Source organism: Hevea brasiliensis, chromosome 5 (genome assembly GCF_030052815.1).
Source record: "Hevea brasiliensis isolate MT/VB/25A 57/8 chromosome 5, ASM3005281v1, whole genome shotgun sequence".
In the NCBI taxonomy this organism is placed as follows: domain Eukaryota; kingdom Viridiplantae; phylum Streptophyta; class Magnoliopsida; order Malpighiales; family Euphorbiaceae; genus Hevea; species Hevea brasiliensis.
Window position 1 is genome coordinate 6423188 of NC_079497.1, and position 72089 is coordinate 6495276.

The 72089-nt window shown below is 33.3% G+C and overlaps 4 protein-coding genes across 8 annotated transcripts in view; all 4 read right to left on the reverse strand.

Annotated features, from left to right (window-relative positions):
* Positions 1-590: 590 nt before the first annotated feature.
* LOC110663076 (protein EIN4) lies at positions 591-7479 on the reverse strand. Of its 2 annotated transcripts, XM_021822284.2 has the most exons (4): positions 4839-7479; positions 3074-3602; positions 2238-2328; positions 591-1331 (listed from the first exon to the last, which is right to left on the reverse strand). In XM_021822284.2, exons 1-3 carry the CDS (start codon positions 6588-6590, stop codon positions 2270-2272), a joined length of 2340 nt encoding a protein of 779 aa, XP_021677976.2. In that variant the 5' UTR covers positions 6591-7479; the 3' UTR covers positions 591-1331; positions 2238-2269. The 2 variants fall into 2 exon arrangements, with proteins under 2 accessions (XP_021677976.2, XP_021677977.2); XM_021822285.2 differs by lacking the exon at positions 2238-2328 and having other exon boundaries at positions 4839-7478.
* Positions 7480-10236: 2757 nt separating this feature from the next.
* On the reverse strand, positions 10237-22537 carry LOC110663077 (AT-hook motif nuclear-localized protein 14). Its single transcript, XM_021822286.2, has 6 exons — positions 22062-22537; positions 19031-19083; positions 12193-12324; positions 11017-11169; positions 10593-10890; positions 10237-10513 (listed from the first exon to the last, which is right to left on the reverse strand). Exons 1-6 carry the CDS (start codon positions 22438-22440, stop codon positions 10449-10451), a joined length of 1080 nt encoding a protein of 359 aa, XP_021677978.1. The 5' UTR covers positions 22441-22537; the 3' UTR covers positions 10237-10448.
* A 24053-nt stretch (positions 22538-46590) lies between these two features.
* On the reverse strand, positions 46591-52454 carry LOC110663078 (GRF1-interacting factor 1). 2 transcript variants are annotated; one of them, XM_021822287.2, is made up of 5 exons: positions 52306-52454; positions 51909-52127; positions 47999-48075; positions 47478-47562; positions 46591-47261 (listed from the first exon to the last, which is right to left on the reverse strand). In XM_021822287.2, exons 2-5 carry the CDS (start codon positions 51987-51989, stop codon positions 46845-46847), a joined length of 660 nt encoding a protein of 219 aa, XP_021677979.1. In that variant the 5' UTR covers positions 51990-52127; positions 52306-52454; the 3' UTR covers positions 46591-46844. The 2 variants fall into 2 exon arrangements, with proteins under 2 accessions (XP_021677979.1, XP_021677980.2); XM_021822288.2 differs by lacking the exons at positions 51909-52127; positions 52306-52454 and adding an exon at positions 50984-51028.
* A 13776-nt stretch (positions 52455-66230) lies between these two features.
* LOC110663079 (myosin-binding protein 1) overlaps positions 66231-72089 on the reverse strand; it is a 6154-nt gene continuing 295 nt past the window's right edge. The window contains exons 1-5 of one of the 3 annotated variants that reach the window (XR_002496426.2): positions 71716-72089; positions 69089-70563; positions 66821-68425; positions 66458-66509; positions 66231-66364 (exon numbers count right to left, since the gene is read on the reverse strand). The exon at positions 71716-72089 is cut by the window's right edge and continues 295 nt beyond it. Coding sequence is in view for 2 of the 3 variants with exons in the window: in XM_021822290.2 (XP_021677982.2) it covers positions 66834-68425; positions 69089-70472 (2976 nt within the window). In the remaining variant the exon portion in view is untranslated. Of the gene's footprint in view, positions 66510-66820; positions 68426-69088; positions 70564-71715 lie in introns of all 3 variants that reach the window. The other 2 variants (XM_021822290.2, XM_021822289.2) reach the window with 2 other exon arrangements.

The following is a 72089-nucleotide window of genomic DNA, read 5'->3' on the forward strand; positions in this document are numbered from 1 at the left end:
GTCTAGTGAAATACTGTATTTCCCATACAACAGAGTATCAACAAAAGTTTCATAGGAGGGTGGCAAAGAACATAACACAATAAGAGCCTGATCCTCACTATCAATCTCAATATTAATATTCTTCAGATCCATAATGATTGAATTGAATTCATCTAGATGTTCTTTAATGGGCGTACCTTCGCTCATTCTCATATTGTAAAGTCTTTTCTTTAGATATAGGTGGTTGGTCAGCGATTTGGCAGAGTATAGCTCCTCTAATTTCTTCCATACCATAGATGTTGAGCTTTCTCCAGCAATCTCGCGTAGGACATTATCAGTTACGCTCATGAAAATCGCACTCAAGGCTCTCTCCTTTATATCAGCCTTCTCCGCCTCTTTCATACATTTTGGAAAGTTATCCTCGATTACCTTCTATAGACCTTATAGGATCAAGGAAGATTTAATTTTAATCTTCCACAGACTGAAACTCGATCCACTATCAAACTTTTCCATCTCATACTTCGTTGAAGATGACGCCATCTGTAAACCCTAAGTTTTGCACACAAAGCTCTGATATAAGTTTGTTATAACAAGCACACAAATCTAAGGCACACACACAAATCGCACAATCACATAGTATTGAAAAGAGAATAAGAATAATACAGAATTTAACGTGGTTCAACCGTAAGGTCTACGTCCACGGGCAAGACAAGAGAAAAAGGTTCTACTATGATGAAAAGAGCAAGATACAATCAATCAGAACTCTCAAACCCTAACCCCAGTGTATTTTCTGAATATCTCACAACTCTACCACAAAGGGTAAAATATTACAATATTTATACTGGTTTATACCGCGGGAGCGTTGCCCCCACACCCCAAGGAGATCAGTGGTGGACTTCGGGCCCAAGCCTATAGACTTGTGCCCTCTGCTACCACCACAAATCTCACTTTTCATCCCAATCTGATCGCAGCACGAAAAACTTCGGGTCAGGTCACAAATCAGGTCCATAAAAAAATATATCCAAAATTTAAGCCACAAAAATAACAGTTACTTTGATTAAAAATGGGTACAGGGTGAGAATATTGGAAGCATGGGTCCATGACCAACAAAAAGGACCAACTTTATAGTGACGTTCCTCCAATTCCAAGCTTTGTCCAAATTTTCTTTAGTCACTTGCACTTATCCTACATCTGCTTGACAATACTTGCTACTGCTTCCAAGCACCTTAACACCAAAGCTTGGTATCTTTTGAAACAAACATTATGCACCCCCAATCCCACCACTAACATAGAACCACTTTGGTTGTCTACAATAATGATGCTGTTTGGGGGTATTTTTTACGAGTCTGAACCTGCAATATAAAAAGGAATAAATTAATTTTGACAACTTTTTGGATAATTAAGTCAATAACGAGAATTCTGAAATTATACAATTGATTAAGAGAAAAGAATATATTTAACTAGTCACCTTTATAGGCATCAAATAGATTCCTGCTAGTGCTAAAAAAATAGATGTTAAAAATTTCTGTCTGAAAGAAATTCTATTTGAAATCTGAAATTTTAAATAACGTGGGAAAATTATCCCCAGTTGATGGAGTTCGTATTGGATTTAAACTGTATTCAGTTAGGCATTTGCATTCAAATTATTAATGTGTGATGATCGAATCTTTCATATGTCTGAATCTCGGACTCGATCCTGATCATTATTAGGACACCCGGTTAATCAATTTGAACCTTCAGGCAATGTGGGATATACTGTATCAAATAACTAGAATCTAATTTCTAAATAAGCTAAGAAATAGAACTTCTTTTGAAAAAATTACTATTTAATGCACGACTTCCATGCAAATTCTCTAGCCCACAACGCCAAACTAGACTTTAATTGTTACAAATGCAGGACATGCTTACAACACTCGTATCAGTGTCAACTCTAACAAGCATTACTTGTTAATTTTTACTTGTTACAAAGGGCATGCGAGTGAAAATTTAGTTAAAAAAAAATTAAAAAGAATTCAAGACCAAGAAAATATAAGGCGGCAGCTGTAAATCACCACCTCTATCAGCCACAAAGAATTGCTTGAAAAATCAGAGAACAGCCTTTTATATTATACATCTGATCACCTAAGGAGAGTAACCTACCCATCATATCAATTGGAAGCACTAGGGACATGGTAACAAATATCATAGATTTCAACCAGTCATGTTTTCCTTAATATGTCAAACAAAGTTCCATGCTCTATGAGAGGTCCTAGCATTACCAAGCATATGCCCTTGTCAGTCTCTAATGTTATCATTTTAAAGTGGCCACCTTTTCTTCTTCTGAATGCAGAAAATTTCTTTTGCTTTTCTCTGCAAGTAACAAAACTAAATGACCTCCATAAATAGCAGTTTACTTGCAACATAGAATAAGAGAAGTAGACAACTACAACACTTTCAAGTTCTGCTTCTTTAACCATGCATCAGAAAGATGATGAAATTAAATTGTACATTGTATTTAGCTTATGATTCATAAGAACTGGGGTTCTGCTACTTTAACCAAGAATCAGAAAGATCATGAAATTAAATTTTACATTGTATTTGGCTTATGATTCATGACTGGAGTTCATATATAATTCTGCAAGGACACATATACTTTTGAATAGGTTTCTTAATCCAAATCCCTCAAGTTTAATACTCCTAATAGAAGACCCCAGACTTCCACATCAGTTGAACTATAATCCACCAATGCATCGGAGGCCGACAGTTAAAATTCAGAAAATTTTTCAGAAGACTTCAAGACAACAGTCAACACGGTTTGTCTGTATTACTTCAATGTTGAGAATCATATTAATTATCCTTTGTTTCACTATTAGATAAAAGTTTGACTAGTTTCACATCAAGTTATAATTCATTCTATGAACTTCAGTCATAGAGCACAATGAAGAAAATGGACAGCTAAAACTGAATGTTTACATTTTGTATACCATCATATAAATGCTTTTGATGTCTCCATGATGGATCTTGAAGGTGGTATGACCAAGACCCCACAAGATATTTTTATAAATCAATGCAAGATTATCTGAATATCCTACTCTTACAAGTTACAACCCTTCACCTGCCCTTTGCAGAACTCTTCGAAGTTCATCAGCCATTCCTTGTAAGAGAACAGGTTTTCGAATCACTCCATTCATTCCCATCTGTAGGCATCTCTCCCAAATATTATCCTCGGCACTGGCAGTCAAGGCTATAATCAATGGCCAATTACGACTTCGGAACTTTCGGATTCTCATTGCCACTTCAAAGCCATCCATTTCAGGCATCTGAAGATCCAAAATAACAACTCCAAAAGAATTTTCAGCAGAACTAAGAGCACTAAGGCATTCAAATCCAGATGAAACAGCAATCACTTCACAACCTAACTTCTCAAGCAGCTTCTTGGTCACAGTCCTATTAACATCATCATCATCAGCAAATATAACCCGGAGGCCTCTGAACATAGAATTGGAATTAGGTTGTTCTGAGGCAGCTCCAGAGGCAAATATGGCTCTTCCATAAGAAGGTCGGATTTGAAACCTGAGAATCAAAGTCATGCTTTGTGCAAAACCCAGAGAGTTCTGAGATATCCAGATATTACCTTGCATCATCTGCAGACATGAAATTATTTTACAGATGAAGAAACAAATGGGGCATGAACAAAGCATCATCAACAAGAAATAATGTTGAATATTAGCCTCCAGGTACTAAAGACACTGGAATTCCTAAATGTAATTGGATACTCCCAAGAAAAATCAAATTTTATATTTCTCACTCAAGGAAAAAGGGGTGAGGCATTCCTGCAGCTGTAAACAATACAAAATGAGAGTGAAAGTGATTACTCAGGAGATGCAGAAAACAGTTGAGCCTGAATGATTCAATGAAAATACTGAGTCAAATTTTGAACAAATTCCTTGTGGCCATAGAGAAATTTACTTTGATGAAGGTATGAGTTTAATTTCATTTAGTGAGTCTTAGTTTTTAGCAAGTGATGGATTGTATACATGATTAATGTAATGCCAAATATATATTTATGGTTCCATTTTAGTATCCTTCTGTTCACAGGGAATATAATCCAATTTTGTGGGCCTTCCCTTTAGGCTACCCTAAAGACATAATAAGCCTAATTTCCCAAAAAAACAAAGAAAAAAAGAAGGCTTCTATCTAGCTGACTCATGAACCAGTAGAAACAAAACCTTGTATTGTAAAGGCTTCACCAGTTTCTTGTCTGGATGCCTAAGGAAAAATAAAGCTTCATGCAAAGAAAAATTACCGTCTAAAGAAAACAAGACAATATCTCATTGTAGCACAGAAATAACTTCAATTTTTCCGACATAGAACTAGGGAAAAAGGTTGTCCATGAAAGAAAGTCATGTATCTCTCATGACAGGAAAATGGTTTCAATGCAATCCATTCAAAAAAAAAAAAAAATCATTTAAGGCTATAGGCAACAGACCATTCTTTTATACATTTTAACAACAGCGATGCTCTATGGGAAAAAAATATTCATGTCTAGATATAGAACTAGGGAAAAAGGTTGTCCATAAAAGAAAGTCATGTATCTCTCATGACAGGAAAATGGTTTCAATGCAATCCATTCGGAAAAAAAAAAAAAAAAAAATCATTTAACACTATAGGCAACAAACCATTCTTTTATACATTTTACCAACAGCAATGCTCTATGGGAAAAAAAATATTCATGTCTAGATATCATTGAACAAAATAACAATATTTCAATCCTATGGGATTATCTTCCCTAATTAACTTTGCAGATATTGCAACAATCATTGAAAGCACAGCATCAACAAGAAGGAAAGGAACATTAGACAACATTTCAGAGTGCTCACCTGCACAAGCTTTTTGCACATGCTGAAGCTCAAGCCTTCCTTAACTTCATCACCGTTTTGCCTTCTTCCAGAAGAATGTGTGGTTGAGACTGATCCATCTGACAAAGAACTTCCACCCTTAATCTCGATCTCAAACTTGATGCACACATACTCCTCAGGAGCATTTGGTTTCCACATCCCCAACATTCTATCATTCTTGCCCTCACTACCACTCTCTGAGAAAACCCGAAATATGACAGTCCCACCTCCATCATAGGCATTCAATAGATATCCAACCATATGCAGAATCACTTGAAAAGCCCTCCGCTCATCCCCTATCGCTAAATCAGGCAAAGAACTCTGAACGTCAATTTCAAAACCAAAGCCTTTATACACACAAAAGCACTTAGCAAGACAAGAAGCTTCCTTGATCATAGAGTGTAAACGGAAAGGCCTCACTTCTAATGAAAACCTTCCATTATCTTTTGCTGAAATCTCCATCACATCATTAATCAAAGTTGAAACAACATTGCTGGTTTTCATCAATGTATCAATAATAATCCTCTGTTCAAAGCTCATGCTCTCATCTTGGAACATTGAAAGTAGGCCCGCAATTGAGTGCATCGGCCTCCTCATCCCGTGACTCATCACCTTCTGAAACGAGTTCCTTGCCTGACTTGCCATCATAGCATTCTTCCTAGCTTGCTGCAAAGCACGATTTTGCTCGCTCAGCTTCTCTCTCATTAGCTGAGATTCTTCAAGAACTGAAGCATGAGATAATGCCACAGCCACTTGATCAGCAACAACTTCCACTATTTCCATTTCCTCATAGGTCCAAGCCCTATAATTCATAACTGGAAGAACCAAAACAAGTATAGCATAACAAGTATCCACTAGTTCAGGTGTGCCACCTTTGAAATTTGAAACCTGAAGCATTGGCATCCGAATTGCTGCCAAAGCACCTGCCTCTTCAGTACCACCACCACTTGCCACCCCAAGTGCCGAATCTGGCCTCAAAATCTTTACCCCATTGGCATCTTTTATCTCTAACACATCCGGGTCATTGACAGGAATAGAAGCGTGATAACGTTTAGAACTTGGTTTTAACTCATGGGTGAGATTCATCTCTGTTCTATTCTCATTTGGCATCCATACAGCACAATTATGCAAATCCAAAGTCTTAGAAAGCTCAACCAAAGTTGTATACAATATGGTATGCTTATCGAGGGACTTCCTGATTTCCTGGGTTAGCATTCGGACATGCAAACTCGCTTCCTTCTGCTTTTTCATGATACCAACTTCTTGGTCTAATTCCAACACATTTTGCTTCAAGAAAAGCTCTCTTACTTTCCATTTGAGAAGAAGAGGAATCAAAGTCAAAAGTGTTATTGCAGTTGCACATGAAACCAAAGCAGTAAGGAATTTGGCAACGGTGAGAGACAGCATCAGTTGAAATGAGTGAGGCCCATAATAGGTCCATCCAGTGAGCAAATGCGTCAATCCACAAAGGATTATAAAAGCTATAAACTGAAGGAGGACCCATTTAAATGGAAAGTTGGAGCAGCTAACAAAGTAAAGAAGTTCGATAGGTATTGAAAAATACGCTATTGCAATCAAGAAATCACTGACCCTCTGACTCTCCAGAATGCTATGTATGCTCCAAAAACCCTCATCATCGCAGTTACAATTAACAAACTCGTTGTCAAGGGCAGAGACCGAGATCATAATATATGATATCAGAAAGAATATTCCAGGAGCTAATGCTCTTAACATTGCACCCAAGTCAACACTTGCTCAACACATTCTTGTCAAAGTTCCTCAATCTTAGAAACCCCTTAGATTCTAGAATTCATAGTAGCAGAAAAACAGGAGAAGACTACTCTGGCATGGCCTCAAAAACCATCAATTATTGTAAAACCACCAGAAGTAGTTGAAGATCCAAAATACTCACCTTTATTTTTCAGTATAAAATAACAACAGTAACTTCTAGATTTCAAGATCTTGCACAACGACCTGACAAAAACTCCATAATTCCACAATAATTCTCTCTTTTTCCCCCTCTAATAGACTAGTCTTCTTTTCCCCACATTTCTCTTCTGCCTTGTACTTCTTATAGCTTATTTCTCAAATGTTTCTTTATTTTTTGTACCAAAGAACAACAAAATGAAAAAGAGAGAGAGAGAGAGAGAGAGAGAGAGAGAGAGAGAAATCTAAATTGAAAGCAACTAGTATCAGGAAAGGAAGAAAATGAAAATGACAAATTAGAGATAGAGAAACGTCCACGAAAAAGGGGAGTTAAAAAGAACACACCTTGTGAATCCCCCGTGTGCCAAACCCTCCAAAATCCAAGCTTCATCAGCCTCCAAAGCCAAAAATAAATCTTTTAGATTCTTGATAAACTTAATTTCCCTCTTAAATCATCTCTAGATTAGAAAAAACCCGTTTTTTCATTAAAATGAAATGAAAAGAAAAGAAACAAAACCCTCTAAAAAAAAACAGAGTGCAGATATTGTGCTGAGCTTTGACCCACTGAGAAGAAGATGAAGAAAAAGAAGAAGGAGAGAATTATATTTGTTGAAGAGATCTTATAAAGCACATCCTCTCTCTCTCTCTCTCTCTCCTTCTTCCTGTTGAAAGAGAAAGTACAAACAAGTGTCTGAAAGTGCTTTTGGTTTTTTTTTTTTCCTAAGAGAGAAGCAAGGGTTTTAGTATTGGGACCCACAGATTAAATGTGAAGAGAACCTAGACTATATCCCTCTCACATCACAACTTAAAATATCATACACATAATTACCATATAAATTTATTTATTATGCCTTTTCTTTTATTTAACATAAAAATTATTATTTATTACCTTATTTTTGTGCATTGGTTTCCTTATTTTATGGACATAATTGGAGAAGGATCTCTCCTAATCAAATTACCACTTCTTCATCCTTGGCATTATATCCTTTTTCTTGTTTCTTTTTACTTATTTTTAAGGTTTCATTTGATTTAAAATATGTAAGTATATTTTTCTTAAATATATATATATATGTATAATTATATTTATATATTTATAAGAAATTAAATATATACTAATTTAAAATATAATAATTAAATATTAAATTAATAAACTTTATTTTATTTAATAAGAAAAGTGCACTTTATTAATTACACAAGTTTGCACTTTTCGATAAGTTGAATTTACTTTAATTTACTTCAACTAAATAAAGTGTAAATTTTCATGAAAGCATTTTTTTCCTCCTTTAAACAAGTGATTTCTGCTTCTGAGAATTCATAAATTTTTATTCATAAAAATACAATATCTTAATATTGAATGCTATTATATATATATATATATATATATATATATATATATATATATAATTTTTTTATTTTAAATTTCTTTTATATTAAATGATAAATAATAAATCCATGAATTTAAGCATATCTTGAATTCCATGGAGAATTACCTTTTTCAGAAAATCCATAGGACTGTATCATCAAGATAAGCTAATTAATAAAAATATTTATTAATTTTAGTTAATAAAAAATTAGTGTGTATAATTTATATATTTAGAATATATTTTATCTTGCAAAATAATACTATTAAAATAAATTTACTTAACTAGTTAATGTAATTTTCTATCACTGACGCTTACGTGGAAATCCTGACCGTTACCAAGAATGGCAGTTACTTGTAGATCCAACTGAGCTGACTCGGACTCACAACCGCCAATATAGCAAAATTTGCGTCGTCTCAATGCAAATTTATAGTATTAATTTTTAAATATTTTATTTAACATAATAATGTAAAAAATAAATGATCAGAATATAAATATGTAAAATATCTCATAATTTTCAAAATTTAAATTATATTTTATATTCTAAAATTCATGTATTAAATCTTTGCATGGTAGCAAAGCTGGGAAGAAATGATCACGTGACGTTGACGCCGTTGAGATTGGAGAAGGGCAACTATGTCATTGAATTTAGTAAAATTTAATTAATTTTACTATTGAAGAAGATTCACTCGCTCCATGACTTGACATCATCCTGTGCATCACTATTGTTTTTTTAAGGACCGCTTAATTGTTAATATAATTTATACGTGTTAGTTGATAATTATTTTTATTAATTAATAATTAATAATAGTTATTTTATATTAAATATTTAATAAAATTATATTTAGTTATTGTTATTGTGAAATGATTAATAAAAATATATATTATATAATTTATTTTATTATTTAAATAATTATAAAATTATTGTATTATATTATTTATTTTATTATTAAATTAAATATATAATTATTAAATTAATATATTATATTATTTAAATAAATATATAATTATTAATCTATTATATTATATTATTTATTTTATTATTCAAATAAGAAAATAATTATTTTTTAAGATAATTAAATAATTTAAAAAATATAGATAAAATAATAAAATAATTATTATTATTGATAGAAAAATTTATAATTAATTTTAAGTTTTTAGATATAAATAAATATTTTATATTTTATGTTATTAATAAAAAATATTTTAATAAAATTAAAATACGTTAATTAAAATATTAAAATTATAAATAAAAAAATAATAATATTAATTTTTAAGTTAAATAAAAAAATAATATAATTAAAATAAAAAATAAAATCAAATCAGCTATTAGCTAGATGAGAGATAACTCTAAAAATAGAATTGATAAACTACAACTGATGTGTATCATATCAGTAGCCCATCAGCTATTAATTTTATTTTTTTAAGCTTATTAAACACTATAATTTATTTATTTAAATATCTATCAACTATATCTAACAGGTAAATCAAACACCCCTTAAATTTTGATCGTGTCAGATACATACAACCTCTTCGATTTTTTTAAGAACCCACATTCCCATTTCATTAAATTTGCTTCAGCTAGTGGGCTTCAAGCTCAGTTGTGTGAATAGATTGCGGATAATATAATATCATTGCTAAGCCGGGACAAGTCTCTGCTTCCCTATGATTTCCAGCAAAGCAATGGCAAACAACGCCCACCTCCTCCACCAATCAGTGGATAGAGCCTCAAAATCCACAGTTGACGCCATGACGGTGTAAATTGCCAGTCCCATTTCACACGGTGGTGTCAAGTTAAAAACTGGATTTAGCATAGCAATCAACCAAACAAGATTTGACTTATCTGCAATATGGATGCCAAAAGACAGCATATATTCAACAGTACTACAGCTCAACCTTAATTATAACGTTAGAACTTCATTCCACACCACATACCTTAAAACATTGATTATCTTTGCTTGTCATTATCTTGTGTTGCATTACTCACCCATTTTCCCCAATGGAAGTTTCCATTAAAATCCAATTCAACCCAAATATGAATCAGCCAATGACTCCAGGATGCAAAAAGAACCCATGGGGTGGAGACCAAGAGATTATTAATGCCAACACTTTTAATTTTGAGGATAATTTAAGAAAGCATGAGTTATGGTTAAGAGTGCAAGTAATCTGTACAGATATACCCATGTTACATTCCACAGGAGATGAAAAAAGTTGTACCATGTATTTTCTCTTGTCAAAGTACCTACGTCATTTAGGGAGAGAGGGAAAGATGGGAGAATGGTGATTCAAAGCCCAAAACTAATCTCTAGTCTGGAAGTTGTTCATAGTCCCCATTTTCAGGGGATTGGTAAGCTCCATGACCTACTCTTCCTGAAAAAGAGAACACTGCATGTTAGTCTCTCTCTTCCTCCCTTCCCGTCTCTCTCTTTCGGATGGAAAATAAATATACCTGTCAATTCATAACCGGTATTCACTCTGGCATCTGGACCACCCAGCCAATCTGTGGTCCTTGAAGGTGCCATATGCATTCCCCGAGGATGAATCATGAAAGGATTTCCTCCGATATTTGTATGATCATCATTTCCCCTGACTGAATTCCTCCCAGATGATTCAATGAGAGAATGGAAGCCAATGTTTGATATTGATGCTTCTCCAACTGGAGAAGGCAACTTGCTGGTAGGCGCATCAACTTTCACACCAGTGCTAGCTTCCTTCTTCTTGTCAAGCAGAAATGTACCAACAATGATCTGCAGATATCTGAATACTAAATTATAGATATAAAAGGCCTCTGAAACTATTAAAGATATAAACTGTGCTAGTTCATAGAGCATTATGCATCAGATACTTGTTCCAAGCAATTGTGTTAAAAAAACCTGAACAGGGCCACCAGCTGTTAGAGGTCCACCAACTCCTCCTCCAATGATCTGTCCATCTGTATTAGATAGGCATACACTGAGCCCACCTGTTCTCCCTCCAATATCGGTGCGCACATATGATCCAGATATTGAAATGATCTCAAACCGACCCTGGCATAAGAGTATGCAGAAAACATAAATCAATTCTCGTGTCAAGGACTCAAACTAAGAGAGGATTTTTTGGTCGCACACGAAAAAAGTAAAATTTTCAATACTCCAACAGTTCAACTAGCAATTTTGCATGCCAGTTTGAGTAATACATCAAATGTATTTACTTTTGAATCTTCTCAATCTATGGTAACATAATCATGCTGGCAATGGCTCATCCACTGGGAAATGCAAATACACTTTTGCAACTAGCTGGTCTGACCTCAAGAACAAACTTGTCACAACAGTCACTCAACTTGTCATTAAATCAATTTAAAGTCCCAGCTTCAATTAGTTGCTTAAAGTCACTAAATATTTTGATTTCTAAAACAATGAAATCATTGAGATCAAATTCCCATTTGTTTAGATTTCAGGATTACTGGATTAGTAACCCTGGACCCACTGATATATGAGCTCCTTATCATTTTGATGTTATATTTCACAAGAATAAGCAATCTGCTACTTCTACAGAATAGTTCTACTTTCTGGAGAGTAAAATGTAATGATTTCTAAGATATTCACGAACAAGATTTGTTTGTCGGAACTCAGGACCTAACTTTTGTTAGACTCTTCTTTGTGCAGTTCAATTCCTTTACACCAACCACACACCCACCACAACAATCCCCCCCCCCCCCCCTCCCCCCCTCCCCCCTTCTTCTTCTTCCTCTTTTTCCCATTTAATGCCAGCATCAATACATTGTTCCATGTTGCACTCTACTGACAAGCATCCTTCCAGCCAAATAATTAATCATGATATTAAAAAAAGTAATCGGAGACCATAAAAGCAGCATAGGTTGATGAGTTTGGCAAAACTATATACATTGTGGATCTTGTTGATATTTCTTTTGTTTTATAATACCATGCCTAACTTCAAATTTACTGGTCTCAAATAAAGTTGAATAGTGAATAAGGATTCATATAACCGACACTAACTTGTTTAGGATTAAGGCTTAGTTATTGTTGTTGAATGCACTCACAAACAATTACCTCGTATGTAATGTTGCCTCCTGAAGTTGCTGGCTGCCGGAGGGATGCATTTGAGATTGAACCAGACGCAGACATAATGCACATCTCACGCTTACTTTGTTGCATGAACATCATAAGTTTTTGAGCTACATCCTGTTAAGCATCCACATATTATGTTACCAAGGAATGAACAAAGGGACATGTTGATTTATGTATAAAACAACAATATCATCGCCCAAACTTGCTTCAGTTATTATGACAACTAAACAAGTCAAGTGAATGCAAAAAATTCTATATTTCTTATATTTGCATGGTTTGCACATTCTAACGTTTAATGAGCAAAAACATTCATCATAAAAAGTAAAACATGTATCCATTTAGAAAAGAGGGGGGAAAGTCTAGAGAAACAAACCAATCAACCAGAATGAGCACAACATTTCAAACAGAAATTGCCAAAATAGATAGCAAAGGCAACTCCGAAATGTAACAGACCAGAAATGATTATCCCCAATCATAAGAAAGTCTATATACAATTCAACTCAACTCAATTAAGCCTTTATCCCAAGAATTTAAGGTCGGCTATATATATTCTCTTTCTCCATTCTAAACGATTTTGGGTTAAATCCTCGGAAATGTGCAATGCTTCTAGGTCATGTTGTACTACTCTCCTCCAAGTCAGTTTTTCTTTTCTTTCTATCCTCTAACCTAATGTGCTCCACTTGTCTAACTGGAGCCTCCGTATGTCTACGCTTTACATGACCAAACCACCTCAATCTCCCTTCTCTCAACTTATCCTCAATTGGCACCATTCATACATTTTCTCTAATACTCTCATTACAAACTTTATCTAATCCAGTATGACCACGCATCCACCTTAACATTCTCATCTCCGCAACTCTTATCTTAGACACATACGACTCCTTTAGTGCCCAACACTCACTACCATATAACATGGCCGGTCATATGGCTATACGGTAAAATTTTCCTTTCAACTTATTGGAAATTTTGCGATCACATAAAACTCCAGTGGCACTTCTCCACTTCAACCATCCGGCTTTAATCTTGTTACTAATATCCTCCTCACATCCCCCATCTACTTGAAGGATTGAGCCGAGATATTTAAAGTGCTTACTTTGGAGCAGTACTACTCCATCAAAACTAACTCATTCCCTATTACCAGTTCGGCCTTCACTGAACTTGCAATGCATGTATTCTGTCTTCGTTCTACTTAACTTAAAACCCTTTGACTCTAGAGTACTCTAGAGTACTTAACTTATAAGAAAGTCTATATAATCAGAAAAATAATTTATCTTCTAGGTCATAGACACAATTAATGCTGATTTTCCTACCATCTATTTATTCTCCAATTTTCCATTGATCATGGCATCTGCTATCTTTCCATTTGAAAACTAAACACTAAAAGTTGCCCACTGCAGCATTTAGATACACAGATCTGCCCCTACATCCTAAAATGGTTAATGCAACAAAGTCAGCTTTCAAGGAAAAAATTCTTAACTAGAACTGCAGTTCATAGAAGCCGGAACAACATCATCAACTCCCCCCACCCATTTGGGGGTTACCAACACAAATCTGGTTTTATAACATGATAAAAAATCTTCCACATATACATCCCCTTGTAAGTGTACTGTCCAGCATCACAGTACATCACATGCCTTTCTCAAAACTTCCTAAAGTACTGACCTTTATAATCAGCCAAAGATATTGAACACTATCCAGAGGATCTATCTTGTCATAGAAATTCAATCACTATATTATTTCTTTGTATATTCTGTATTCTGTATTCCTATTTAGGATTTCTTATTTATGATTTCTTCCTAATTAGTAGAACACAATTATAGGAATCAATTGTATAGATATACCCATGTACAGATTAATTGAAATTAAGAAGAATCATCTCTTTCTACATGGTATCAGAGCAGGTCATCTATCTAAGATGACTATTTGTTCTCACCACCCAGCTCAGGAGAGACCTTGGCCGCCGACCGGCCATTTCAACTCCGATCAACATCGCCGGCGTCGCCTCAACCCCCTCATTCTACCACTGTGTGTGGTTGCCTGATCCAGTATACCATTAAAGGACTTCTGAGGTTTGGCTCTCATATCCTATTTTGGTATTTGCTTGATTTGTGATTTTGGGTTATTTTGCTGTTGTAAGCACTTTGGATTAGCGTTTCGGTTAGTTTTCTTTGTCTCAACAAATGGCAGAAAATAAGAATGTTATTTCTTATGTGATTCCGGTGATGACTAAGATTACGAAACACAAACTTAATGGTTCGAATTACTTGGAGTGGAGTAAGACTGTTAGGGTCTATTTGCGTAGCATTGATAAAGATGATCACCTTACTAAAGATCCACCTACGGATGATACACGACAAACTTGGCTAAGAGAGGATGCTCGGTTGTTTTTGCAGCTTCGAAACTCGATTCACAGTGAGATAATTAGTTTAATTAATCACTGTGAATTTGTTAAGGAATTGATGGATTACTTATATTTTCTGTATTCTGGTAAAGGGAATATCTCCTATATTTATGATGTTTGTAAGGCATTCTACCATGCTGAGAAAGAGGATAAGTCTCTCACGGCTTATTTTATTGATTTTAAACGGGTATATGAGAAACTTAATGTATTGTTACCTTTTAATCCTGATGTGAAAGTTCAGCAGGCCCAACGGGAGCAACTGGTTGTTATGAGTTTTCTTGCAGGCCTCCCTTCAGAATATGAGACTGCTAAATCTCAGATTCTCTCCAGTTCTGAGATTTCCTCTTTGCATGAAACGTTCACACGGGTCCTTCGTACAGAGAGTACCCAATCTTCACAGCCTGCCAGTAGTGCTCTTATTAGCCGTAATCCAAATAATAGAAGAGGAAGTAGGGGAGGAATTACAGGCAACAGAAGTAATCAGCGTAATGGAAAGGCTAATTCTAATCAGAACTCAAGAGGAGTCATTTGTTATTATTGCCATGAGTCTGGCCATACAAATATAATTGTCTGCAACTTCAGAGGAAAAATCAGCGATCACAGATGGCAAATATGGCAGCAGAGGATTCTACAGTATCTTCCTCTGAGAAAACTATTTTGGTATCTGCAGAGAATTTTGCACAGTTTTCCCAAAGATCGTGCATCTCTAAAGCCTACCAGCCTCACATCGCGATCACGAGTCAGGTAAATCCACTACATGCCTTGTGTCTTCCTCATCCAAATGGGTTATTGATTCTGGTGCAACAGATCACATGACATGTAATTCTAGTCTTCTATTTGCTTTTTAGTCTAATCTCACTTCCTCTACTGTTACTTTAACTAATGGTTCTACTTCTTGTGTCATGGGTTCTGAAACTGCGAACCCGACTTCGTCAATTTCTTTGTCATATGTTTTATGTCTACCAAAATTCTCTTTTAATCTACTTTCTGTTAGTAAACTTTCTCGTACCTTAAATTGTTCTGTTTCCTTTTTTCCTGACCAGTGTTTGTTTCAAGATCTTACGACGAAGCAGATTATTGGTAGAGGACGTGAGTCAGGTAGTCTTTACATTCTGGAAAATCATGTACCGCGGTCGCTTGTTTGCTCCAGTACCTTAACACCTCTTAAAGCTCATTGTAGATTGGGTTATCCTTCTTTGTCAACCATGAAAAAGCTATGTCCTCAGTTTCAGTCTTTAACAGTACTAGAATGTGAGTCGTGTCAGTTTGCAAAATATCATCGTTTGCCTTCTGTGTCTAGAGTCAATAAACGGGTTTCATCCCCTTTTGAGTTAGTTCATTCTGATGTTTGGGGTCCTTGTTCTGTTACTTCTAAAACTGGATTTCGTTATTTTGTTACTTTTGTTGATGATTACTCTCGTGTTACCTGATTATATTTAATGAAGAATCGTTTTGAGTTGTTTTCTATCTTTTGTACCTTTTATAATGAAATCAAAACTCAATTTAATATTTCTGTACGCATATTAAGAAGTAACAATGCCAAAGAATACTTTTCAGCACAATTTCAGTCTTATATGACACAAAATGACATTCTTCATCAGTCTTCCTGTGTGGATACCCCATCCCAAAATGGCGTGACCAAAAGAAAAAATCGGCATCTTCTTGAGGTAACTCGTGCTCTTCTTTTTCAGATGAAAGTTCCTAAAAACTTTTGGGCGAATGCAGTTTCTACAGCATGTTTTTTAATCAATCGTATGCCGTCTTCTGTCCTTAATGGGGATATTCCTTATACTGCTTTGTTTCTTACAAAATCTTTGTTTCCTGTTGAACTCCGTTTTTTTTTTGTACCTGTTTTGTGCGTGATGTTCATCTACAGGTTACTAAATTGGGTCCAAAGTCTCTCAAATGTGTTTTCCTTGGGTACTCCTGGCTGCAAAAAGAGTACCGTTGTTTCTCTCATACTCTCGATCGTTATCTTGTTTCTGCAGATGTCACATTTTTTGAGTCCACTCCATTTTTTCCTCAATCATCTGTGTATGAGAGTCAGGGGGGAGGATGATCTCTTAATATATACTGTCCAACCAATGTCTAGTCCTCTCCAACAGCCTGTTCCTTCTGTCTCTAGACCTACTCGACCTCCAGTTGTTCATGTTTATTCCAGGAGATTGGAGATTCCTGACTAAGATCCTCTACCAGCTACTTCATTGGGAGATCCTGTACCTCATACTGATCATGATTCTGATCTAGACTTACCCATTACTCTTCGTAAAGGTAAACGTTCATGTACTTACCCTATCTCTTCTTTTGTTTCTTATAATCAATTGTCTTCTTGTTCTCGGTGTTTTGTCACTTCTTTAGACTCTGTTCCTATCCCTAATATCACAGAGGCAATCGTCTCATCCCGGGCCGTGTGCTGCTATGAAAGAGGAAATGGAGGCTTTAGATGCTAATGATACATGGGAATTGTTGCCTTTGGCCACTGGTAAGAAAGCTATTGGTTGCAAATGGGTATTTACAGTAAAAGTAAATCTTGATGGTTCTGTGGCTAGGTTAAAAACACGCCTTGTAGCAAAAGGATATGCTCAGACATATGGGGTTGATTACTCTGACACTTTTTCTCCTGTAGCTAAACTTACTTCTGTTTGCTTGTTTATCTCTTTAGCAGCTACATATGATTGGCCCCTGCACCAATTAGATATCAAGAATGCTTTCCTTCATAGTGATCTTCAGGAGGAGGTGTATATGGAGCAACCACCTGGGTTTGTTGCTCAGGGGGAGTTGGGTAAAGTTTGTAGGCTTCGGAAGTCTCTTTATGGCTTGAAACAAAGTCCTAGCGCCTGGTTTGGGAGATTCAGTGAAGCAGTACAAGAATTTGGTATGCAAAAGAGTAAGTGTGATCACTCAGTATTTTATAGGCAATCTGAGGCTGGTCTAATTCTCCTGGTAGTCTATGTGGATGACATTGTCATCACTGGGAATGACTCTAAAGGTATTTCATCTCTTAAAACCTTCCTTCAAACCCAGTTTTGAACCAAAGACTTGGGATTGTTAAAGTATTTCTTGGGTATTGAAGTTATGAGAAGTAATAAGGGTATTTTCTTGTCTCAAAGAAAATATGTCATCGATTTATTGACAGAGACAGGAAAATTAGGTGCTAAGCCTTGTAGTACACCAATGACTCCAAATTTACAACTGTTAGTAGGGGATAGTGAGTTGTTTGAAGATCCAGAGAGATACAGGAGATTAGTAGGAAAATTGAACTACCTTACAGTCACTCGTCCTGACATTGCTTATGCCGTTAGTGTGGTAAGTCAGTTTAGGTCTTCCCCAACTGTTGCTCATTGGGAAGCCTTGGGACAAATCTTGTGTTATCCAAGGGCGCCCAGAAGAGGTTTGTTATATGGTAATCATGGGCATTTGAATGTTGAATGTTTTTCGATCTTGATCAATGGATCTAAAGTTGATAGGAGGTCAACTACTGGATATTGCATTTTTGTTGGAGGAAATTTGGTATCTTGGAGAAGCAAGAAGCAGAGTGTAGTTTCTCGATCTAGTGCTGAATCCGAATACAGAGCCATGGCACAATTAGTATGTGAGGTAATGTGGATACTTCAATTACTAGATGAGACAGGTTTTAAGACCTGCCTGCCTGCGAAATTGTTGTGTGATAATCAAGTTGCTCTCCATATTGCTTCTAATCCGGTGTTTCATGAGCGGACCAAACATATTTAGATTGATTGTCACTTTGTTCGTGAAAAGATTCAACAACAGATCATCTCAACAGGACACATCAAAACTGGAGAGCAGTTAGGAGATATTTTCACAAAAGCTCTGAATGGAGCTAGGATTGACTACATTTGTAACAAGTTGGGCATGATTAACATCTATGCTCCAACTTGAGGGAGAGTATTATGAAAATTCAATCACTATATTATTTCTTTGTATATTCTGTATTATGTATTCTGTATTCCTATTTAGGATTTCTTATTTAGGATTTCTTCCTAATTAGTAGAACACAGTTATAGGAATCAATTGTATATATATACCCATGTACAGATTAATTGAAATTAAGGAGAATCATCTCTTTCTACATCAATTATCAAGCGACAAAAGACCATCTTCTAGCTATCCAGTTGATGTAAGGTATCCATATAAGGCAAAGAAAATAAATATATTTGTCTTCATAATTATTGGAACTATAAATTGAATTGTAAATGATCAATTCTATAAATTTTATTTTCAGAAAACCGGTCCAATCACCTAATTTCAAAATAGTAAGTTGGAAAATGGAATGATGAATGCATGTTTTCTTAAAAGATCTAGTATGCACAAAATATTGTACACACGCATTTACTGAGGACTCCTAATGGATAACCAACAATAAGGACAGTATCATCAAAGATAACAAAGTTTTCATACCTCGCCAGCAGCCACAGTTATAACATGTGGAGTAAAAGCTTGCCCTGCATTGCCTGCAACAACCAATTAGAAGTTGGAAAATATAAGTAGTTAAGTACTCTAATTTATACTGCAGAAGAGAGAACTATGAAAACTAAAAAGTATTTTATCAAAAAAAAAAAAAGCCACCAAAAAATGAATATAGATAATATGTACATGTATAAACATTCTACTAAATGAAAGCATACCATAATCAGCAATATTGACATGATTTTTCAAATTTAACATGGTACTGAACAAGTATAAATATTATGGCTCTGACCAGAAATCATTTCTAATCACCAGCTAAAAGAACAAATTCCAACACTTTAAACAAAAAGATATTAGTATCTCAGTTAACTAATGAAGAAATGCATGCATTTAATCAGCAAAACTATTCAAGCAACATTAATATTTTTTCAAGCCTTCCTCTATAGATCATGCTCTTCAAAATATCTCACAAGCTAAAGAAAAGAACATGACACATCGTCATTCAGTGAAATAAAGATGATTTTGTTAATAGCTACATCATGATATATTACCAACAAAGCAAACCAAGACAATCTTGTTAATCTATCTCAAGCACCACTTTGTTTTCAATTCTCATTCATATGAATTTTTTTATAGTTTAAACTAAAATTATTGTTCAAAAGAACACATGTATACGCAATCCAAGTATGCTTTAGGAAATGGAATGTCCAACAAGTACCAAGGTTAAGACAATGCAGTCAAGATGAAACTTTTGATATGGAAGAAACGTAATGATATTTAGAATGAATGAGCATGTACAGAAATGAGGGATTCCCAAAAGTAGCAATCAATACCAAAGGTGATAATATTTCCCTTTTATGACTATGAAGAATACCAAAAACTTAATTAAATGGTGTATATATATATATATATATATATATATATATATATATAAGAGCTCATGGGGAAAAAAAAGACACCTCTAATCACCAAAACAATCCAAAGATTCTATACCATCCATTAAAGGCAAGTGTCAGCAAGGAGAAAAAACACTAAAAGGAAACAATCAATCCAAACCATCACTTCATATTTCAAAACTAAGCTTAGCATTAAACTGTCTTTCAAAAAGAAGAAGTATAAATTAACATATCTATAACGACAAACGTTACATTACATCCGGCAAACGTTACATTACATCTTAGCAGATTACTCAAATGCAATTGATAAAATTGATATGTGCTAACATTTAAATTTTGCACTACATACAAGCACATTATATTACTAGCTTTCATGAGGTACAAGAACTGTGAAAATCCTTCTCCCAAAGCAAACATGCTTGAAGCACTCAACAATATCTGGTAAAAAATTCAATGAGATGCTTTAAATTGTAATAGAAGCAAATTAACTGTACCAGCCATAAAATTCCAAAGTGAAAAATAGTTTTTTTTCCCCCAAAAAACAAAAGCTTACAAGGGATTCAAAGAAACATTTATTCTTACAATAGTAGGATCAAATAGGACAGGACACCCAATTGTCAGGGATTGACATACAGCAATAAATCCCTCAAAAACTCAAGAAGTACCAAAGGATGATTGTCATCCCCATTGCAGCTGCCAAAACAAGAAGCAGCTCACACAAGATCCACAAAAGGCCTCACATAACCAAAAGAATTTACTAGAAATCCTCAAAATTTCATTAGAACAAGCACGGAAAAACTTTTCACAGAAGCATTAACTACTTGGCATAAACAGTAAAGTAGGACTCATACACAATGCATACCAAATATTTGCAACAAAAATCTGACTATTAGAAAATCACAAATACTAGCATATATTCAAGGAGTCATTAAATAAAACAGAATTCAGAATCAAGAATTTAAATGAATAGCAACATAGATAATCACCAGAACAAGCATTAAAAAAATTATACAAAAAAAGAACCAGTAACCACAATACCACAACAACCAAAGGAAAGATACATGCTCAACAATCCAAACCCTTACAAGCACCATAAATTTGCAATAAAACTTCCCCAAAATTTTGCTCAATTCACTAAAACAGCAAAGGTAAGATTAACTGGTTGGGATTTTTTCCAAAAATAAAAAATGTGTACATTAAATACATAAATAAATGCACATACACAGAGAATCACACCTGGATACATGTGGGGAAGACCAAACTGAAATTAGAAAATACAGGTTCACATAGAATGAACCCAAACCATTTTAATGAGCAATTTGCAATAAAACTCTCTAAATTTAATAAACTCAAATGCAATAAGAGCAAAAAATTAATGAACATAACATAATGAACCAGAAACTCAATAATCACCACTACACAAACAAAAAAATGAACAACAACATAATGTTAAACCCTCAACAAGCTTAAGAATTTTGATTCTAAACCTTCAATTCTTAAAGAAATTCGCAAGTAGTGACACAGCAAATGAAGTTTTTTTTTTTTTTTTTTTCTTTTGCAGAGGGACTACAAGGACTTCTTAGAAGACCTATAATGCAAATAAAGAACATGCAGAGCCAAAAAGCCCGGGAAAAATACACCAAAAAAATGCACCAACTCTTCCAGCAATTAAAATGAACTCAAATTCACTAAATTTTAGAAACAAATCACCAAATTGAATTCTGGATTGAAAATGATTAAACCAGAACCTTTCCGAAAGCAGCTGCTAGAACATTTCATGAATAGCCCACACAGACCGTTAACACAAAAATACTACGACGACCAGAACATCTGACCTTAGAATTTTGCAAACAAATCGTTATAAATGAACTAAATTCACAACCAAACCATAAAAGATCAAAAGTGCTTACGCCGCAGCAATGAGGTGTACAAAATGAACTACAATACAGTTAAAAAAGAGAGAGAGAGAGAGAGAGAGAGAGAGAGAGACAAATTCAAGCTACAAGTAAAAAAAAATGAAAAAAAGAATTGAAAGGAAAAACCCATGAATGAAGTGAATTCCCGAGCAAACCATTAACACCAAAGTAAGAAGAAAATACCACAATATCAGTACGAGCAAGGCCTACCAAGAGCAAACAACTGTTGAGACTTCCTTGATGAACCCGAGTACGGAGGAGACGACGAAGTAGCGCCTTCTCTCTTCTCCTTGGCAACAGAATTCGAAGAAGCCGCCGTTTTCTTAGCAGCCAGAGCTTGCTCTGGCGTACCGTATTTCCTCGGCCTGCCTCGCTTCCTCCTTGGGGGCTCCACTGGTGCAGTGGTGACAGCGGCCGAGGATGGACCCACGGAATGTGGATACAGCATATGAGGACCACCACCACTATCGGAAGCGGAATTGTGAGGCGGCGGCAGAAGGCCATTGGTCGGCGAAGGGGTAGTGGTGGCAGGAGTGATGGTGGTGAAGTAGGAGCTTAGGTGGTGGCGTTGGCTTTCGTTGGGTTCCATTTTGTACAGAGAGAGAGAGAGAGAGAGAGAAGAGAATCGTGAGATATTTTTTTAATTTTCTTTTTGAAGGAATTGATTTTTATTTCTGATTTTTTTTAGGGTTTTTATAAAGAGGACTGATTTTCAGCCGTTGAATCACTGTTGTGCTTCGACCTTTGACTTTCTTCCTCCAGCTCTTAAACACGAGAGAGAGCGATTGCTGACCGTTGGATTGGCCCCTTCAGTTACCTGATGACTTCACTTTGACATTGTTTTTTTTTTTTCAAGTCTTGATTACTTTGTTTATAATTTATATTTTATTATTAAATTCATTTAATAACAATTATAAATAAAATAAAACTTATTTTATAAAAAAATTAAAATTATCATAATTTTTTTATTATTCAAATATCTATATATAATATATTTTATTTTTTAGGAGATCCAGCGTATTTTTTTAGATGTTTGCGTCGACGTGTGTTTTAGAATTGGATATATCTAATGTGAAGGATCAACCGAACACCCGCGCTACCTATGGGCTTTGGGCTCTTGCTTTGCAGATAAGATAATTTTTTTATCAGTTAGATGTTTATACACTTTGATATAATAATTTTTTTTTCATTTAACAAAAATCCAATAAAACTAATAAATATTAAAAAAATCTAATAAATTTAATGATAATTATTGAGTTATGAAATAATTTTTTATTTTTATTATAAAACATAAATTTTATAATAAATAAATTCAAATTTAAAACATTTTTTACTCTACACTTTTAAATATGAAAGAAAAATAACAACAAAATTAATGCAATTGATAAGAATGGGAGCTTCCCTTCCCATTTTGTAAGTGTACTAATAAAAATGAATTCAATTGATGCCTCTTTTAATATATATATATATATATATTAAAAATATTGGAGAGATAATATAGCTGATAATTCTAGACTCCATAATTAATTAAAGGGTTATGAGAACATGAATAGCCAGCCATTATGGTACAGGCATCCAAACCAAGCCATGCTTACTATGAAAATACAATGCAAGTTCATAAAATGGGACAACGGAATAAATTGAATTTGCAGGCAAAGCCTTGTGTTCGAGCATTCGAAGTTCTTAAACATTGGTCGTTTGCTGCCAAGAGAAAATTCATTTCTTTGAACACAGAATTCATGAAGCTTGCAAGTTCTATACATCACAAGTACATTCAGATGAGAAAAAAATATATATGTATGCATCCCTAAATAATTTTGAAAATATATCTATATATATATATACACCAGGTTGATGTGAGGATCATGTATATCTCAATGTCCTTTGATATGCATCCCTCACCGGACACAATTCATGGCTTATTTCATCCAATGTTTTCTTTGGTTTTTGAAGTATGACCTAAACCAAAAAACCAATCAATTTCATAATGTCACTGTTTTTCCACGTTTACTCATAAAATGTAATAGTGGAAGAAGAACCAGTAAAATAATAAAGAACAATGGATACCAGAAACCCAATAGCCTGTCATGGCTAATTTCATCCAATGTTTTCTTTGCTTGTTGATGTATGACCTAAACCAAAAAACCAATCAATTTCATAATGTCACTGTTTTTCCATCTTTACTCATAAAATGTAATAGTGGAAGAAGAACCAGTAAAATAATAAAGAACAATGGATACCAGAAACCCAATAGCCTGTCAGATGTGCTTGAGCTCGTCCCAAGCTGAACCTGGATACTGCATTTATAATTTTGGTTAGTTAGCAGCTATTTATGTTACATGCTGAAAGTGTAATGAGAGTGTATGAAGTACCTCATTTGTTGCTTTCTAAATAACTTGTAACAAATTTATTTGTTAACAAGTAGATGTGTATGTTAATAAACAGACATTTTTATTACACCCTATTATGACTAAAGGTTCTGATTTACTGATTAGTTGAGAGTCAGTCAGTCAGTTAGATAGAAGTTAACTATAATCTTGAATGTTGGGAATTGGATCACTAAAGTAAATAGTGTTATATACATTGAAGAATTCATTGACCAATAATACAAGAATATGTTCTCTCTTTAATCTCTCTCTCTTCTCTCCCTAGCTTCTATTCTCTTCTTGATACTTCTTCCCTCCTTTTCTTCTCCTTCGTCTTCCCTTTCCCTATTTCCATGCTAGGTTATGGCTTTGCCATGGTACACACAAACAGTTACAATTGTTAAGAGAAGTGCCATAATAGATATGTTTATTAATAAACAAATATGTCTATTGTACATGGTTACAACTATTTGGAGAAGTGTCATAATAAATGTATCTGTTAATAAATAAATATGTATATAATATATAAACAGTCACATTTGTTAGAAGATGTGTCAATTTGAAACAAACAACCATGTTTGCTAGAAATAGACAATGTGTCTGTCTAGAAAGGTGTTATGACTTTTCATTCTATATAAATATGAACGAGTTGTTCGAATCAAATACATTACTTCTATTTCTTCTTCTTCCCTTCTAGTCTATCTAAATTATGTTCATACAAAAAGTTCTCAAAGGAAAACCTTAAAGATAGTTATCACGTCTCAAGACCTTTTCTACACCCACTGTCGTAACAACACCAATGTTCCAATTCAGCCAATCCAGCTTTAAGATATTCGCCATTACTAAATGAACAGAACTCTCGCCTTAATAAAAAAACAGCAGAGGAGAACAGAGAGGGGGAGGGTGTATGCCAAACTAATAAGCAACTTGTTCTGGCCAATCCTTCAGTGCAGCAAAAGCAACTGACAATAGGAGCATAGATTGAATACCAGTTAAAAAGTTGAACATTGATGAAGGAAAAAAATTTGTGTGAACACCTTCCAAACTAAAAATGGGGGTGCCTAGATTAGGAATCATAAAGAAAGGGAGAAATAAGTTACAAATCTACTTTTAGCTTTGTCAAGAGTCTTCACATAGTGTTCAGAGAGTTCTGATGAATACAGGCCTAAAGAAAACAAAAGTTCAGTTAATCAACTAGTCTTTATGTTTGGAAGTGGAAGTGAAATGAAGAAACAGAGTTCCTGTTAGCAAGTTAGAAACAGAAATGAAATTCCTAAGATCTTCTATCTGGTTAATTTGACTGCGATGTATACTAACCAACTCTCAATTAAAATGAATCAGCTCATCCCCCTCCAATTGCAAGAATACTACAGACATGTTCTTCCCTATGAAACACAGAGTTTCCCTTCCACAAGCCAATTTCCCTTCATATTTTAACTCAAAAACATTTTATCAAAGGACAAAAACCTCTTCACTAGCGTCCCTCTTCACAAACGTTTCCCCACTGTCAAGTGGTTTCAGAACATTGCCATTACCACTTCAAAACTACGTTTTGTTGCTGGTTACATTGCTCTTATGATCAATCCTCCTGTTCCTGCTCCTCCATATTTATGATTTGTGAGCTACATATTAAATTTTCACTTCAAAATGCCATATCCCGATCACTTTCCAACCATTACCAACCTATTTAAAATAGCCATCTTTCCTTTATAGTGACCCACTTGGCTACATTTTTATTTATCATACGCAACCTTGACAAGCAGCCAAGTACTATGTACAAGTGTTCCTTATTTCTCACACAAACCACTTGCGGTATATAAATGAAAATTTATCAAGAAATTATCATTTGTTGTTCATTTGAAATTGGAATCTATAAAGAATATGACATCGTAGAAAAAAAGAAAAGGGAGGAAATTATGATTGGACATTATTGTAGCTCAATAATGCAATAGTTTGATACACAGTCTTCAAGGAGACGGTCTATTGATTCTAATGGGAAGGTATCTTCAAACTATTGATTGTCCACCAGAGCAAAATAATAGAAGTTGAAGTAACAGCTATATACCATTTTTTACTGTTTCAATACAAGGCTGGTGACTAAGTTTCACCTACATAAATTGTGGAAATCTAACCATTCAATTCCCTAGAAAGCTCAACACTCCACCATAAAAAGTCCCATGGCCACAAAAAATAATCACACCCTTTTGAAACCAAAATGAATAAAAAACACAGGTTCATGAAAACTGGATCAAGTAGACTAAAGCACAAACGACACAATAGCCAATGGCTGCAAAAGAAACGATACCCAGTTGATGAAAATGAAAAGAAAGACGAGTTCAGGAGAAGTGCATTTGAGAAAGTGGAAATTGTTTGTTTGAGAGAAGGAAAGGGAAAGATTGGAGGGTGGAGAGAGTTAGAGGGTTACAATTGTGGCGGAGAGAAAGAGCAGAGTGTTGGAAAGGGACTTGAGTTCGATTTGCTTCCCTTTGGTGTCGCGCCAATTCGTGGTTTCTATTTTACTAACCAAGTCTTCTCATTCTCTCACTATCTTTTGGAAAGTCCCAACGCTCTGTCACTAATCTTAGCTTACTGTGCTATAGCTCTCCCCCTATTATTCACCTATGCGTATTTTATTAATTATTATTCAGCCATTGCGCCTTCACTTTGAATGAAAAATATATAGCATGCAGTACTACAGTGGTTGTATTTTTATCTAATGTTTCTACTCGCCAACCAGTGCGGTTGTTGCTTCATCAAGCAAAAGCTTTCAATGCTTATTCTCTGTTCCTGCATGCTGGAGTTGCAGTGGTAGGTAAGCATTTACCAATATTGTTGTTGAATGTTGCAGTTATCTCTCTTATTCCTTGATAACATCTCTCTGCTTGCCATTGGAAGTTTACAAAGACATTCTTGTTTAAGGTAATGACAAGCACTTTCCCTGAAGGACAACCAAAGAACCTTAATGATTTTTGAAATAATGTAGTGATTCTTCTAGAATACCTTGAATTGCAGAATCAGCAATTGAACCGGCTGACTTTTGGGTCTATATGAAGTGCCTCAATAGTCTATTTGTGCATAAACATCAACATTTTGATTGATGTAAATCAATGTCTTCCTTTGTCAAAAAAAAAGAATAAAACTGTTTAACAGGACTTGTATGGAGGAAATTGTATCAAACTAATTTATAAAAGTAATCCAATTAATACATTTCAAATTATTATTCAAAGTCTAAAACGTTCATGTACTTTAACTTACATAATCTTTTGACCCTTGTTTTGTTTGTTTATAATGGTGTAATATATATACATGCGCACACTTGCCTTTCATTTTGCTTAATTTTTTTATTAATTTTAATTTAAATAAATAAAAATTTTGAAATTTAATTTTATGTTTCATTAAACAAATATTTAATTTATGAGTACACACTACTAAGTCTCAAAAACTAAAGTTAATTAGATATATCAATTTTCAGCATTTTAATTATAATTTTATATTAATAATTAAAATTTCAAATATTGCTTGAATTATTATATTTATCATACAACTTAAATCAATAGTTAAAATTTAAATCATAAAAAAAAACTATCAACATGCACTTATTGTATGCACACATACCGTATATCATATATACTTTACACTCAGGAAGCTTCAAAATTTAATATAACAAAATTATAATTACATAATATAATTTATTATATTTAAAATAATGTAATGTTACATGTAAAAATAAATATAATTATAATTATTTATTTTTATTTTTTATTTATTTTTAACACTACCATCGTCATTATCAATCATTATGCTATTACTATCACTCAGTCATTATTATAGTTATCACTATCAGCACTATTTGACCACCGTTTTATCATCTTTATTCAAAAAATTGTTGCCCTCTATGGCTACTACGATATATCCTTTCTAGAACTGGATCCAATACATCTAGATAATATTTTCAAAGATCTTGACTATAACCAGTGGGAGAAAAATCATTGAATAAACCAACTATAATTGTTATGATTTTCCAAAGTTTATAGTTTTATATTAATGGAGATTAGGTCACACATTTAACCATACCAATTGCGACATATCCAACATTGCCAAGTATTGACGTCCATGCTCGTGTAATTAATTTGGATCACCAATTATTCAAAGTATTAATGAGACTTGATGTGGATATTACCTTTAATTAATTGATTAGATTTCAACATATATATGATAATATGTTGATGGGTTAAAATTTAATAATTAAATTATTTTAACATCTCTTTTGCTTTCATTGGGTTTAATTAAAAGGAAGGTTAACGTTTGATATAGTGTAATTAGGTTCTTGTTAAATCTATGTTTGGAATGATGCTAAATTCTTAAGAAGAAAGAAACATCTTTATAATTTAAAAAGTGTCTAACTTCAGTTATATATAGGTATTGATATAATTAAAAAATTGCTAGTAAGGTTGAAGATTGCACAAGTTTTAGCTCTCAATAGTGGCTAGATATCTATTATAAACTTGAATTGAACGGAAGGTAAATTTAAGCAAAGGTAAGAGTCTATAAAGTATAAGATGATATATTTAAATTTGGACTAGTTATAATTAAAAGGTTAGAACTAATCAATTAATTTATCAATCTTGTACCTTTTCTTTTTGATAGAGATAGAAAAAATGTTTCATTAATTAGGAATAAAGCATAAAAGATGAGTATAAATCAATATATTATATATTTGCAAATGAAAGTAACCACTCAGACAAAAAATTTTTATAAAAAAAAAAAACTTAAAAGATTTGATAATATTGACAGAGCATGTAAATTAATCAATAGACGGACTGTGAATTTCACTTTTTGATTCTATGGTCTATTTTTGGAGATCCATTAGAAAATCTTCAAATTTTAAATTTCATATTGAATGAAAGATTTACACATAATAGAGTGCTCTTCTCTAAAAAATAAAATATCTCGATAACAAAAAAAAAAAGAAAAAGAGAAACCAAAAACAACATAACTCTATTAGAGAGAGAAAATACAACAAAAATTCAATATCTATCCACAAGGAGAAATTTGAGGATATATTCACTCAAAATCTATCAATAGGGATGGGTACGATTCAGGAACCGCCGGTTTAGGTTCAATGAAATCATGAACCAGAACCAAACCGCTAGGGGACGGTTTGGAAGATGGTTCCTGAACTGCCGGTTCCGGTTTGAGCCCCAGTTTAAAACGGTTTGAATGGCGGTTTGAAAAATAACGGTTCAAAACAGTTTAGAGGACAGTTTGGAAGCGGTTTAAGGATGGTTTAAGGGTAGTTTAGACAAAAAAAATTAGAGAAAAATTTTATTGATTCAAAATTTAAGTTATATTTGTAAAAATATTTTAATTTTTCTTAGAAATCTTTCAATCAAAATAAAATAAGAAAAAAAAGAAAGAAAATAATTTATCTTTAAGAAAAATTTAATAAATAAAGACTTGACCCTAATTAAAAAACTAGAGATGAAATTAATTTCTTTTAAAGAAATTAGCAAAAAGTGTATGAACTTAATTTTGCCTATATATCCCTTTAGGATTTAGAGGAATAAAAATTTCTAATTCTATTACTTGCCTTTTTTTAAAAATTATATAATAATTGATAATTAAAAATTATAAAAGAGAAAAAAAATAAAAATAGAGGGTATTGGAAATTTTATTGAGGATTTAAAGTAATAACAAAGTAATTGAGATATTATTAAAAATTTCAGTAAATATATAAAATAATAAAGTAGGAAAATTGAGAGAGTAATTGGAAATTAAAATGAGTGTAGAAAATAATTATTTAGAGAATTTGAGAAAAATTGAAAAAATATTAAGAATTGAAAAAAATGCAGAGAATAATTGTATAGAGAATTAATGATATATATAAATGAATTAGGAGTGACGTAACATATTTATTGAATTTTTTTATATTTAAATCGCCGGTTTAATCCGGTTCAAAATCATAGGTTTAATCCGGTTCGGAACCGCCGGTTCACGGTTCTTAAAAAATATGAACCTGAACCAAACCGCAGAAGGACGGTTTCGGTCCGGTTTGAAGTCGGTTCCGGTTTTGACTCGTTTTGGTCCGGTTTTGACCGAATCGGTTTCGGTTCGGTTTCGGTTCAAAACCGAACCGTGGCCACCCCTATCTATCAATAATAATATATTTGAGGAGATATACCCAAAATCTATTTCAAAAGGATATAAATTTGAGAGTTACTAAAAAAAATCAATAGAAAACAAAAGGGAGGGATAAGTGGCTACTCAAAGAGGATATCAAAAGGGGGAAATGAAGAAAGAAAGGAAAAAAAGATGAGAAAAATGAAGGAGAAGTGGAGGTCAATCTTATTGTTGGTCTTCCTCTCTTATATATCCCTTTGAATTCCTTTTTCTTTTCAATGTAAAACTCTTGGCATTCCCCATCAAGTGGCGATCTGATATCTAGTTAACAATTTAATATTGAAATTCTCCTCTAAAACTTTGAATTTGGATGCAGTGGTGAGAGTTTAAAAAGTGCGAGATATCATACTTGAGCTTAGACCAACTATTATTAAAAGGTTAAATTTAATCAATTAATTAGTTGATCTCCCACCTTCTCTTTAAATTACTTTTTATTTTCATTGTGGGACTCTTGATAATAACATTTAGTGTGATTTTTATTTTATTTTATTTATTTTTCATAAGATAATTAGATGTACTAGGGAAGCTAAATATAATCTTAGACATTATTTCTTCCTAAATATATAAATTCGTTTATATGTAATTAGCTAGCCTTTATTATATTTTAAAAAGATATTAAATGGTTGTTTAATTACTAAACGAATAAATTTTAAGGTATAAAAATTAGGCAACAAATAATAAGTTAATTAGAGGTTCAATTCTATCACGATCTGATTTTTGGGCTGGATCGGCACTAGGACTTGGGTCAGCATAAGACCCTCGAAGTCCGTAGTATGCTTAACTATTTCTAATTCACTTGTAAAACCCATTTGTCGCAAGGTATTTTGTGGTTGCCTGGACGAGCACTCACCGAAGTGGAAAAAGTGAGGAGTCGCCACTTTAATTTTTGAAGGAAATTAAAGAAAACCATTTGTGAAAATAAATTAAAATGAAACCACTTCGAAAACAAAGATTTTAGGTTCGGGGTCCGTATACGGGCGGGAAGGTGTTAGGCACCCCGCCTCGTCCCTCTATGAGGACAAACAGATTTGACATTATGCCCTTTATAAATTAAAATCAGTAGTTAGGGGGGTTAGAATGAAGATGTTAATCCCTTTGATAAAAGAGAATATTTAATTTTTCACTGGTTTAGGTTACCCAGATACATAAATAAATGAGATGACCCTTAGTGAGTTGGTGTTGCATATCAGTTTTTGTTTAGGGGGTTACTTTGCGTATTATGCTATTTTAGTTTGGATTTGAGAAAATCTGGGTAAAGGCTTCTCTCGATCTCTGGGGATAATTTATTTAAAGTTTGAATGAAGGATCTCGGATAAGAACTCTCCTCCGATCTCTTTTATTTATTAAAATTTTGGTTGAGAATCGGATAAGAACTCTCCTCCGATTTCTTTAAATAATTATTAAAAATTTTGATTGAATATCGGATAAGAACTCTCCTCCGATCTCTTTAAATATTTATTAAAACTTTTAATTGAGAATCGGATAAGAACTCTCCTCCGATCTCTTTAAGTATTTGTTAAAAGTTTTGATTGAAAATCGAATAAGAACTCTCCTCCGATCTCTTTTAATATGCAATTTTAGAGTTTTGATAAAGGATCTCGGATAATAACTCTCCTCCGATCTCCTATTTGGTTTGGATGAGGATCAGGTAAGAACTCTCCCCCGACCTCTTGAAATTTAGTTACGCTCGTATCGCGCAAGGACCTTAGGCTAAGGGTTCTGGCATTCGAAGACACTGGGAACCCGGATTAGGCTTCTTTTAACTCATTGGTACATTGTGACTAGATAGGGGATACCAGACTGAATTTTTACCGATCTCCTATGTGATCGCCTTACCAGTACCTTTTAGTAGGCAATACTCGCTCTATTTCGTTTGCTAGTCTGAGATTCGATTTTACTCCGACTCCCCACCTTACCCAGTCATCTTCTTGAGCTAGTCTAGTGGTTTGACTTCATAATTTTCTCTGATTTATTATCTGAACTTTTATTTAAAGAAAATCTTGTGTTAAGATACAGCTACCAATATTTTATCAAACTACTTATACGTTACTCGGGACCAGAACACCTACATTTGAAAGTAACAAAGACTAACAGAAAAAGAATGAACTGATGAACAAAAAGTAAACTCAAGAATAACCTTCTTCGCGGGTTCTTTAGCATAACATAAACTTGGTGAAAATTACGAACATAAATACAAAGAAAATACATAAAGTAAAAACGAGCACTTGATAAAGCAGCGGTATAGGCACTCACCTGTAGGGAGTCGAATCTATAGAACTAACTATGGAGTCACAAAATATAGTAGAGCGTCTTTGATAGCAGGGGACTAATGTTCGCCTTGGAATAAAGAATACCAAGTTAAAATGCAGTTAAACCGAAATGACAACAACCGGGTTTGAATGAGGTTGAGCTTGGAAAATGAAAGTGGAAATGAAGACAAAACTGAAACTAAGAGAGGGTATCACAGAGTAATGAACGAACTAAAAATAGAGAGTTTCAGTATTCAATACCTCTTTAAAGAAAATACTTTAGAAAACTGGTTTCTGAAGTTTTGTTTTTCTATTTTTGAAAGCTTAAAAATAGCAGAGTAGCAAAACTGAATTAAGTTTCAAAGCCTTTCCACTATAGTCACCACCCTTTTTTCTGTCCCCCTTCAACAGTTTTCATGCAGGTATTTATAGAGACCGGGTGCTCCCAATGAAAGGCCAAGATTTTCTTTGAGGGAGATGGAAGGTTTGGATTTTAAAGGACATGATCTGATGCTTGGGAATTAAAGAGAATCAAAATGAACGGATGAGATCCTTTTCAGAATATTTGTCCTCTTTCTTTTCTAATCTGATGGCTCAAAATTTTCTTGTCAAGAGCGATCCGAGGGCTGGGAATAAAAAGCGCCGGTCTTGCCGTCTTCTTTTTTTATCCAAGGGCTCTGGACTTGTCCTTACAAGTAAGATCAACGGTGGAGATCGAGATGTACAGGACTGCCATGACACGTTTTGGTGCCTGTCAGTAATGTGGGCGATTCTGCAAATGAGGTGTGCGGTGGAGATTTGATCTTGTCTGCAACGCTTTAACTACCTCGGCTCTGATTATGACGACAGTTATTGGAAGTTGTCTTATTCTCTCTTTGCTTTTTGATCTCCCATTCCTTCCGACCTTCCTAATATGATCTTTTTCCGATCTCTCATGCCAGGCCCCCTCTCCCGATCTCTCCCATTCCTAAGTCTTTTCCTTTATCCGGGCAGGTTCAGTCAAAGTATTTGGTCCTTCGGTTTCCGAGGCGTCCGCTTCGTTTTCTACTAGCAATAAATGCTCAGACCTTCTCTATATATACCTTTAATGAGAAATCCTTCCGCATTTCATTTTCTCCTCTTTCTTTCTCACTTTTCCTATTCTAGTCGCTCCAGCCATGGTAGCTATTTTTGATCTTTTTCCGACTGTTCCTTTTATTTATCGACTGAAAATTTATGACCCCGGTGATCAGAAAATCATGATGGCCACCTCTGATGACAGAGAGAGAACCTGACTAATTTACCGATCCAGATCGAGAATGTCGATCGTGTTGATCTCGAGTCGGTCGGTGAACCGATTTTGGGCGAGAAGACTGCTAATTTCCCTCTTATCATTGGTGACTGCCCTTCAAAGTTCACTTGGCTCCTCACCACATCGGGTGTCCCGACCGCGGCTCCGTTCCAAGCGATAACATTGACGATGACTTCTCTTATCCTAATGAGAGTCATGTCACCCCATCTGAGCTGTACATCTATCCAATATCGATGGCTGGTTTCCTGATCAAACACATCTTTTGATTTAGCTACGAGACTAGGCTTTGACATAGGTCTTTACTAGGTTGGATGTACCGCTGATCTCTAGAGATCTCCCAAATGATGTAATCTGACCTTTAATGTAATTCGATCTCTACAGATCACCCAAATGATGTGATCTGACCTTTAATGTAATCCGATCTCTTGAGATCGCCCAAATGATGTAATCCGACCTTTTGGAAATGAAATCTTATTTTGACAATTATCATTTTATTATTATTGCATTGGTTATTTTTCGATCTCTGATGTGTTTATCCGATCCGATTCCTAACTGAATAGCCCTTAGCCGATCTGTAATTCTAAACATCTACCTTAATCTGCCGGTCTTTAACCAGCCGATCTCTCCTTATTTAATTATGGATTTTTTGGAATATTCGTGAGAGTGTCAGAAAAAGCTGGCAAATCTCGTTAACCGATGCGCCGCTTGGGGCACTTTGAGCATTAAATGCTCAGACTGGTATAAATAGGGGATGAGTCAGCCAGTTGCTTTCTTATGTCATTTTCAGCATCTCGCGAGCGATTCCAAAATTCTTTTGTTTTTCAAGTTCTTCCGACACTGATCACACTCCGGTAAGGGTTTTGATCTTTCTTTTAGTTTAAATTTTCTCTTTTCTTTGAAAATGAGCGGCGTCGAGGGTCAGAGAGCGGCGAGCCCCCCTTCCGTTCACGTCTCGTGGTTGTCAAATGAAGTTGAGGTGGTCGGACCAAGTGAGCGATCTGAACCTCCTACATCCTTCGTTCCAGCCCGTGGTCAAGCGGCACCCTTAAGACGAACGCATACCTCAGAGAGAGAAAGCCTTCCTGTAGATGAGCTACCGTCAATCCTTCAAGAAACCGATCTGCAGACGATCAGCCAAGAATATAACCTTCGGACCAACTCATACGAACTCATCAGATGCCATAGCGATCTTCGAGCCGATCATTTCTTCAAAGAAAATGATATGATCATGATATACGAAGAACAATTAAAAGCCAGGCTGCGGTTTCCTATCAATGACTTCTTCAAGGAAGTTCTGAAATTCCACCAAGTATGTGTAGCTCAAGTACATCCGAACTCATGGCGGATCCTAGTAGCCTTCAGAGGCCTCTGCAGAGCTAAGGGACTCAGTCCAACAACGAAGGTGTTCGCCGAGCTACATAGGCTAACTCATCAAAAGGACGACGAGTATTGGTTCTTTCAGGTGAAGCCGCATTGTGGGCTTTTTACCGATCTACCTTCCTCACTGAAGAATTGAAAAAATCGCTTCTTTATTCTGAGTAGCAAGATTCCGAATGGTTTTGAAGGTTTCTCACGTAGCTGGCTCCATCTGGGCCCCTCACTTCCGAAGCGCATCACCCTGAATAGGGAAGAGGGCATAATGGTGATGGAGCTAAAAGATCAGGCGGCCACTCAAAAGTTCTCCTGTTTAGATGCGGTGATGGCCGAACTGCATCATTGGACAATGCAGCTGATTACCGGCGAAGAACGTGGGCTTCAGCTCTCTGACCTCGGCCTCGGTACTTTCTATATCTCTAATCTTTGGGCCTTAGCGAATTCACTGACTTTTTCTTTGTGCAGGCATGGCGAGCCACGAGGCTTCCAAGGAGAGCCGAAAGCGGAAGAGAGAGGTTTCCAGAAAAGTGCGGGAGCTGAAATACGCCGAGGCCTCTCAGATGCCAAGGCACGATTCAGGGGAGATGCAGGGAGGTTCCTCTCGACCCTCGGGACCGCCGATCCCTGAAGTAGAAGTGGTTCGGTCTCCTCTTAGATAAGAAGAGCCGCCACCACCTCCTCCAGTCGCTTCGAGTGCGGAAGGGGGTCCTTCCCAACCCACTTCGAGGACACTCTCCCACGGCGCTCAGGTCTTGATTCACTCCTTGGAGAAGAACCGAACTGTTCGAGAGAATCTGGGTTTGGCTAAGGTTTTGGGGGCCTCCATCTGCCTTCAGGAGGATCGGAATAGGCTAACCTCGAACAGTCTCGATGATATCCTGACCCAGACTATGAGCCTGAGCGTGGAGAGTTTGGTGAACCAACATATTGTCCGGGAAAAGGCTCATCATTTAAAGCAGGAGATCCAAAAGGTGGGTCAGGAAGCAGCTTCCGCCCGAGCTCAACTTTCATCCGCCCGAGAATATATAGCTAAAATTGAGGGGTAGATGAAATTCTATGAAGATAAATTGGCCGAGCAGACTCATGTTCTCGAAGAAGCTAGGGCACTCCGAGCTGCTGATGTCGCTCGCCTCACTGCATAACTTAGAGCGAAAGAAGAAGAGGCAGTGACGAGGGAGGTCGGTGCTTATGTGAACGCCCACGGGGACCTTTTGGCCAAGCTCAAGAAGCGTTATCCCGATGAGGACTTTTCCTAGATGGTGGACCTGGCTCCCCAAGACGAACAGGATAGCGATGAGGAGGCTGAGGGTGATAGAGGGGTTGAACAAAATGTAGAACAGGCTGGGGGTGATCCTCCAGCCGAATGACTTGTATTTTTTATTTTGAAATGAAATGAAGTTCTTTCTTTTGTTCAATGACTTGATGAGATCGGAAAGAATCTAAGTGCCTGACTATCTAAACCAATTAGAACCTCAAACTTAAAAGTGATTATTAATCCAACTATAAGAGGCCGAAAAAACATTGTAAGCATGAGATCGGCTAAGAACAAACACCGAACGGGACTTAAGATTATTAAAATTGGAAACCTGATTTGAACACTTAAGATCGAAAGCATCATTAAACCGGATTAAAACCTTAACTTTATTAAACAATTATCCATAAAATTTTAAAAGGGAGATCGGAAATAAAACTGGATGGCACGAAAACCTAATGTTGGTTTGATTTCGTTTAACGAGAGATCGGAAATGTGATTAACTGGCCAAGAGACTTAATAATTGGTTCAAGAGATCGGTAAGGATTTGAGCGATACGAAAACTCGGTATTGGTTCTGTTTCTTTGGAGAGAGATCGGAAATGTGATCGTCTGGCAAGGAGACTTGGTGTCGGTTTAGATCCCTATGAAGAGAGATCGGAAACGAATGGAGACTTGGTGATGGGGATCGATTTCAAAGTTTATTGATTTCGGGGATCAACCAAAATATGGTGTCGACACCATTAAGGTAGCCCAATTTTAAGAAAACAAACAGACAGAGTTTGACCATAAATTAGACTAACCAACGTAGAGTATTAATTTATCCAACCTGTAAACAAATGATATCAATAATATGGAGAATTCAACTCACCTTTACAATCATCAAATCACATAAATAAACATTCGGGAGCTCAGATCCCTCCATCAACAACTATAAACATCACACAGTTAATTTTACAACTCCAGAATTTAAGTTATTATAACCCAAATAAAAATTACAACTATTGGTCCATGTGAAGTTCTAGATTTAAATTAAAAAAAAAAAACCATAATAGCAAAACAAAATATTTTCTATTTAAACCTGCGAGGAAAGAAAGCAGGTTAATCGCAAAATAAGCCACTTGTTACCTGAGAAAAAATAGTTGAATAGGAGTAAGCGTTCGACTCAGAGAGTAAGATATTGATTTTAAATATAATTTCTATAACTATTTAAATCTAATGTATTCCTATGTATGAAATGTCACACGTTCACATAATTTAAACAATTCAACCAATATTCACATAAAAGATAATTTGAAGTACACACGCACCCATGTGTCACATCAATACATATATGGGGCTGATCTCTTATACAGCTCTCTTAATCTAACACCTGCAAGTGGGATCAACTTAAATCAGACTTTTGCTAAATAATCTAAATGCAGAGGCCAGCGAGATCAACTCAAAGCCGTGCTCACCTCGACTTATCCATATATAAAGATCAGGTCCCAGCGAATCAAACTCCAGCCGCGACTACCCGTCCTGCCCATATCCATAACCACACCATACTCACGCCAACACACACACATCTCCAGGTTATCTTAAGGCGACATCCACAATAAATTATATAATATATGCAGCAAAGGAGCGTGTCTTGCATTTAACTAATTATATACATATATATAAGTAAAATGCATGAGCATGCCTTGAATATAAATTAATAATATTAAAATTACAAATAAAATCAATATCAAACTCACAGATTATCCAAATGTCACTGGGGAGGTTAAGAAGATAAGGAAGGTTGACTTAAATCACCCAAATAATTATGTTCAAGAAATTTATCAATGATATGTCATGACCCAACCTATGGGCTGGAATAGCACTAGGACCTAGGCCGGCATAAAGCCCCCGAGGCCCATAGTAAGCCTTACTGTTATCAAACCCATGACCAGGCCCATAATTTAGGCCCAATATGCATATAAAATAATTTAAATTAAACTGTTATAATTTTATTTCGGGCCAACTTAACCCAGTAATTATTAGAAACTAAAATTAGGGGAGCCCAGCTCAACTCGATTACATTATTTATAAATTGTTTAAGTATCATACAAATCTTTATTTATTAACTTCAAGAATTTAAATTAACACAATTCCTAATAGGGTCTATACTACTGCTAACACATGTGGCGTTTTATATTTCAAATTTAGAAAAAAATAATAAAAATAATTAAATAACCGACGTTAAACCTGCAAGGAAGAAAGTAGGTTGCTCTGTAAAAGAACTCCTCTTGTAGCCTGGAAAAATAGGTGAACAGGAGTGAGCATTCGACTCAAAGAGTAAAATACCAATTTTAAGTACAATTTCTATAACTATCTAAAGCTAATACACCCTATGAAATGAAATGCAACATCATCATAATTTTCATACAATTTACATCATAACAGCAAAAAGGTAATTTGGAGCACTCACACACCCAACACTGTCAAGCAATACATATATGGGAGCTGATCCCCTATACAACCCTCTTAATCCAATCTCTGCCAGCAAGTGTCTCTCAAGCCGGACTTTCGCTTAACAAACCAAGTGAGGGTCCCAGCGAGTGTCTCTCAAGCCGTGTCTACCCCGACTTATCCATAAAGGACTGGGTCCCAGCGAGTGTCTCTCAAGCCGTGTTAACCCGTCCTGTCCATATCCAATACCATACCACACACAAGCCAACGCACACACACTGCTCGAAATTACCACAAACAACACTCATATCACTTCATTAATTATGAATGCAATATAAAACGTGCCTAGTGTTTAACTACATAGATACATATTTATAAGTGATACATGGGTATGCTTAAACATATAATAATATCGAAATTATAATTAAAATTAATATTTTACTCACAGTACACCGAGGACTATTGTGGCTGATGGATAGAGGAAAATAGCTGACATCGATCACCTAAATAATTAAATTATAAGTTTATTAGTACTAAGTCAAAATAAAACTCTAAAGAGACAACAGGCAGCCTAATTCATGCCGGAAATCAGGCAGAGTTTCTCCTATACCTGGGAGCTACCTAACCTGCGAAAATGGTTCAAATAATACTTATAAATTCAACCAATATCTCATCATCATTATATGGCCCCTCCTGAGCCCTCCAAACCAGCTAATACTCACAATCTTAAAAATTACGTTTTAGTCCTTATAATTGATATTTTGTAAAAATCCACTCAAATAAGCTCTAAAAATTCTAAAATTTTGCTCCGCGGTCCTTAGCAATAGTATAAGGCTATTGCAAAAGGAATCAAAATTTTCTGATCATCCACGAATATTTTATGAATTTTATTCTAACTCAGTATAAGACAAAAATTGAGTAATATAGAATTCGGGTTTACCTATGCCAAATCTGACACCTGGAATGCATCAAGAACGTCTGAAAATGCTAGGATAGACTATAATATCGACCACGTTCTGAGACGGGCTGCCGGATATAGCTGAAAATGCAGTCCCGATGCCAGTAAGCTAGATACTCAATCCGATTGTACCTAAATTAAGTCCAAATTGTGTTAATAATTATCATAAAATTATTTTTAAATTTTTGAGAATCGAAAAAGTGCGAAAATCTCACCAAGCGATCTGGACCATCCGATTATCGCTGTTTTCAAACGATGTCGAATCGGAGCGGGACTAGTCCTATCTCAAAGATTTCGCCGTCCTGAGTCCATCGGTGGTCTCGTATTTTTGATCCGACGGTCAGATCGCCGAGAAAATGGTCGGAAAGCCACTGCCCAATTTTTCTCTCTCCTCTTTCTCTCTCTTTGAAACTCGTCGGAAACCTCCATGGAATGGAGCACCGCTTATCGGGATGGGGAGCTCATGGTCCAAGGAGTCGAGCGCCACCCTCCACTGGCCTGAACGCCACGGGGAACCACTGGAATCACGCCTGAAAGGATGCGACTGCCACGGGCGTTGGGGCCTCCTCTCACCGCCGTTCGTTGTCCAGGGGGTTACCGGTGCCGCTGGGGACCACTAGAAGCTTACCCGACCTTTGTCGACTGTTGCCCGCCACTGGGTCGGCCGGAGATGCAATGAACAGAGAGGGAGAGGGAGAGAGAGAGAGACGGGAAGAAGAGAGAGAGAGAGAGACGGGAGGGAGGGGCTGTTGCTGCGTTTTAATTTTTTTGGGTCTTTTTTTTATAATTTTTTTAATTACATAGCTAGTTCCTCAACTTCTTAGAAGTTTATAATTAGGTCCAAAATTATTTTATTATGTTAAAGTTTAATAAAACTCTAGCGATGATAAAAATAAATATAATATAGGAAAATTTAATTATTTTATTCTCATTTAATAAATTAACTTTAATTAAATTATTTATTATTAATTTATTTATTATTATTATCTTCCTTTATTTTAAAATCAATTCAAATAAATCCTATAATATTAATAACATGATATTTCCTTTTCATTTTATTTATAATTTAAAAATTTTGGTTTGTTACATAATAACTCAAACAAGAAACTAAAAAATCAAAGACAACCTAAATTTATACCGAAAATCTGGTAGAATTTCTCTTATACCTAGAACCTGCCCAACCTGCAAAACAACTTTACTAACACTTTTTAATTCAAAAGGCCTCAGACTCACAACACAACAACAACACAATGCTCCTTTGAGCCTGTCAAATTAATCAATTCTCACATAAAATAATTATTTAAAAATTCAGGACGTTACAAATTCCAACTGATGATGATATATATGCTATGCCTAACTTTAATTAACCAGTGAAAATTAACATTAACTATATATTTAAATTATATTTAGAGTCCCATTTTTATTTTTAGTATTAATTTTTAACTTTTCTATTCTAGTCGAGTTTTAAATATTATATATTAATTAAGGTAAACTATAATTTAATTTTTAAGGTTTGATAAAACCAACAATTTAGTCTCTATATTTTCAAAACCAAGCAATTTAGTTCCTGAAATTTGACAAAACTTACAACTTAGTCCCTGCCATTAAAATCCTTTGAGTTTTCATTAATTTTAGCAAAAATGACAAAAATGCCTTATCTGTATTTTTACTTTGAAAATAATTTAGCCCATGTGATTTTATTTTATTGGTAATTTAGTACTTGAAGTTTTGTTTTATTAAGAATTTTGTCCATGTATTTTTAAAATATAGTCCCATTAAATTAAAAAATTTTAAATTTAAATTATTAAAATATGAATTAATTATTTTAAGGTCCTTAAAAATTTTGGTTAATTGTAAAATTATTCATATATTTTACCAACTAATCCTTAAATATTATAACTATGTATGAATAGGTCCTTATAATTTTGCAAAATTCTATTTATGTCATTATTATTTTAATAATAATATATATATAATTATTATTTTAATAATATATATAAAATTAATCGTAATTCTAACGGTAGGGATTAACTTGTAGGTTTATTAAAATGTCAAGAACTAAATTCCTTAATTTTAAAATTAAAGGGATTAATTTATAGGTTTAACTAAATCTTAGAGACTAAATTATTAATAAAATGAAATTTTAGGGACTAAATTATTTTTCAGATTAAAAATAGAGTTAAGAACATTTTGATTATTTTTGCTAAAATTAATGGTGACTTAACTGAAATTTTAACGGTAGAAACTAAATTATAAGGGTTATCAATTTCAGAATTCAGAGACTAAATTATTTGATTTAAAAAAATATAGAGACTATATTATAGATTTTATCAATTTCAATGACTAAATTAATTATTGTTCGATCCCTTTATTCTACAAAAATAAACATTATGACCCTATTTCTAAATTAATTTCGTTGGGGGCATTTGGCCAATCCACTCAATATGCTATAGATTTAGAAGGAATATTATAAATTTATCTTCATGGTTTTTACTAATTCTCTTTTGAATGACTGCAGCCGACATTAAACAACAAACAACGTTAAGTTGCATGTCAATCATTGTTTTTGCCCATTTAATTTATTTATTCAAATATGAAGAGGCAGCCCCTTAGGATTGGCGAAAATTTTCTCTAGTACTCCTTCTGTTTTTCCAATTTTGTCTTCTTCCTCGATGCATATATCCATGCTTCTTAGAAGGTCAGTTCCCTCTATGATTTCCTTATAAAATCCTGCAAAAGAACACAACTTAACCCACCATTAATTAATATCGATCTCTCGCATCTTTTTTATAATCTTGATTGTACAAGTTCATGCAAATTAATGGGCAAGCTTAGCAAGCAATGTTGTCAACTCCTCCACCGTCCCAAGAGTAAAAAACTCTCCAAGAACAAGAAAAAACCAGTTAAGATTACTTATATTTGCAACCCAACAATGGTTAGAGCAGCAAATGCTTCAGAGTTTCGAGCAATCGTTCAAGAATTGACAGGCAAGGATTCCAAGATTATAAACACTTGGGATCCTTGTACTACAAGCAATGAAGAAGCTACCCAAGTTCTCAGTAACTCTGAAACTTCACCTTTAACGATGAACAGTGAAAGTGCAGACGATATTTTTTCGCACTATGCATCTTCTTCGTCGACGCTAGAGATGGAAGATAGTTTCTTTTGGAAAGATCTTTCTGAAAGCTTCTTTGAATTCCAATCTTCTTTTGTTTTTGTGTGATTGAATTTAATTTTGGGGAAGGGGGAAGCCAACTGTTTGTACCATGTGTGAGAAGCAACATCGATTGCAGAAGATTGAATAAATTTTTATTAACTCAAATCTTATTTAATTGCTCAGTGGTGGTAGGCCTAAGCAACCCAATCGACTCGTAAAAAGTAAATTATCATATTTTAAAAATTAAATTAAATTTAAAAATTTTAATTCCATCCAATTTAATTCGAATTGATTAATTTTTAAATTTAAATTTTTTTATTTAAATTTAATTTTTAAATTATTTAATGTGATTTTAATTTTAATTTTAATTTAATAATTATTAATTAATTAAATTAAATAATTTATATATAAAATTAAATGTAATTAATTAATTTTTTAAAATAAAAGAATTGACTTATGATAATATTTAATATTTAAATAATAATTATTTTTTCTGGATATTATTAGTGATCGTATCCCTACGCTTGGCCTCTCACAAGGAAGTCATATTTATTTATATATACACCAAGAATAGCTCATATAGGTGTAGTTCTTGATCCAAAATCTAACACGTCAACAAGAATCTGGATTTTGTTCTGCTTTCCGCCAGAGACCTGCAGACTCAAAGATGTTTCCTAGGGCTTTCTTGGAAATTCATGTCCAGGCAAATCATATGACTTAATCATAGGGTTGAGCAGAATTCGGTTTAAACAGAAAAATTGAATCGAATTGAATCAATTTGATTCAATAGATTTGATTTTAAAATTTAATCGATTCGGTTCGATTTTAATTTATAAAAATTTCAGTTATTTTGATTTGGTTCGATTTTGAATAGAAAAAATCGATTAAACCGAACTGAATAGTGATTTATATAGTCAAATCGAATTGAATCGATTTTTGAATTAATTTATTTTTATGGAAAATTTATGAATTATATTTAATTTTATATATATTAATTGTTTAATTTCATTGATTAATGGTTATTAGGTTCAAACCAAAGTTAGAATTAGACCAAATAACTTGAAAATCAAATCTAAATTAAAAAATCAATCAAAAATCAAACTGATCTGTTTAAACCGAATTGAAATAAAGCGATTCGATTCGATTTTTCACCGATTTCAGTTCGGTTCGGTTTTTATAATTTAATTCGGTTCGAATCGGTTTAATTTGAACCGATTGCTCACCCCTACTTAATCCCCCCCCCAAAATTCAATTTTCCGACAAAGTAAAAATTAAATTTTATTCTTATAAATTTCTAATCTCTAAATAGGCAGTATATATTTTTATTATGATATTTTTTCATTTGTTATATTTACATATTTAGAATTTAAAATTAATAATTTTTTTAATAAGGGATTGGGGGAACAAAGACTCAAACCTCAACTTGTCAAGTGAGTGAAACATTCTCGATTATTGAATTAAATCAACTAAGTCAATATTAATTTTGTTAAAAAAAATTAATATTGACAATAATTTTTAAATGGAATATTCATCTCTTGATATGCATAAAGCATATAATGTGTATAATTCACTGATCAACTTGCAGATACAATTTATTATCCAATTGAGAGAATGATGCAATTCACATCGAGGAAGCTTCTCAATACCTTTAATTTGTCAACTAATACTAACTAATTCCAAAGATTTTAACATTTATTTACCATCAAATCATTTCTAGAACTAAAGAGATTGCCAAGACCTTAGTAACACGTGATTTATACTAAAATGGTCAAATCATTGACTAAAAATACTCAATTTGCTATATAGTAATTATTATTTCTCATTTAAAGTTTCAATTTTTAATTTTATGATATTAAAAATAAATTTAGTGTTATAAAATATTAAAATAATTTTATTTTTATGAATAATTAAACACTTCTTCAATCTCAACTCCCAATTAAAAATGCAATAAAACCAAAAATATCCCTTCCCTATTGATATAGTTTTACAGTTAGATCCTTCATTTTGATGGAGACTGCTTCAAGAACCTTTGACAAAACTTGAGATGGTGAATCATTGATCACATAAATAAGGAATTAATTGTTTGAGTTCATATTTTTATATTAATAGAGATTATCTCACATTTATTTACTCTAATAAAGGCATTAATTCCTAAGATAGGTTATCATTGACCTTGGTCACACAGATCAACCTAATATTTTCGATGCACAAGTGTCCACAAATTAAAAATTTTCACTCTGTTCAAAGTAGTGACTAATCTTGATATGGATATTACATTTTAATATGAATTAATTAATTAATTAGAGGAAGTTCATTTAGTTTATTATTCAAATGGGAATATGATAATTAGGCAGCCATTTTAGAAAGTTGGTACGTAGTGCCACCAAACCTGGAAATCATAAGACATGTGGTTTGGCTAAAATTTTCTCCAGTCATCATCTTCCTTTTTCCAATTTTGTCTTCTTTTCAACGTACTTGCTTCTAGGAAGCTCAGTTCCCCGCTCCTATCCACGCCTGTATTTAAATCCTGCAAAGCAAAGCAGCAATGCGATAACACAAGTCCCCAATCTATGCAAATGGATAAGAATAGTGAGCGGTACTTTCAACACCAGCAGCCTATGAGGCGAAAACCCATCAAGCACAAGAAAAAACCAGTCAAGATAACATATATCTCCAACCCAACAATGTTTAGAGCTACCAACGCTTTAGAGTTTCGTGCAATCGTTCAACAATTGACAGGGAAGGATTCCAAAGTTCTAGATGCTTGGGATAGAAGTGAAGAGGCCACCCAAGTTCCTGATAACTATAAACCTGAACGTTTAAAGATAGACAATGTAAGTGTGGATAATGTCTTTTCGAGCTATACATCTTCTTCATCAGTTGAGATGGAAGATAGTCTCTTTTGGAAAGAGGTTTCTGAGAGCTTCTTTGAATTTCAATCTAGTGTTTTTGTATGATCAGAGTTGCGTATGTGTGCGTCTTCCTTTTCCAGGAAAAGGGAGGAAAATTTGTATCCTAGATATAATTGCGCATCTTTAAGGGAGGGAAAGAAGCAATTAAAGCTGGGTTTGAATCCAGACTCTCTGCACAATTGCGCTCTTCTTAGTGCTGTACAGGGAACTTTATTATTGTCATATGTTAATTCAGGATTAGTTAGTCCCCGTGCACCTCTCTTATCTGCTCTAGCGCATGCATGGTATTGGAGAACTTATTATAATATATTATTTTCGCATCATTCTAATCCACCTCCTTTCCTTCTGACGGCTGAATACTAACTACGATAGTATTTTCTAAATACTAAAAAAAAAAAAGGAAAATAATAAGCAGGTTCTAACTGTGAATCATAAGAAGGTAATTTATTTTAGAGATTCATTTAAGGTTTTACCTGTAAAATTAATAGCTCAAGTAAATATATACCTTCCAAATTTTTCCATGGCCAGCAAATGCAAAGTCTAGCTGAAAGATGGTTCAAGCACAAGATTGACATCAAGAACAAAGCAAAGCAGAATATTACCTAAAATTTACATGATACACTAGCACAAGATTCATAGTCTAACCATATTAAAACAACCAAAACAAAGGTTTGGGGGATCAGGTCCTGGCCTTCTTTTTTTGGTTTGCATCATACAAGTTCTCCAAACAAGTCCTTCCCATTTTCTTTTTCTAAATCAACCTCCTGACTAACTCTCCTAAGTTGGTTTGTTAACAAACCAGCAGGTTCATCATCTCTCCTCTCAATTCCCATCATCAGCCGATTTTAAGTAAAGAGTTTCACCTCCGTCACTGCCGCCGCCTCCAGAGTTGCCTCCTCGCCCTTCAGTGGGCACTGCACTCCCAATATCTTGCTTACTTCCACATGCCATTCCTCTGCCTCCAGCATCTCTTCCAAAATCAGGAAACCCTCCTGCCCCAAGCCCTCCGCTGCCTCCTGCAGTGCCGGCCTCACTCTGCAGCATGTGAAGTCCTGGGCTTCCACCAGAGCTCAAGCCAAGCTGGCTGTGCAAGGCTTGCTGTTGTTGCAGTGCTGCAAACTGTTGTTGAGTGTATAGCATGGAAGATCGTGCAGCCATCAGGGATTGTGGTGTCATTTGTTGAGCTTGTTGGTGCTGCATGTAGGGTGCTCCTGGCTGCATAATGCTGCTGGAAGGGAACTGCAGGCAATTTACGGATTCACTATCAGGAATATAATTTGAAACAGTTTAAAACACTGCTCTATGCTTAGTGACATTTACAGTTGACGAATTACTTCTCAACTATAGAAGTCAAAAACCGCTTTAACTAAGTTGCTAGCAAGTACAAAACTACTCCCAAAATATCAAATTCATGCTAGCATTCACATTTTCTACACTCCTAAATGGCATTCATACCTGGGCATGCATGGTAGGAGGTTGGGGTTGAGAATCAGCAATTGCAGCCAAATACATGAGGTTTCGCTGTAGCCTTGCTTGATTCCTGCAAAAAAAAAGGGGTGATTGTTCAGCACTTCAAACACTAAAAGAACTTCCACATAGAGCTGGGTTAATTCAGATGAATGTTGTTTCTTCTGATGCTAGCAAAATCGAAGTTTATAGAAATTGCGCTCTAAAAACCACAAGGCAAAAATATTGAAACATCATTAGCAAAATATACTGCCCTGAAGGAAATCAGAAGACACAAAGACTCAAATCAATTGTTAGAACATCTTCTGAAGGACCTATCCACTATTCACCACATCCAAGATCTTGATATATAGGCCTTTCCTACCATGTTCTCCTATTCATTCTTAAAGCTAGCTGTTCATTAATCACATGTAAACTGCAGTCTATTTGCAGTTGCAATGCCTCTTACCAGAGAAGACAAACAGAGCAAAAAATTTAAAAAAATTGAACTAAAAAAGGCTACTGCTTACTCTGCACACTCACTGAGTTTCCCCGAATTCTGGCTGTCAACAATCTTCAAAATCAATGATTTGTTTTCATCAAGATACTGCATGCAAAAACAATGAACTGAAAAATTAAGCAATAAAATGGCAGAATTAACAGTCTGTAGATGAGAAGAAGTGCAATGCCCTTTTATTTTTCTGATGAAAACTAGCCTGCAAAATAAGTTTGGCCAGTAATTGATTAATGAAAGGGAAAAGGACATGAAACATGCTACTAAGAAAAATAATTCACATCCTATGCAATTTAAAATTTTATCAGTCCTTTCCTTCATAGATGCTGATACATAAAAGAAGCATTCAAGTACAGAGAGGCGAAAATATGAATAGCAAGAAAGCATTTGTTGGAAGTTATGGGGAAAGGTACTAAGAGGGAAAAGCTACCACATTACTCTTCTTCCAAAGGAATCTTAACAGAACAAAGTACAGTAAAACAAAGAAACTTCAATTTTTTTTTGTGGACACTTCCCAAAAACTCATTTGACCTTTTATGGTCATACACAATTCTTCAATTGCTTTCTTTCCAAATGAACTATCAAGAGTGTATGGCAAAGAATGACTTCCCTTGTTATCCCTCTGAAGTCTAAACCATTTCCTTGCCTTCTATCACAATCAAAGCTAAGATATAGAGAGACTTTTGAGTGATCAAACAATGCAAGTCCCAATAATTCATTCTAAAAGTAACATTTAGTAGCATAAGTATTGTCCTACAATAATTCACATGAGTGAACTAACAATGATAAATAAATTTCATAAGGTAGCAATTAAATATTCTAAAAGTATCAGAAGTAAAGAAGGTAATCCTTGTTGCATTCATAAAAGAGGGCACAAACCAATTGTACACCAGAATATTCAAGTCTGCTTCTTGATTTCATACCCTAGTATCTAGTTCAACTGCACCTTAACCACCAAATTAAGTAATGCATTAGATCATACATAGTGATGAATGCCATTACTAATTTTTCCCAACATACAACAGTGTTCATAGAGGTTTGGATGCTGTCACCACATAACTTGTCAAATTGACATATTATTGACATACAAAAAGAAAAAGGTTTTCCATCACTTAAAAACAAAATTTCATCATTACCTTATGAATGTACTCCTATCTTCAACCAGATAATGTTTCCCCAACAAAACTTAGAAAACAGTAATATTCTTTTCAGTAACTTTTAAGCAATTTACCCTGTTCATAATTCCCATGCCATTGTCCAGTAATAGAATTTTTTGTTCTTAATCTAGCTCATATTAATGCAAACTATATTTACAGTGAAATATAATACCATTTTCAATAATAAGCAGAGACTTTCTCATTATTACGTGTTAAAGAAGAAAGATTGACAGCTGAATCATGAGACACCACTCAAACTCGTACATTACTTGTATCGCTCACACATCCCAAGTACCGCACTAGCAAGCATTGCTTGGTTCTGCTTTCATACGCATCATGAAGGCTACAATTTTAATATGCCAGGAATCATCACTACTGTTGTATTATATACTGCTGTTGTAATACAAATTATACAATCCACTAGTCCACAGGAAACACAATCTGAACATGCCAAGCAGAAGCTGTAAATCTAACTTCATCACGTGCCTACTTCTTAACCAAGAAAAACGTTATGGCCCATGAATTAGAAGAAAAATCCTGGTACTACTTTCAGATTGTGCATTTCTCTAGCTATTTTAGTATCAGCTGAGGGGCCCATGAAGGCTGAAATCACAGTACATATGCATGTATACAAGCTAAGTACTTTCGTATTTACCCCAGACGGAAGCCTATGATATATAAACATAAGTGAAACGCCTAGCTTTCATTATTGAGATTGCCTTTGCTAAAGTTAGTCTCCCAAAGAAAATTAATGAAAAGGACAAAAATCATGTCATGGAAATGCATAAAAATTGATAAGAGGACCACTTCATAAAGACTATCAAAAGAGGACCACTTTAGCAATAATATGAACATATCCAAACAAATGAACATATCCAAACAAATGAACATACATCAATTGGAAAGGATTAAGAAAGGACCATCGATATAAAGAGTTTCAAGAAACACTGGCATCGATACTCTAGGAGGGCAAGTCTCAATCTGATTCAATAATTTGGATTCATATGTTGTAGTCATGACTATTAATGAAAAGAAAGATCAATAATTGCCTTTCACATTCTACAAGAAAGATCAATAAAATCCACAACAAACCTTAGGGCTTGTGTTTCCCCTCAGAAATTTTATGATATAAAGGGCATTTTACACCTTGGAGTGAATAACTAAATACAGCCAAAGCTATTTAATTTGATATGTCAAGAGGGCCACCTTAGATAAGAATTTTCAAACTTCTTATGCCCACCCCCGTATATAGTATCAACCACTGGTTTCTTCCGGAATTAAAATCAGCCAGCTAGATTTGTGAACAGGCACTAGACATTGGATCTTGTAACCAGTTGAGTGTTTCTCCCTTTTTTTTTTTCTTTCCTTATTTTATTTGCATTTTTCTCCTTGCTCATTATGACCTCTTTATGACTGATTTGGATCCAACAAGGAAAGTTTATCCTTAAAAGTCAGATTTCAAGAACACCATCTGCCTAATTACTACTAAGATCAAAATGAAAAGTTGAAGAAAATAAGCCTTTGCATTGTGCTCTAAAAATCAAAAGCAAAGAAATCTCAAGTGCTAATTCATGTGGCTATCGAACTATTTTGACTTTAAGAATAAAAAGCCCTAGTTTATTTACTAGCACTTTTCTTTCTTTAAATCCAGAAACCAGGCAATATAGCAACCTTTTATGCAAATATGATAAGCTACCGAGCTTCGTTAAGAACCAAATCTTTTAGGGAACTTAGTTAAGAACAAAAAGAGGAAGGACAGGGGACTTCAAAATAATAGTTAATTAATGAGATCCATCAATATTATATCTAAGATGGAATAAACAATTTAAAAAAAAAAAACACACCAAGAACAATGACCAATAGGAGAATGGCATATCATATTATCGTTTACAGGGGGCTGACCTCTGCCTGCAGCACTAGATCACCAAAAGATAAAAGATTCAGCAAAAGCCTAGTTTTGGTACATTGAAAAAAATATAGAGAAAGAAGTCTGTAGGAAAGAAACAGCGGATATAATGGTGAACCCAATACCCAGAGGCCAGAGATGACAATTAATCTAATAAGATCCAGCAATCAAGAAAGCAATTTTGCTGGTGGAAAGATATGGAGTTGTGATCGTACTAGCAAACATAATCGCAAGTAACAAAAAGAAAAATCAGAGGAAGAAGTGATAAAAGAAGCAGCAAACATGATCTGCAGAAAGAAAAATCTGGTAGATGAATAAAATCTAAAGGTTGAATAAGAGAAAAGCTCGAGTGCTGGAAAATAAAAAGACAATAAGATATATATGAAAAAAGAAGCAAAAGGAATAACTAAAAACTGGAGAAGAAGGATTGTCAGAACTCAGAAATGAGCAGTAACCCATTTATTGGTGATCAGGAAAGAGTACAAGAACGAATACCCAGTTACCGGCACTGACGAAATTTCAATATAACAGTTGATATAAGGAGACGAAATCATGGATGACGGGGAACCACCAAAAGAAGAACCGTGTTATCAAGACATGAAAATAACAATGACAGTTAAAAAGGTGTCCCTTGTAAAGAAACATGGACAAGAAAAACCAAATAAAAAGTAGCAGAAAATAAGTGGAAGTAACAGATATCCTCAAAAATGGACCAGAATCAAGAAGGGGAAAAAAAGAAGCACAAAACACTCAAAGAGACAGTGCAATAACAGGTTACAAACAAGGCCAAAGAGAGAAAAAGGAAAAAGGGGAGGAAGAGAAAGGAGATAAAGAAAAAAGGAGAAGAGAAAGGAAGAAAAAACCTGTTGAATGTGATCAGTAGTGACGTTGTTGGGATAATAGGCTGCCATCATGGGCTGCATCTGCATCAGGTGCTGCTGCATTTCTTACTTATACCAACACACAAACACAGCCTCTCTCTTTCTACAGAAGAACTACAGAAAGAGCTGAAAGCCCTGAGAAAGACAGTGGAAGGAAAAGGAGATGGCTTTGCTTTTCTCTGTTTTCGCTTTCTCCCCTCTCTAATAACAGACATAAGACAGACAATGAGAGGTCTCCTAGATATTATGATTCATGAGAGAGAAATCAGAAAGAGGCGTTCGAAATGGAGGGTCACGTGATGGTAGTAGTAAACTGGCAACCAAAAAAACAAAAAAAAAAAAAAAAGAAAAGAGTAAGGAAGGTTGCAGTATCACTCACATCAAACACGACGGTGCCTTTGGGATTCCTCTTTTACTCCCATCACCTCCCACGCTCTCCCTTGATGCTCCTCACCATCCCATGCTCCTTCCTCCCTCAAATCTTATCTTCATTAACTTTTTAATTGATTTTTTCTTTTAACATATTCTTTTTACAGCTTTTTATGGTAATGCTTATTCTCTTATTTAATAGCTTGTATAGCAGTATTAATATTTATTCTCTTATTTATATTATTTAATGTAATAATATAATTTGTATGACAGTATTTAGTGATTAAAAAAATGATTAAGATAATATTTTAGTGAGAATAAAAAAGATAATATTATTATTTTTATATTTAATTAATAAATTATTATTTTTATTAAATATTTATATTTTAAAAATAATTAATCAATTAACAGTTAATATTTAATAGTTAATAATTAGTAAAATAAATAATAAAATAATGAATTATTACTAAAATAGTTAATATTATTAAACATATCATATATTGGGTATTTATTAATTAGTTTATAATAATTATTTTGAATTTTTAATTTTATTAAAATTTATTTAATTTGTAAATTTATGTAATAAGTTAAAATTTATATTATTTTATAATCATTTTTAGTATTTTTTAATTAAATATTAATTAATTAAATATTAAATTATCACTTATTTATTTAATATTAGATTTCATATTTTTATATTATCAAATTTATGCATGATTAAATTAGTGTGTAAATTTTTATATAATATATCATTTTATAAAAAATAAAAATATTGAATCGTATCAAAATAGTCAAATGAGTTGTGTTAAATAGTATCAAAATATATTAAATGAGTTAAATTATGTCAAATAATATTAAATAAATTAAATTATGTCAAATCCTATTATATGAATCGATTTGCATTGAATCATATTAAATAGATCACATAATTTTAAATTAATATGCCATATCATGTAATTTATATGATAAAAAAAATTATATTTCTATTTAAATTTTTAATATAATTCATTAATTATATCATATTCGTGTTAATTATTAGCATATTTAACTTTAAATTTTTAAAAATCGCTGAAATTTGACTCGTTGAATTACTTATAGTTATTAACTCTTGGTAAGCTAAGACTATCAATTCATTCACTTTTGAATAAGTATCTTACTTACTCTAACCCAGTTAAGCCATTAGAATCAAATAAAATTTTATACGTATTCTAATGGACACAACCACGATTTACCAACCCGAATTTTGAATCCTAATTCATGGAATTTTGACCCCTACCCAACGGCCAACGCCATCTTAAGTCTTAATGATACGGTTTTAAGATGACAATGACTAATTTGATTATGGCATTTCATTGTGAAAGTGAAAGTATATGAATAGATAAGATGAACCTTCCTTATATTCCACGCCCACAGATAAACATATAAATATATAAAAAGAAATGGAGAAAATGTTCTTTTTTTTTTTTTTTTTTGAAATAGATCAGTGATTTTTCTTGTGCAATTCCAGTAGAGGCATTACCAGTTATCGTAAAAAAAGAGAAGTGAATTGTTCAAGAGGTTGGCAATATGTGAATGATTTAAACTTGAAATGAAGCATATATTGGAAAATGGGACCCAAGAGTTCACATGCCTTCTGCTAGTGTAGTCCAGTCCATTTCCTACTGGCCATATTAGGTCCCTCTCCAGCAACAAAACACAAGAAAGGTCAAAGTGACCCCTAAAATTTATCCTCTCTGGTAGCCACCACTCTTTAGGAATCTATCTCTGTGGGTGACTACAAGCTCACTAACTAAATCATGGGTCTGTACTGTTTTCTGTAACCCCAAAACCAACAACATGGCTTTGGCTTTAGATAATAACGATAATTAAAAAAGAAAAGAAAGAAAGAAAGAAAGGAAGGTTAGGTGTCCCAAACCTTTCTAGGAGTATTGGGATATAAAAATTAAAAAAAAAAAAGGGTCAAATGCACAGTGAAAATGAGAATGATGATTAGGTTGGTGATGCTCCCAGCTACCCAAACATGATGGGTGGTTAGGGTGCCTTATTGATTCAAGAACTCAAATTTCAATCCTGTCTTTTCTCTCCATAACTTGCTATGTGCAGGCTGGTGCTTGTCCCTACATCTGTGCTGCATCACTCCTTGGCTCTACGCGCTGTTTTTGCTTGCATCTCAATGTGGCTGGCTGTGCTGTGCTTCTTTGGTGTTTAATGCAATGCTTGCTGCAATATATTATTTGGGAAATTACCGCTTAATTATTTTTAAAAAATAAATTAAAAAATTTCTCAACTTTATTTTCATAAATATTTTTATTTTTTTTTATTCTTCTGTCTCTTTTACTTATAATTTTATTTTTCTCCCTCTCTCTTTCTTTTTTTTTTCTCTACCTCATGTTCTCACTCTTTTTTTGTTTTCTCTCTACCCCTCTCTCTTATATTTCCCTATTAGTGTGTCTCTCTATTTAACATTACTTCCTCTCAATCTCAATATTAATTTTTAGTCTGAGAAATTTTTATTTAGACACAGTTGATTATGGATTTAATACAAAATAATATAAAATTTATAGATTTAATAAATAAATTTTATTGTATGTTCAATCTTTAAGGGTCCATGATGGATCAAAATTAAAAAAAAAAAAAAATCCTCTCTTGGGACGAGCATATAGTATGACTTACTAAAAGTACTAACATTTATTAGCTTCAACCACTGCTAGTTTGGCATTTCCCTTTCAGATTTTCCTTTTTTTATTTCAATTTCGTAAGTAAAGTTTACTAAAATTTCATTCGTGCGTTTCTTCTCTGCGTGTTTAATCTGGTGGAGAAATGTTTCCGCATAATCATATAACACCATTAAAAGCTATGTTGATTCCTACTAACTATAGCAACAAATTCAAATAAATGGACATAATTTAAAAAAAAATTCCAATAATATGATTTTCGCTTTAATTTATACGTATTTAAATTCATTTGCTTTCTTAAAGGGGTTGAAAACATCTCTCTCCAAATTTGCCTGTTAAATTAACTTTAGGGCACAAAAGCTCGACATGATAGTTAAGGAGTAGACCTAACTATCGCTTGAATAATTGTTTTGTGATTATAAATTTAATTATCTCATTTTATTCAAAATTAAATAAATTCACAATTTAAAAAAAAAAAAAAACCCTTCAGTTAATCAATAAAGGGTTTTTTGAGCAAATAAAAAAAAAAGAAGGAATTTTTGTCATCGTTAGACTTATTTTGCAGCCCATTATTAGAGTTGAGCATTATTGAATTTAAATTGAATTATAGAATCAAAATGCGAGAAATTTAATATAACTTACTAGTTTATTTGATTTGATTTAATTTTAATTTGTGGGGATTTCAATTATTCAATTTAATTTTGAGTAAAAGAAAACTGCAATAATTGAATTAATTTTTTTTAGTAGTTAGGGAATTGAGGGAGTAAAAATTCAAAGATGAATATGTCAAGTAATATATTTTTCATGGTTTTAAAATTTGGACCGATTCGACTAATTGAACCTTAAACCGATTCATTAAGCGGTTCAATTCATTCTTAAAACTTACATCACCAAAATTAGGAAAAACCCGATGGATCAGTTGGGTGCATTTTGGCTCATAGGACTCGTTGTAGATTTAATGGGTCAGGTGGGCCCTCATTATTATTTTTCTATTTAGTCAATTTAATTAAAATGACGTCGTTTTGGTAAAGCTTTATTTTTAAATGACTGAAAAATACAGCTCAAGTGCTCAACTCTTTTATTTTAAAATTTTTAAGCTATTATTATATTACAATGACTTATTTTAAAGATAATTTATAGAGATAATCATGTTATGTTTATTTTTTTTAATTAAATATGACATAAAATATGATTTGTAGACATTTATATTAAATATAAGAGATTATTTGGTTCTACTTCTGGTTAAACTTAAATTTTTTACCTTATATTTTTCCTAGTTTTTCAATAAAAAATGAGCCAAAAAACCATGATACGTTCAGCCATTGAACTAAGATGAAATTAGGCAATAACTTAATTAATTTTAAAAAAATACTAAAAATGCAGCTTTTTTTTTTATTTATTTTTTGCCCTATTGCCTTTAGTGATTCTTTTTGTTCCCATGCATGCACCCCATCTCAATTTTACCACTCTGCTCATATCTTTCTAACTCTCCCTTACTCCATGTACACTACTTGTTGAGGTTTGACATTCTCTTCGGCGTTGTCACCTGTTAGTGGCATCGACATCGTCATCACTTTCATTGCCCATGGCGATGGCAATGGATTCTCTCAATTTCCAGCACCACAGGGCATCAATGACGCAGCCTCTAGCCCACGATCCTCAGTCATCAATTTCATCGCTTCATCGTCGAGCCATCCTTATCTACAACAACAATGCAAGAAGGAGATGTCAACCATGAATGATGGTGCCTTCCCTTTTCCTTTCTCCTCGTCTCATGTTGATACCAGTAGAGACAATCTATTGTTGAGGTAGTGGGTGTAAAATAGGCTTTGAGGCGTGGTGAATCACTATCTTTAAGGTATTAATTGCCCCCACTAGATTGCTGCAAGGTTATGGCAATATACCTCTAGGATACAACAAAGCTCAAATCACTCCAAGATTTAAGAACTCTTTATATGAACTGAATTTAGAGAGACTAGAAGAAAAGAAGAAGAAGTAGAAGTAGTATATCTGGATTGAAAAAACTCATCTATATTTATAAAGAATGAAAAGTTATGGCACCTTTACTAGATAGACACATCTGTCTATCTTCAATAGATACAACTGTTTATGTAATAGTTATTAAAGATTCCTATACAAATAGTTGTGACTATTTGTATATAATAGACATGTCTGCTTATTAACAGATACCTATACAAACTTGTATAGAAGTGATATCTCTGTCTATTAACAGACACATCTATTTGTTAAGTGCCATAATAGAATAATATATATTGAATTATATATATATATATAATTCTATACATATTTCACTCTTGTCATTCCTTCACTTTCTTATATTTTAACAATATAGAAATTCTTTCTCTCTATACTATCTAACATACAAGCTATTTATAACAATCCCCCACTTAGCTTGTATTGTTAGATCCCATTGTTTCATGCATAATGAAAAGTATCTTTCGATTTAAACTTTTCCTTAGTGTAAGTATTTCAAAGTTCTAAAGAAATCATGGTGGCCTTAGCTTAAACCTAGATTCCTATTAAATAGAACCTAAATACTACACACACGAATCAATTAGTTCAACTTAAAAGTTCACCAAAATTTTAGCACGAATATGGCCTTGTGCTACCTCCTGCTTTCATAAACATTTACAAAAGTTATTCTCACTTTTGTTGAAGCGCACCACTTCCTATGTTCATATAGGTGAAGTTTCCTTTGTAATAATTTTAAACTTCATTAAGAGTATAAACACTCATCCTCATTCCATTAACTTAGTACATTAAGTACTTTAATTACACTATTTACTAATGACTTGTTGTTACCCTTTAAACTTTATTTAGTAATAATACTATAAAGTAGGGTTCCCATCATTAGTAAATTTAATGGAATATTCTAAATCCTAATCAAGACATGTGCTTATGATCATAACTCTCGAGAGCCCTTTTATTAAAGGATTTGCTAGATTATTATAGGATTTAACATAACCATGGTAATAACACCATTAGAGACTAATTGTCTTACATTTTCATGTCTTAAGCTTATATATATATACTTTTAATTGTATATTTTACTATAAGCTTTAACCATCATGATTTGACTATCACAATATAAAGAAATAGATAGCTTGTGGCCACAACTTAATATCCGATAACAAGTTTCTCCATTCTACTTCTTTACCAACATTAGCTAAAGTTATAAATTCGGATTTCACCGTAGAATGAGTTATACAAGTTTGTTTCTTTGATGCCTAAGAAATGTAACCTCCACTTAAAGTGGATACCCAACCAAATGTTGACTTATTATTCTTAGTACTACTTATCCAATTGGCATTTGTATAACTCTAGGATCTCCACCATATTTGTTTTACTAGTTAACCATATAATCACATGTTTATGACATGAACTACATAAATAATTCACAGTCTAGATATGTACCTTATTTGCGTAAATAAATTGCTCCATAACTTGTTTAAAATGAGAGTATCCAACAATAAAGAACCAAGCTAAACTTGCACACACACACAAATGCATACTCATTTGTTCTTTTGTCACTTCTTACAAATGACTTGTAAGGCTCTTATTTTTACTACTCAAAATGTACCAACCTTTTGGCCAATTAGTTCATCTCTTCATGCATGTAACTATTTAGAAAAATTGCATCTTTTCATTTAGTTACATCTTTTGGCCAAGGGACATAACTCTTTGCATAGATACAATTCTTTATATGGTTTTTATACAATTGAAAACTTATCGCAGAATAATCTATAGTTTATAATTCCTTTTTTAAATATCCAAAAACCCTTGAAATTTCTTTTCAATATTCCACACTAGGATTATTAGTATATCTTGACAATTTATACATTGCAAAAGCAATATCAGGAGTAGTGCAATGCATAACATACATTAAGCTAACAATAGCACTAGCACACTCAATTTGAATAATTATTCTACCAAAATTTCTAGTCAATTTGTAATAAATATCATATGGAGTATTTACTTCCCTCAATATAATGAAATTGAAAAAGAGTAAAACCCCACTATGTTATAGCTGGGTAGTTTTAGGCAGATCCCTCAAGGATAATAACCAAAATATAAATCTAGATAGCAATTTTAAAATTCTCCCAAGAATAAATTAAAGAATAATAATGTTGATTGTCGGTAAAAATGAAGAGAAGAGACAAAAAAGAAAAGTTAATAGATTTTTGTTCCAAACTGCTATTTATAAAGCATTTGCATCTCTTCAAACATATACAATAATTCACTTTGTATCTATTAGAATAGTTATATCTATTCACTTACACCTTTTAGAATAGATACAACAGTTCAATTCGTATCTCTTATAATAATTACATCTATTCTCTTATACCTTTTACAACAGATACAATCGTTCACTTTGTATCTCTTAGAATAATTACATCTGTTCATTTATACCTTTTGCAACAGATACAACTGTTCACTTTTGTATCTCTTAGTATAATTACATCTGTTCACTTATACCTCTTAGAACATATACAACCGTTCACTTATATCTTTTAGAACATATACAACCATTCACTTATACCTTTTAGAACAGATACAACCATTCACTTTGTATCTGTTAGAACAATTATATATGTTCACTTATGAATAGACATAACTCTTTTGAAATGAGACAAATTTTTTTTATCACTAATATTTTAACAATATCCCCACCTAGTTAGTGATAGACATAATCAATATGAATTAGGATTTATGCATATAAAAATTGTTTTTCGACTTATGCAAATAAATCTTATTATCTTCTTTAACACATTCACCATGAGCTTTAGCATCATAATATAACCTTATATTTCTTCTAATTATAAACATGTCATCGACATAAAATAAATTATAAACATGTCATCAACATAAAATAAATTATCACATAAAAAAAAAACTTTTAATGTGTATGTATTTCTGAAGCTATTTAAGAGAAAAGTCGTATTTGGCATACAATAATTTCTTCCTATAATCATTCAAACTAGAAGTATGATGTGCTATTATTCCTCCTAATTGCAATGATTTAGGAATTACCACTTTCAAATCTTTAAACTTTGAAACAAAGATATGCAACTCATGGACTTATCCATAACAGGCATATTATCAACCATTTGGAATTCAAAATATTTTATGATGAGAAATTTATCCACACCTTGTTTTTTTGAATTGTATTTAAACTTCAGTGATTTTCAGATTTCCATTGGAGACTTGACAAAAGTAAATAGATCATATAGCCTATCTGACAAGTTGTTAAGAATATGACATCTGCATAACAATTCATCTTCTTCACGTTTGTCTCGATCTGCTTTCACTTGTTCAGAATCTTCTAGAGTTGGTGGTGAAATAGCAGGCAGACTTGGATCAAGTATATAAGAAATCTTCAATGTGGTGAGTAAGAATAGCATCTTGTCTTTCCAGCGAACATAGTTTGTCTCATCGAAACGATCAAGTTTCACAAACTCTTGATTCATCACGGAAACAGCCTTGGACTCCATTGCGATTAATACTTTAAAATTGTTGAGGTAGTGGGTGTAAAATAGGCTTTGAGGCGTGGTGAATCACTATCTTTAAGGTATTAATTGCCCCCACTAGATTGCTGCAAGGTTATGGCAATATACCTCTAGGATACAACAAAGCCCAAATCAACTCCTGAAGATTTCCCTTAAGAACTCTTTATATGAACTGAATTTAGAGAGACTAGAAGAAAAGAAGAAGAAGTAGAAGTAGTATATCTGGATTGAAAAAACTCATCTATATTTATAAAGAATGAAAAGTTATGGCACCTTTACTAGATAGACACATCTGTCTATCTTCAATAGATACAATATGTAATAGTTATTAAAAGATACCTTTACAAATAGTTGTGACTATTTGTATAGAATAGACATGTCTGTTTATTAACAGATACCTATACAAACAGTTGTGACTGTTTGTATAGAATTGATATGTCTGTCTATTAACAGACACATCTATTTGTTAAGTGCCATAATAGAATAATATTTATTGAATTATATATATATATATAATTCTATACATATTTCACTCTTGTCATTCCTTCACTTTCTTATATTTTAACAATATAGAAATTCTTTCTCTCTATACTATCTAACATACAAGCTATTTATAACAAATCTCACTTCTAGAATCAAGCCACCCCATTGTTCCCTGCAATAAGTTTTGAACAGATTTATTTGATTGTTAATGAGATTTATCTAATTTTGATCTCCCTTCTAATTTATTTATTTATTTATTTTTATGAAAATGGATTGTTTACCATTGATATTTTAATTTTAATTCTTTTAAATTAACAGAAAATAATAAATTATTGAGCTTTTCAGATTTGCTGTGCTATTATTCCTTAAAATCGAATTAATCAAATATTAGAAATTTAAGTGGAGTGATTAATTTTTTTATTTTTATTTTTATTAATTATAATAATTATTTTTATAATTTTTTATATTTTATTATATTATATTTATTATAATTAAATGAAATAAAAAATAATTTAAAATTTTATTATAATTTAAATAATTTAATTATTTTTTATATTTATCATGTAAAAATTTTAAATTATAAGTGAGTAATTTATTATATTAATTATTTTTATTAAAAAAATAAATTTCATACAATTGAGATGCAATAACCAATGTACAATAAATTCTACACTTGGAATGCGAGAAGGAATAAATACCCTCTGGCTCGCAATTTTTTTTTTCCCTCACCAGTATCTGTCAAAAGATTAAGAAAGGAGAGGAGAGGGGGATTCCAGGCTTCCACCCCTGTGACGGGGATTGAAGCTTTGTTGAAAAGAGTGCCAAAGGAAAGTATGATTACACAATTGCCTAGGTTTTGGGGTTAAAAATGGACAGATTCAACATTATTAAAGGCCAGGTAATTGATTGGTTTGGCATGAAAATGAAATGGGTGAGTCATGAATGTGTGGCTATGACACTAAGTCACATGTTTCTATTGTTTTTTCACTTGGTAATATCACTGCTCCCATTTCCAGTTTCATATCAATTGCTGACCTTTTCTTGCCATTTGCCACTTGCCTTTGCCTTGCAAATTTGTAGCTTTGTGCCCAATTGAGCATATCTTCTTCTTTTGTTTTCTTCCCCTCAGACTTGGCTTGAATTGAATATGTGCAAGTGCAACTGCCACGTGACTTGTATAGGAAAGGAGGACTTGGGGCTGTGGTGATGACCCACACACCTTTTTGAGCCTCTTGAAAAGCCCACAATAAAGATGGGAGAGCAGACACTATTGTCTCCTCTCTTCCCTTTCTTGCATGTAAAGTTGACAATCCCCTCCAACCTCCAACATTAACAACAGCATATCAACTTAGCAATTGGTATACTCAGTCGTCTGTAAAATTATAAAATTTTAAATTTAAATCTTTATAACAAAAATTAATAATAACATATTAGTAAGAAAATGTCAAATGTAGATTCATTTGCAAATGGGGATTTAGTATTTGACTCTTCCTTATAGTGTGTTGTTTTCAACTAGAAATTGCCTTAGTTGTATTCTAGGGCACAATATTTCATCAGAATTGAACACTTAATTTTTATTTTAAAAAGAAGCTGACATTATGATTGTTTTCTTTAAGGAAAGTTGAATGAAATTGCTTAAAATGTTTTTTTAATGAGAATACTATTTTACTTTTTCAAATTTTACACAAATTGGTCAATAAACCTAATAAATAGTAAATGTAAATTTGATTAAAAAAAAAAGTAAACCAAATGTTAAAAAAGTAAAATTTTATTCATAAATAATTTTAATTTAATAATTTAAATGCATTATGAAATATTGAGTTGGTATTTTATAAATAAATTTAAATTAAACAAACATTTTCACCTTGAATAAATGGGTTAAAACTTGAGATATATAATAGTAAAGCACCGCTTAAAGGGGTGAAAATTACAGGCATGGACTAAGTTAGTTATGAGAAATATGAACGGTCAACCTCTTAATGCCCATACTTGACGAGAGCTTGGGATGAACTTGGAGTGCATTTGACTCACTCAAACTAATCCCAGTCCAACCCTACCACATGTGTATATATATATATATATATATATATATATATATATATATATATATATATATTGCATGCAAAGGCAAACGCTTTCAAAAGATTACTATATAATTTAATAATAAATTTTTATTTATTTTAATACTATTTTATTTTTATTTATCTTAAAAAATTATTTTTGTACATTATTATTCAATTATAATAATTATAGTTATTATTTAAAAAGATTAATTTAATATAATAATATAATTATAGCTAAAATTTATAAAAATTTTAAGTATATTTAATCAATTAAATTTGAATATGTTTATAATTATTTATCTATTGATGATAATGATAATACTTTTATTTATTTATTTATTTATTCATCATATATGAGTGATTATATATTTTAATTATATATATTAACTAATTTATTTTTTTCATAAAAATGGATCACAAAACATATAAGAAATATAATTTTACTGCAAATAAAGATTAAAAATAAAGTGTTAAAATAAAAATATTATAGTTTGCTACAAATTTTATAGTCAACATTATATAAAAATATATAAAAAAAAATTAATAAAAATTTAAATTTAAATTACATATATAAAAATTAATTTATATTAGTATTGTACATAGCACAAGCGCATGTAACTAGTTTATCAGTATTATTGACATTCCAATCTTTAGTAAAGATCAAAATATTCTGCTGTAATTGGCAATTAACAATTATATAGGGTGTTGACATCTTGATTTATTAAAAGGTGGCCGAAAATAAAGAAGACGTTTATTGATCTCTTTAAGAATTGCATATCACACAATGGAAAAAGAAAATTAATAAAGAATCAATTAACGTAAATAAAAATGAGTTAATATGCAGGTTTTCACTTATTTCACAATCACACTTTTGCTTTCAGTGATTGTCCAAAAAACTAAGAAAAAAGTTTATATAAGTTGCATATTCTATCATCTCGTTTCGTATAGCTTATTCTTTCCATGAAAAAACAAGAAAAATCAAAAGCTTGAATCTTGTTTTTGAGTCTCTTTGTCGATAGAAGCAACTGCAAAATTTGCAGCAACTTCTGGTGATGGTGGTGTTGAATGAGCAACTTGGCCAGCAACATTCATTTCACTTAACGTGCACCGGCCTACTGGAATATGCGTTTCACATGACGGACCGGAAGGAGTCACCTCAGTCCGAAGAGATTGGATTACAAGATTTTTCTCCATCCAATCCTCTCCTTCTAAATGCCTCGCAGCCAACATTTCTTGAAAACATGACGCAAAAAGAAGAGAAACAATGAGTAAACGACAACCCATTTTGTGCCAAGAAATGAATTAATCAACGAAAGTCGAACAACTCTTTTGGTTTCTTGATAGAGCTATGGCTAGCAAGAATGATCGACGTTGAAGACGAAGAGGATTTTGTGGTTAACTGACATCCGTAAGAGGCATTATATAATAAGCAATGAGTGGGTGATTAGCGAAAGAAAGTTTGATGTTTGGGCATGGTGTTGACTTGAAACCGCGGAATTGAAAGTTTGAATGGTGATGAGGTCTAAATCAAAGACACGGGCCTTGAAAAACAAACAATCGCATACGCATTTTTTTATGTGCTGCATCAAAGTTGAAAGAGTCTTCGAGTGATTTTGCAGGACAATTTCTTTCTTGGACCCACAAATCTAGCCCCACTCAACTGGGCTTTTTTTTTTTCAAATATTTTTCCCCTAAATATCTATAATAAAAATATCAATTTAGTTTCAAACTCGAGCTCGTTCGGCTTATTTGTTTTTATTTGAAATTAATAAAAATTTTATTTATATTTATAATGAAAACAAGTCAAACTAATATTTTGAATATCTAAATAAATTGAATATATATATATATATATATATATATATATATATATATATATATATATATATGAAATAAAACTCAAACGGGTTGCTAAGGGTGTTTTAATCGAGTCAAGCTAGAACTCGTTATATTGTGTTGATTGAGACTTTAATTTATAAATACTCTTAATGTTTGTAAATTAATTAGGCTTTTGCTCATACGTTGTATATGATTAATGATTTTTTGTATATTATTTAATTAAATAAAAATATAAATATATGGCTTTTTCAATAGCATGTAAATAAACTGTGAATATATATGTATATAAAACAAATATGAAGAATGAATATAAATTGCAAATAAATATAAAGAATAAATAATAAAATATCAATAAAATGTATATAAATAAATTTTAATAAGATAAAAATTATCTTAGTAATATTTGTGTAGATTATTATTCATTTTTTACTAATGTCTTGATTATTAAAATATCATTCGATAAGTTTGAGAGAAATAATAATTGAACATTGTATCTTCTAAGAAGGTGATTAATTTGATTTTTGATGTGTGATTTATATAGTTTATAATTATTTTTTCTAATATTAATTAAATTGTAACTATTATAATAATTTTTTTATTATAAGAAATTAAATATATAATTTTATAATTATGGTAGACAATAGAAAGGTAGGTTTGTTTTATAGAATTTATAACTAACTATTAGTTTTTCCTAATATTAATAAATTATAACTATTATCATAATTTTTATTATTATTACAAAGGCTCTTAGTTTTCTTATTATTAATTAAATTATAACTATCATCACAAATTTTTATTATTATTAAATATCTTATAGATCTATCATCAATTGATATTGTAAAATTGTTATGAAAATAATGACAAAATGAATAAATATGAAAAAAAATCTAATGTAACGCCACTTGTCACTTTTTTATGAAATTTATTTTAAGGCCATCTTTATTATATTTATATAAATTTAAGTTTATAAAAATTTAAAATCTTAAATAATTACAAATTTAATTAAAATGTTTATAAGTGATTTTTTTTCAATAAAGAGAACAATGGAGTGAAAATTCTAACATGATTCTATAAAAAATCTATAAGTTAACAAATTTAGTAAAAAGTAATTTATAAACACATTGAGTGCATTTTCTTTTTACTTTTTATAATATTTTTAGGTTTTTTTTACCAAAAAAATTTTAAAAAACTTCTGCACAATATCAAATAAAAAAATATATATATTTAGTGGTTATTATATATTTGGTTGATGCAATTGCAAGTGCACGCTACTCATCGCATTCTGCAAAAGATGCAAATTGCATAACCATAAATACATGTTCTGTTGTCTCTGCATATTTCCAGTAATTAATATGAAACTTAATTCTTTCATTAAAATTTGACAGATGAAAAATAATATGTTGAACAATTAGTTTTTCACTCTTTATTGTCAGAACACTCGCCTTTGCATACAAAAAATCAGCTCTTGTACAATACATTCCCTAATCACACAAGTTAAAAAAAAAACTTAGATTAAAGAAAAAGATAAAGAACAAACTTGTGGAACTGTACATCTGATTGCCAATCTTCATTACCTGGTTTTGACTGCACTATATATAGCTTTTCCACCTTCTGCAGCATCAACATCTGAGAAATTATAACACAAAAGCAAGTGGATAATGGTAGTAAGCTTCTCGACTTTTGAAGCAAATTAAATTAAGTAAATCATGAATAAATTGCATACTCCAAAGAACAGGTTAGAAACAGATAATGTCAGATGCAAAGCTCCAACTATTGAAAAAAAAAATTATTGAATGATGGAAGAAGAAGAGTGCAGGCATTCTCAAATGCTCAAAAATGAAGACACAGAGCTCATGTAAGGTACAAAGTTGAGTGCATATATTTTCAATGACAAATTACATGGTATGGTGGCAGAAATAGAAGATTGAAACACTTACGTTTATGATGGTTTTAAATGAAGCCTTGAGCAATGTTTTGCTCTCTTCTTATCCCAATCCTTCTGAGTTCTTTTAGGTGCGAGGCTATTTCTTGAATGAATCGAAGTCCCTCTTCTCCATTTCTGATTGAGTTGATGCTGTGCTCAAGAAAATTCTTGTCTGCCTCAAGAACTTTTAACCTTTCATTCAGGTCAGAAACCTCAGCTGCAAGAGAATCCAGATCGATCCCCTGACGAGGTAGAGGAGAGGTATGCCCACCATAGAAAATTTCATTATATTCATTACCAATTAACTTGGATTTCTCAAGCGACAGAGCACGCCCATGAACAGATCCATTTCCTCTATCATTCCGTGTTGACAAGTTATTCTCTTCTGCTCCACTGTTTACTTGATATCCCAATTGGCTGTTTAGTTCCTTGAAGTCTTTTACCCTTTCTTCAATGTTTCCAGACTGTTTTCCATTAGCCAATTCTAGTTGATTATTAGAATATAGACAAAGCTTCTTTTCTAAGTTCTCCATACACTGTAAAATATATGATCTTTCATCTTCAAAATTCAACAATGAATTCTTCACAGCACCTGTATTTTTTTCCCCAGTACACATATTTCTTCCTTCAACATTGTTGCAGATATCTGGTTTGTCGGTAACAGAGTTTCCAGGTGTAGTTGAACCTACTTCAACATAACTATCTTCTGAATGCTCCTCTTTGCCATCTTTCATCTTCATATCAGAATTTTGTTCCTTGGGATCCTCCAATAATGATTCACTTGGGAACTTGTTCCTATAAAATTCAAGCTCCGCTTCTAGATCTTGAAGCTCTTTCTCCTTCTCTGTGAGAAGGTCATTTGTTTTTTGCAGGGATTCCATATCATACTCAGCTTGCTCTTCCATCATTCTTAGGTACTGCAGGGCTTCCATTTGGAGTGTTGCCTTCTCTTCCTGCAGTCTAGTAATCATGGCCATTGCTTGATTTGCTGCAATAGCAGATGCATTCCTTTCTTCTTCCAATTCCTTGTATAAAGCCTGCAGCAATTTCTTATCATGCTCAACCTGCCGTTTCAACCTATCAACCACACTTTCACCTTCAATTTCACTGACAATACTTCCATCCAGAGATAGCCCAGATTCATTTCTCTCAAGTGAGATTCTCTTTTGAAGTATTTGCATTCCTAAGGCACTGGAAGCAACAGGATTCTTCAATTCATCACTGTTTACAGACAATTTTGGACTCATAGCAACTCTAGGACTACTATCATTTATTGACAACTCTCGAGCAGCAGATAACTGTGAAAATAGGAGCTTCAAATCGTCACTGAATCTTGAAGAATCCTTCCCAATCCATTGTTCTGCAAGTGCACCAGATAACTGCCTCCCCCTACTACCAACAGCTAGCTTATAAGCATCACCAAGATCCAATAAATTGGACCCTTGCAGACCACTGTCACCTGAAACAGAGTTTGTTTCTGCAGCTGTTTCGGTCATTATAGCTGATCTAGTTCTTGCCTTGCAGATCTCCTCACAATCTGTCACAGCTGTTCTTGTCTCACAGATCTCCTCACAATCTGTCATAGCTTTTTGCCAAATTTCCTCAGCTCTAGTAATGCCTATGCAATAAAACAATATGTTATAAAAATCCAATTTGTTAATCAGGACTACAAATTTGCTTTGACACCTTTGCTAATGAAATTATTCAATTTCGCATTCTGGTGCTCTAACTCTAAGCACAGACACAATAATGAAAGAATCTATATCCAAAAATGTGAGCAAATTCTATATCCAAAAATAATTTTCCAGGATCTCCCTCATGTTTATTTTTTATTCTTAACAGTAATTGTGAGCAAATTCGTCAAATTTGTACATGCTTCTATATCCTTATTAAATATTGTGTACACCTTGAAAATCAGGAAACATAATCCAGTATGACAATAAGGAACAAACGAATGAAAGCAACCATGCTTGTATCCCATTGTGGTACTCATATTTGGCACTTTTCACGAGTTCTCGTACATGGAATCTGAATCATGTCTCCATATACCATTTTTGTTATATCTTACTTACAGTAATATACTTCAAAACTATAAATTCATTAACACAATACACACACACAAGTACAACTTCAAATTTTTAGCAAAGTTGCCAATGCATAGAATCCACATATGTGAGTGCAGTTGTGCACCAACACATGTGGAGAGATAGAGAGGGAGAGAGAGAGAGAGAAGAAGAAGAAGAAGAAAAAGAAGAAGAAGGAGAAGAAGTTCCAAACTTACAATTCTCTTTCAATCCTTGAACAGGAGTTTCCACTGCACTTGATAATGGAAGGACATCAACAAGGGAAACAAGCTTGCAATTTGCTGATATTTGTGCAGGTATTTCTTTGCCTTCTGACGATTGACGAACATCATCTGCAGAAATAAGTTTGCTCTTTTCTGATGCTTCCAGAGGAGTTTCTCTGCCAACTGATGATGAAGGAACATCCTCAACTGAAGTAAGCGTACTCTCAAAAGTTTCTCTACGTCTGGCATTCAATGATGGAGGGACATCATCTAGGAAGCTATGCTTACTCTCTTCTGATACTTCAACTGGAGCTTCTTTGGCAATTGATGATGGAGGAACTGCATCAAGGGAAATCAGCTGAGGGAGTACAGAGTGATCACACTTGACATCAGATTGTTGCCAATCAGATTCTTCCAAACCATGCCCCGAAGCAACTCCAGGTGATATAGAAGTAACTCCATGGGACTGAAAAAAATCTGACTGCATATGTGAAACTGAAATTGGAATATGAGGATCAGTAACTGCATCTATCAATTTTTCTGAGGCCAACTCATCAGGTAGAGCAATAATGTGAGGCTCACTCTGCGCACATCCAACTGCAATATCTTCATTGGGATTATTTTCACAATTTTGAGCATTTGCATAATTATCATCATCAGACAACAGGACTTCAGATTCATTATCAGAATTAACATTGAGCTCTGTGTACCCTATATGAGATAAATGGTCAAACCCACTATTTATTCTTTGATGCGTAGCTCTGACTGACATAGATTGTTCAATCTTCTTCAGGTTGTCCTGATTGTATCCAACAGTGCCAGATAAAGGGCCATCAGAATCAGCAGTTACAGAACGAACTATTTTGGTCTGCATCAACTTTCGGCTGTACCCTCTTGGAATCCATGGCTCATTGCAACAAGAACAGAGTCGGGGAATTGATGTATGATCATCAAGTAATGGGTCCTCATTTAGACCAAAGCTAGAACCCTCCCCCAATTTACCCACCAATAATCTGTATGTTTCAGCATTTGACTTGTTGATTGTGGCAAATGAAAACAAGCAAGTTTCACACATTCCATGGACGTCAACAAGATTATTATGAGCATGACACAGAACTAAGGATGAGATCTCTAACTTATGTTTGCCACAGATCAAATCCCAATAATATTTCAATTTTTTATTGCCTAAAATATGATCAAGTCTTGAGCATAGCAGGCATGGTGTTTGCAGTTCATAATAACTGGCAAATTTTGTGATTAAGTATGATAATATAGCATCAATGAAGAGCATACAAATTAGTAACCATTCAAGAATAGCAAATGCCAAAGCAGTCTTGATAGTATGGCATTTTTTCTTTGATTTAACAGATGTAGCCATACTCCATCAACGTTAAGTGATCCCAATATCAGTTGACAGACAGAACAAGCTCCAATCCAAAACGTTCGATAATGCGAAGCAAGATTCAATTCTGTACCACATCAATGAATGAAAAAATAAAAGTTAAAATCAACTGATGAGTGAGTGCATGTATCAGAGAGAGAGAGGGAGCTTAAAAGTTAACAAAGAAAGGAATATGAAGCCAAATGCAAACAAGCAGACATTTCGACAAAGGACTTCAATAAGAACACAGGAAAACAAAAAATTCTCACCAATAAAAAGGTGCATCCATTTCACAGAAGAATACTATCCCAACCAAAACCATAATGTCCATCTTTCATCTGAAGTCAATAAATAACACACCCTAATATATTATATATGACCAAAGCCAGAAATTGAAACCAATAGCCATAAAATTCCCAATATATGCCTTAAATTAAAAAAATAATATACCAAATTCTGAAATTTAAACATGGATAGATTTTTCTTGAAACATAAATAACCATGAAAAGTATAGCATATGCTCCCAAATCAGAAGCTAATGAGAAATTACTGACAGAAAATGAAAGCTTAATGCTTCAAGAATATCCTAAACAATTTAAGAACTTAATGTGTTTCCAGATCAGAAGCTAGCAAACCAAGTTCCATAAGAAGTCAAAAACTTAATCTCATCTAAAGTACACCATAAAAAGAAACTAAATAAATCACACACCAGTGAGCTGAAAATCAAAATTTTCACAAAGTTCAACATCTGTAATGAACAATTATGCATGGCTTGAACTCGACAACAGAAAGAAAAATAGCAGACAATACATAGAAAACTAGAAAACCCCAAAATCCCTGACTTACATGATAAACTTAGAAAACAGGCAAACATATCAACAAAAACAAAACCCTCAGATTCGAAGATTTTCTCAACTGAAGACCTAGTTATTAGAGGGTCAAGTTGCTATTAAGAACTTAAGCAAAGAATCAAACTCTAGAGCCTAAACCGGGTTGTAATAACAAAACAAATGAATTCTATAGAAGATCAATATATAGCATATAGCCAGAATCAGAACTTACAAACCAATAAAACATTCACAGCAAAAGACAAGAATTCAAACCATAAAGAATCCATACTACTGGCAAAATAAGAAGAAAAATATATAAATATATAAATTCAAATAATCAAAATTAGAAGTGTGATTGCAACCAAAAGAAAAGGGAGTAAAAGAAAAGTTTAAAGCAATAGTAAACTGACCTGTGCTTGTGAGGAAGCCAAGAACCCACTGAGAATTGAGAACCAGAGAGTGAAATCAAATTGACCCATCATCGTATTGAAGAAAAGAAACAAATCCCACTGTAGCAGTCGTTACAGAAACAGGACACAAACACAGATTCAAACAAAAAACCAAACCAAAATACCCAGTAGAGGGCAGCTTTATTTATTGAATTATAATGTTTGGAAGAACAATACAGCAGTGCACGTTGTTTTCAAACATTTCTTGCAATATTAAAATAACCAAAAACATACACAAAAGTGGAATTCCACACCGACAGTGTCAAAAAGTCGGCTTGTTGATAGGAGAAAGACGACACTTACCGAAAGTATAACCCTTACCCTTGAAAAAAAGA

Excerpts from the sequence above, each read along its gene's own strand:
- LOC110663076 (XM_021822284.2), bottom strand. The coding sequence starts at position 6,590 with ATGTTAAGAGCATTAGCTCCTGGAATATTCTTTCTGATATCATATATT. Across the intron at positions 3,603-4,838 it reads TGTGCAAAAAGCTTGTGCAG|ATGATGCAAGGTAATATCTG; the intron begins GTGAGCACTCTG and ends TCATGTCTGCAG. Across the intron at positions 2,329-3,073 it reads AAGAGTTCTGCAAAGGGCAG|AGAAAAGCAAAAGAAATTTT; the intron begins GTGAAGGGTTGT and ends TGTTACTTGCAG.
- LOC110663077 (XM_021822286.2), bottom strand. The coding sequence starts at position 22,440 with ATGGAACCCAACGAAAGCCAACGCCACCACCTAAGCTCCTACTTCACC. Across the intron at positions 11,170-12,192 it reads GAGGCAACATTACATACGAG|GGTCGGTTTGAGATCATTTC; the intron begins GTAATTGTTTGT and ends CTCTTATGCCAG. Across the intron at positions 10,891-11,016 it reads CAGCTGGTGGCCCTGTTCAG|ATCATTGTTGGTACATTTCT; the intron begins GTTTTTTTAACA and ends AGATATCTGCAG.
- LOC110663078 (XM_021822287.2), bottom strand. The coding sequence starts at position 51,989 with ATGCAGCAGCACCTGATGCAGATGCAGCCCATGATGGCAGCCTATTAT. Across the intron at positions 48,076-51,908 it reads CTACTGATCACATTCAACAG|TATCTTGATGAAAACAAATC; the intron begins GTTTTTTCTTCC and ends TTTTGCATGCAG. Across the intron at positions 47,563-47,998 it reads AAACTCAGTGAGTGTGCAGA|GAATCAAGCAAGGCTACAGC; the intron begins GTAAGCAGTAGC and ends TTTTTTTTGCAG.